General features: G+C 44.0%; 2 protein-coding genes across 29 annotated transcripts; one reads left to right on the top strand and one right to left on the bottom strand.

Moving 5' to 3' along the window:
- Positions 1 to 9662: 9662 nt before the first annotated feature.
- Positions 9663 to 50495, bottom strand: LOC119177954 (uncharacterized). Of its 25 annotated transcripts, none has more exons than XR_012888524.1 (7): positions 50303 to 50495; positions 49333 to 49372; positions 44502 to 46357; positions 42813 to 42909; positions 37416 to 37550; positions 15300 to 15441; positions 9663 to 14227 (listed from the first exon to the last, which is right to left on the bottom strand). XR_012888524.1 is itself a non-coding variant. In XM_075882297.1 (5 exons), exons 3-5 carry the CDS (start codon positions 42856 to 42858, stop codon positions 15359 to 15361), a joined length of 264 nt encoding a protein of 87 aa, XP_075738412.1. In that variant the 5' UTR covers positions 42859 to 42909; positions 49333 to 49478; positions 50303 to 50495; the 3' UTR covers positions 15118 to 15358. The 25 variants fall into 25 exon arrangements, 1 of the variants encoding a protein (XP_075738412.1); XR_012888430.1 differs by lacking the exon at positions 44502 to 46357 and adding an exon at positions 17236 to 17326 and having other exon boundaries at positions 15300 to 15423; positions 49333 to 49478; XR_012888429.1 differs by lacking the exon at positions 44502 to 46357 and adding an exon at positions 17236 to 17326 and having other exon boundaries at positions 49333 to 49478.
- A 215-nt stretch (positions 50496 to 50710) lies between these two features.
- On the top strand, positions 50711 to 56902 carry LOC142782714 (uncharacterized). 4 transcript variants are annotated; one of them, XM_075882261.1, is made up of 7 exons: positions 50711 to 50803; positions 51726 to 52160; positions 52616 to 52675; positions 52747 to 52806; positions 52870 to 52974; positions 53030 to 53143; positions 53440 to 56902. In XM_075882261.1, exons 2-7 carry the CDS (start codon positions 51998 to 52000, stop codon positions 54459 to 54461), a joined length of 1524 nt encoding a protein of 507 aa, XP_075738376.1. In that variant the 5' UTR covers positions 50711 to 50803; positions 51726 to 51997; the 3' UTR covers positions 54462 to 56902. The 4 variants fall into 4 exon arrangements, 3 of the variants coding, with proteins under 3 accessions (XP_075738376.1, XP_075738387.1, XP_075738383.1); XM_075882268.1 differs by lacking the exon at positions 50711 to 50803 and having other exon boundaries at positions 51058 to 51855; positions 51985 to 52160; XM_075882272.1 differs by lacking the exon at positions 50711 to 50803 and having other exon boundaries at positions 50860 to 52160; positions 52870 to 53143.
- Positions 56903 to 72089: the final 15187 nt, after the last annotated feature.

Genomic DNA, 72089 nt, shown 5'->3' on the forward strand with positions numbered 1-72089 from the left:
CGAGGTTGGTGAAACCTGATTGAGCCAATTAATGGAGGGAAAGTTAAAATCCCCATAAAGCAGAATACGTGCGTTAGGGTGTTTATTAGTTAGCTGGGATAAGATTTCGTTAAGTTTGTGGGGGAAGTCTGGGTCAGTTCGAGGGGGCCTATAGCATACGCGAAGTATTATTGCTTCGGGAGGGGCACGGCATATTACCCATATGCCGTGCCCCTTCTTTTCTGCACCTACCTCTTTAAAAACACTTTTGTATAAATCATTGGTTCGTTCTAAACTCGAATATGCATCATCCATTTGGGACCCGAGCCATGACTATCTGGTGACATCACTTGAGCTCGTGCAGAACAACGCAGCACGTTTCATTCTCGGTAATTTCACCCGTGCGGCAAGTGTCACGTCCATGAAAAACTTGCTTCAATTACCCACTCTAACTTCGCACCGCAAACACTCTCGCCTCTGTCTCTTTCACAAAATTTACTACCATAATTCGCCCCTATTCAGTGAGTTAATTACTCCTCCTTCATATATTTCTTCTCGTATGGATCACCGACACAAGGTAGGAACAATATCATGCAACACCAATGCCTTCTTTCAGTCATTTATTCCTCGGACGTCGCAAGATTGGAACCGCCTTCCCGGACTGACCGCCGCAATCGAAGACAACCATCAGTTTCGTGCAGCACTAGCTAACATTGTATGATTAGGGCCCATGTATGTTTTTACTTATCTGCTTACTACTTTTGTTGCTGCTTTTTAGTTTTTTTGTATAACCTTGTAACCCACTCCCCTCTGAAATGCCTGTAGGCCTTGAGGGTACAAATAAATAAATAAATAAATAAATAAATAAATAAATAAATAAATAAATAAATAAATAAATAAATAATGATTCTAGTTGTGAAGATGTGTTGTTTAGAGAGCATGATAGTTCTTTTTTAGTGGCGATGAGTATGCCTCCGCCACGTGCATTTTTACGATCGTGACGAAAGAATATGGTATTTATCCCGCACTAACTTTATAGTTAGTGCGGGAGTTTCAGATTAATTCCACCCTATTTTTTAGCAATATATCTATAACATGTGGTACAAATAGTTTCTGTTAGTAATTTCACAAATGACAACACTATTGTCAGCAAGTCATGACGAAATTTAGATGATAGCAAGGAAGGGGCATTGGCAGTTAAAATGAGAAATAAACTGGGCTTAGCTGAGCACAAAGTGAGTTCAATTTCATGCGAAGCATTCAAAGTACTAAACTTTGTCGGTAGTGCCAAGGTCCAGATGACTCAATTTTAAAGTAAATGTTTATGACTGACCTTGTCAAATGTGTTAGAAAATTGTAAAATAATTCAGTCTATGAATCACTGCATCAAGAGAATGGCACAATTTATGAGTAAATAAGTGGAGTCTAACTTTGAAGCATAGTTTTAAATTTATACTGCATAGTGTTGTATGAAATGTAGGGTGATATAGAGGTACTTAGCTGCTGAATAAGCTTTGTTAGAATATAATAATAGTAGTGGTATTACAACATATGTGCAAGTTAAAATGAGGAAAAATAATAATAAATTTTTTAAATCCCAGAAGAAAAAATAAAAAAAAATTACAGCATATTCATGGAGTGATTTATGATGAGTGGGGTGAAGTGTCCGTCCATGCATGCGTCTATGCGTCCGATCGCGTTCGAGAACGCAGATGACGCATGGGTAACACCGATGAGACGCGTGCCAAACGATCCGAGCGCAAGTGTCTTTAACGTGCCCGCCACTCTGCTTCATTCATGCCCCACCAACGATCCACTACGTATGGTGACTATAAAGGAGATTAAGAGATCCGCTCGTTCTATGCATACCCAAGCACAGCCCCCCCATGCAGCCAATCTGAGAGTAGGGGTACAGCGCCATCTAGTTATCTTTACCCAACTGCAGTTTCTATGTGATTCTTAAGAAAGCGCTGTCTATTATACTGTTCGGCAAATACTGCCTTCTTTTCTTTGTTTTCTCTTCTCTCGGTTATGCGTGACACTTGTACCATATTTAAGAACACAGTGAAATATGAGGCATCAGTACCAAAAGGACTTATTTGGTTTGCATTCTTTTATGGTTTGGGGGTAGTATGAATATTTATAGCAACTTGATTTGAAAGTGTATTTATTAAGTGTTTGTGAGTGCCTGTAATGTGTTAACTTAAAACGACAGAAAAAAAATTACTCTTGACGTGTCGATGTTTATGTCACTATGAATTAATTGAAACAAAATCTTTCGTCTTGCTATTTTCGCCCTACCTTGTAGTGTTAATAGACCAGCTTTCGTTTGCAACTCAGTAGGAGAATTCGTTAGATTGCATTTGTTATAAATATACCTCATTGCCTTCATGTGCACTCCCTTTTAATCCTTGCAATTAGCTACTTCATATGCAGAAACCAAACAATACTATTATAATCATGTTAGCAATATATTAATTTATTATTATTATCATTGCATTGATAACATTGCACTTGATTTGCAGTTTACTCATTAAATCTGTATTTCACTCTTACACTGTTCAAGGCAGTATTTATAATGCCCTTACTGAGACCTACATATCTTAACTGCATTTAATGGACTCAGATATATCAGCCAGTCTTGTGGCACACCCTACAGGACAAGAACATTTTCGTCATTTCAGGACATCCCGGGGATGTTTTGGATTTTTGAAGGAGGTACGTATTAGGGATTGACTGATGGACGGCTACCTGTTTTTCAAGCAACCTTACCTTATCTCCAAAAGATCAGGTGATGGCAGTATGAGGCAAAGCAGTTAGACCTTTTCAGAGTAGCTTTATGCCTTTCTATAAATTGCAGTGCCATGTCCTCCTCTGGCAGAGAGGTGCTAGGCAATAGGAGGTAACGGAGTGCCAGCCCCTTTAAACTTCGATGCAGCACACAGCAATATTTGGTTGTGCATATGTCCTCTGCTTTACACAAACTGTTTTTTAGTTGTTTGCACTGCTTGAAATACCCTGTGCCTTTTTGAAATGAGACTTGTACTGGCATACAATGAACTGTATATGTTGTCAGCATTAGATGTACAAAAAAAAAAAACCCATCATGAAGGCATTGAGCCCTTATCACTTATTTGCCTTGCACTATAGCTATTCTGGGATGAAGAGAATGGCCATAAGGAAGAAGATGATGATGATGATAATAATAATAATAATAATAATAATAATAATAATAATAATAATAATAATAATAATAATTCACACCAACTGGTTTCATTATAACAAATGATTCCAGCTGGTTTCATTTTCAGTCTCGAGTGGTTCATGCTGGGACCAACTGGAACATGTTGCTAATCTGTTGGCTTGTACTTAGTCCCAGCTGTATACAGCCATGGTTTCAGTTAAAGTGAACTGAAACCGTGGAGTATTTTCACCTGGAAAGGAAAGAATGTAGAAAGTGATGCATGCAAAGGCATAAAAGAAAACAAAGAGGAAAGATAAAACAGGGAACAGAGCAAGAAAAAAAAGGCGAGCTCTCAAAGAGAAAGAGAGAAGAAAAGAGAGAAAGGAGGCACACGCACACTGAACTTCTCTCGTCCTCATTTTTGAGGGCTCCTAGTTTTTTCCCTATGCGTCACTTTTTTACCATTACCTGGCTAAATCTTCGCTCCTATACACAGATCGACTGAATCGATGGCGCACTCAGATTTAGCGTACATGCTCGTTGTCACATCCTGTCCCAAAATTCTCATGCCTGTCGTACGAGAAAACAGCTTTGTGATGCAAATCACTATCGAGCAGCTGAGGAGCTGTATCATGCACAGATCATAATGTCAGCCTGATCGCACAAAGTAACGGTAATAACTTAGTAGTACACCATGCATAACACAAGCGTTCAGTGGGCCCTTAAGTTATGTCGTCTTAACTGCAGAAGTGCAAGTTGTGCTTCGCCAGCATTTTCCTCAACTATGAGCCATACTCTACAGCTGTGTTTTGTATGAATATTAAAGAGAGTACTGCTTGAAATGTTAGTACACTGACTATACAATTAAAGATATGGTAATCGGCATTTCTAAGAGTTACATTTTCTTGTAAAAAACTGACACATACCTATGTCAAGATTCGTGCCGAAAGTACGTCTTGCCCAAGGATATTTCTGAAAAATTCAGCATATTCCACGTAGCTCCAGAATCGACATTATGTGAAGCATGCAGAGGCATGCTTAGCGTGACCATGTTGTGATGATTTTTTTATAGCGGCACGTCATGAAATTATGCCAAATATACGTCCAAATGTTCCACACACACAGACATACATTGAAGAATTCCAAGTGTTTATATAACCAGTTGTTTGCACTTGTGCAATGATGTAAACATGAACTTGGGCATTAGGAACACCAGAATCAATAAACTGGTATGAAGTGCTGGTGCTAGTGAGGATGGTAACCCTGGACGCTGCTGCATAAATCAACTTCAGTGCATGGCACCTAGAAACAATTGACGTTAACCCGACATCACAGCTGCATCATAGGAGTACATATGTAATGTTTATAAAGCTGGATTGCCACCACTGCAACCACTATTAACGTTTCATGACCATATTAAAGTATTAAGGTATTTGAAAAGTAGGTCCGAGATCTGGCGTGGCTTTGTTGTAGAATATGCTTGATTGCCACGCAGAATGCTTGGGTTCGATTCCTGATAAGACCGCGGCATTTATTCTTTGCATTCGTCGGGTCAGCGCAGTCGATGTAAGGCTTTTAAGATGCGAAGCATCTCTGACTCACGTGTTTAACGCGGTACGTACGTCCGCGCGAACGCACCGCGGCACGTTTCTCTCGCCGCAGGTATTGGAGCACTGTCAAGTAGGTCAAGTCGCAGCTGCGCGTTAACGTCTCACCCGCAGCAGCTGCCGGCTCCTCCACCCGCTCATAACACACATCTCTCCCACTTCACCCTCTCCATTATCCGCAACGCTCGACCGCACGTCGAGTGGAAACACTTTTTTGGCTCATTATCTGCGATGAAACTTACACGAAATCCAACCCGCCTCCCATGTCTTTGCATTTCAAACAAACGTTTACTCGAGTAAACATTACCCCGAGTTCGCTTCCAGCCGTTCTTCCAGCACCCGCATCGACGCCCGTTTTAACTGGGTCAACAACGTGCGCACCACTGCAGCTTCGCATCCCAGCAGGGTTCACTTCGGGGAAATGGTTCATAATTTCTCAATGCTCACGCATCAAAATTTTTCATGTGTATTCTCTTCATTCTTGGGTAGATGCAAAAAATTAAGTGTCAATTACTTTGGGCACATACCCGCCCGCTGGTATGTGTCACTGTTCAGCAGGAAGCGTTTGACGACGCGCGTAACAGGATTGTGACCTTATTCATGTCTTCACTGGCGCGTCGTATTCGTCAAAATATGGAACCCTCCCATACTAATTTTGGTTCACGCCAAGTTAAGGAGGTGATCACGAGAGCACCCAGACGTGAGCGGCTAGATAGATAGATAGATAGATAGATAGGTAGATAGGTAGGTAAGTAGGTAGGTAGGTAGGGTAGGGTAGGGTAGGGTAGGGTAGGGTAGGTAGGTAGGTAGGTAGGTAGGTAGGTTAGGTAGGTAGGTAGGTAGGTATGTATGTATGTATGTATGTATGTATTGCATGTGATCTTCTAGTTGTGCCTGTCAATTTTGTTGCACTTTTCGCATTGTAGTTTGTTCGCATTTATTTCTCTGTCTAAGTGTGCTTGAAGTGTTCGTGTGCGGCTGCTGAAAAGCCAACCCTAACATGACCCGTGCGCTCGTTGCCGGAGACTCAATGTTGAAGGGCCTCGCAGGGTCTTTCACATTGAGCTCCAGGACACATGTCGAGGTTCGCTCATTCAGCGGTGTGTGGATCGAGAAATTGTTCTCTTTAATTGCTCATTCTCTGGCAGATGAGCACGTGGTCGTTCTTCACGTTGGCACTAACAATGTCGGTGAAGAACCCCTCGTGCTGATTGCCAGGTTCCGATCACTGATCTCCAGAATTCTTGATGTCAATCCGTGTTGTAGTGTCTGCAATTCTGCTGAGACAAGCGAGTTTGCGCAAGTGCCAGTGGGCGCTGTCTTTCGAAGAATTGGAGGCGTTCAACACGGATGCCGGGGAGACGAATGTCGTTTTGCAGGCGCTGTGCCACAAGAACGGCTACGGTTTCGTGGACGGCACATGCGAGCTGATGGGGATGCTGAAGGCTGACGGCGTGCACCTGACGAAACGTGGTAGCCACGTAATCAATTAATGTGGATGTTATAAGGGGCTAGCTGCCTAGTCGGTAGCAGCTGCGGACGATCAAAGTTACGGGTTAGCGATGAGTCAACGACACATATTGCAATTGTTGCATTTAGAAGGGATCAATTCAATCCTCCAGGAAAACGCAGGCATGCTTGCAGCGCTACAGTGCACGTGCTTCATCGCAAGTGCCCGCGGAAGATAAAATTAGGTGAAATTAGGCGTGTGTAGCTGTGATAGCCGTCCTACGTATAATTTCCGCGCAGTGTGTTACCTCGCGGTGAAGGCCACGTAAACGTGGACGTTGGAGAATTTAGTTAGCGGCATTCCGCTACGGCTTTTTTCGTTTTTTACCGAGTTAATTCGTTATGTTGGCACTGCAGATCCACGGGCGACCTTTGAACATAAGTTGCATGCTTAGATCATCGGAATCGAGCGGCTGCCTGTTGGTCATGTTTTGCACATGTGGAGCCTTCCGAAATGATTTGATTAAAGTGAAATGACGCGTGGAGTGGGACTATTTGCGACTTCGGCTACCAATGATATAAGCGGGTTTTACTGTGTGTTCATTACCACAGTATACTTGAGAGGTGCCAACGGGTAAGCTCACTGGTGCACAGCCTGTATGCAACAGCAGCTCCTTTACTCTGAAGTGCAGAATAAGCAATCTGACAAGAACTACTAAGGAGGCCAGTGAGGTTACCTCCCTTATGTGCATTATCTCTGCCATGAGTTGACAAGCATCTGGTGTAAATGTGAATTCCCTATTGTGCATCAAAGGAAAGATCAATACTACTGTTACTGTTATTATTATGAACACAGATCATATTTCATCAAACCCATGTTAGCCCACTTTATTTTCTTAGTTGAAATACTGAAAATGAGATGTCTGATATGCCTTACTTGTTTCCAAAACAGGGCAGCAATGTCTGATATATAAAGTAAAAATTCTGCAAGTCATGTGTGTAATTGGATCATTATACATCGAACGTCCCAGCCATTTTGGCAACCATCTTAAATGTATTCGAAAAAAAAAATCTTGCTGGAGCACTGTGTTTAAAATAGTGAACTGGTAGAATTTTTCTGAGAGAAAAAAAGTTTGGTCACGTGGCTGCCTTCTGAGTTACCTGAAAATGTCATGTGGGTGTTGTTTGTGGAAAATTTTTCTTAAAAGTACCGCTCCTTCTTTCTATACCAAATTTGGTCTACATGTTAAGCAAAGTTGCTTGTGCATGGTGTTTGAAGCTCAGTAGTATTAGTGCAATTTTACTAATACATGCGCCTCCAAGAATTGAGCCAAAATGTCTTATGTTTGCAGTTTTTTTATTGCAATACTGCAGTTTGTATGAATACCTGTGTAGTGAATACTTACTCCACAAAAGGTGTATTTTGAAGAAAAACTATTGTTCGATCTCTCATGCAGATAAAATTTAAACGAAAAAAAAAAAACATAAATTTCACAACAATGTCATTTTTGTCTATATTCAGATGCAATTTGCACCCTGCAGTGGTCAAATTGAAAGTCACCTTAATATTTAAATCAAAAGCAAATCAGCACTTCCTTTCAAATGGCAAAGCTCATCATTAAATTTTTTGTTTTAAGGAAGAAAATAATTTTTAAACTTTCCTATTGACGCCAATGTGGAATTTCAAAGCGGCAGCTGTCGTATGACCCGATTGGAAGATGGGCTCCAATTGGAAAGTTCAAAAATTACTTTTTTCCCTGAAACAAAAAATGTAATGATGAAATTTGTATATAAAAATAACTGCTTATTTGCTTTTGATTTAGGTATAAAGGTGACATAATTACAGCACCAGAAGGTGCAAATTGACTTTCAATATGGACAAAAAGGACGACTTGCAAAATTTGTGATTTTTTCTCGTAACGTTTAGTTGCTTGAGAGGTCTGAAAATATGTTTTCCTAAAAATATACCTTATGTCGAGAAAGTATTCACTACTCAGGTATTCATACAAACAGCAGTATTGCAATAAAAAAAACTGCAAACATAAGACATTCCGGCTAAATTCTTGTAGGCATATGCGCCACAGTAAAATTACTCTAATATTACTGAGCTTCAAGCGTTTTTGCTTAGCATGTAGACCAATGTTGGTATAGAAAGAAGGAGTGGTACTTTTAAAATAAACTTTTCCACAAACAACACCCAAACGACGTTTTCAGGAAACTCAGAAGGCAGCCACATGACCAAAATTTTTTTCTCTCAGAAAAATTTTAGCAGTTCACTGTTTTCAATGCAGTGAATCAGCACGATTGTTTATTTCGAATACATTTGAGATGGTCGCCAAAATGGCTGGGACGTTTGGCATAGAATGACCCACCCACCCACCCACCTACCCACCCACCCACCCACCCACCCACCCACCCAGACAGACAGACAGACAGACAGACAGACAGACAGACAGACAGACAGACAGACAGACAGACAGACAGACAGACAGACAGACAGACAGACAGACAGACAGACAGACAGACAGACAGACAGACAGACAGACAGACAGACAGACAGACAGACAGACAGACAGACAGACAGACAGACAGACAGACAGACAGACAGACAGACAGACAGACAGACAGACAGACAGACAGACAGACAGACAGACAGACAGACAGACAGACAGACAGACAGACAGACAGACAGACAGACAGACAGACAGACAGACAGACAGACAGACAGACAGACAGTGAACTTTATCTGAGCCTGACGAGCTTTCGCGGGAACCCCTATCGGGGACCCGCGGAAGCCGCTGGCTGTGTCCAAGTCGGGACTGGGACACCGTGAAGTTCTGCCCTTTCTTGGGCCCTCTGGATTGCCTGGAGCGATGGGCTCCGGAGTGCCCCTTCCCAGTCGACTTTGCTGGATAGAGGGCCGTTGGTAACGCGGAGCATTGCCAAAGCATGTGCGCTAAGAAACAATAAAGTTCATTACATTCCGGGCAACTTGAGTCAACGTCTGTGGAGATACGACTGAGAAGGCCCCGCGAGGGGAACGAGCCCGTCTGGAGCATTCTAAGTGTAATTGACTGAGACCTATCTTACTTCGGGTGAGGAAGAGAATAGGCCCTTCTACTTAGCCGACCGATAGTGAGATGTGATTTCATTAAACGTAAGGAGTGAATTGTTATGCTGGATTTCATCCTGACCCCACAAGGCCGCCATGCCGCCGCCGCACGTTAGATTTCGCGCACGGTCATGGGCAAGCTCGTTGAGGTTAGGTACGTGCTGATGAACGTCCGCACCCATATGGGCGGGAAACCAAGAGATTAAGCGAGTGCCAGGGTCTGTTCTCCAATTGCAATTCTTTAATTGTTTCGGCACTAGATGTATTATCTGGTAGAGGCAAAAGGTGTAATAGTGCCGATTTGCTGAAGAGAAAGTCAAGCTAGCCCAAGAACAGTGAAGGGACTGCTATTTATTTGGAGAAAGCAGGTAAGAATGGGTTACAACAAATTCCTGTTGTGGGATGCTGTGTGACACATTACAAGAAACTAAAACTGGGGAGTCCACATAGCCCCAAATTTAGATGATGAGAATCAGAGAGATGAATCAACTTTTGTTGAGCCCAACTATGTTGGTGGTGCACACCGGCACCAGACGAGGTGGTTCACTGGTTACAGGACCCATATGTTCTCAGTAGATCTTGGCCCTTGTTCGTCAGTGCAAGTTGAGCTTGTAGGAGGGGGCTTGATATCAAGGTCTCCCACGCCAAATAGGTTGGGTATTGAGGGTGTTAAGGGAAAGGGAACGAAGGGGGTCTTGAGTTCTGAGCAATCTGCCAAGATATGTGGCAGGAAGCCTTTTTCTCTTTTGTAAAACGAACTGAGCGTGGCATGTTTCGCAGGGCACATGCGGTTCATTTCATTGATTTAACCTCAGGGCGCATAAAGGCCTTACAGAGGGGCTAGTGTTATACAAAAAAAAAGGCAACAAATACATCATAGCAATACAACATATTAATGAAAATACATGCTCAAACTAAGTTACAATAGGCTGAAGACGTAATCCGTTAGTGCAGCCTTGAATGATGACGCATCCTCCATGCAAGCAATAGAATGCGGAAGGCGGTTCCACTCAGTGCTCGTTTTTGCTAAAAAGGAGTCTGAAAAAAATTAGTGCAGTAAAAAGGAATGAAAACCTTGAATGAAAAAGAAATGAAAATGCAATGATATGTATGAAGATGCCGAGATGATTTCCTGTTTAAGTGAACATTTATGGTAGGTGATCTTTTGAAAAAGAAATACATGGGACATTTTTCTTCGAAGTTTCAAATTTGTTAGTCCAAGGTCTGATTTCGTCAGTGAAATGCTAGCTGAGTGGGAATGATTTGAGTGTGTGAAACGTGCTGAATGTTTCTGAACTGATTCAATTATATTTGTTAATATCGTTTGACCAGATTTAAAAGATGAGCAGCATATTCTAGCTAGGGTCTATTTAATATTTTGTAGAGTTGTAATTTTAAATGACATGAAGCGTTTGAAAAACTTCTGCAAATGTACCAGAAAGACGTAGGCGTACCAGCGTACCAGCCGGTGGGGGAGTAAGGGGGCGCGAGCCCCCCCCCCCCCCCCCCCCTTCATTAAGAAAACTTGGGGGGCTGAGCCATCCCACTTTCGACAGTGGTCACTCTTGGCTGCACGCTGGGGAAACGAACAAGTAAGGTGTAATTATTTATCACAACAGCATTTACTCAATTGTGTTTCTATAGGAGAATGAAATTGTTATGAGGATATGTTACAACATAGTGTAATTTTGCCAACATTTCCGCTTTGATAATGTTCCTTGTAGGTTTATATATATATATATATATCCCTGGTGACGAGTGAGGTAGGCTTGCCCGCCCACTCACGAAAGAATTGGTACGCCACTGCAGAGAGATCTGTTAGCATTGTTAGTGATGTATTCAATCTGTGCATGCTAAGAAAGGTTATTGGCAATCTGAATTCCGACGTATTTATATCATGCTACCTACTCGAGTTTGATGTTATTGATGGCATAGCCGAAAGATTTTGTCGAGTCAGGGCGATGCAATAAATGCATGATTTAGCATTTATAGTGGGATTTAAGAACATAAGCCGGTGCGAGTAGTTGCTTTATATGTTATTCAAGTCAGATTGAAGAATAGAGTTATCATGCTGATTAGTGATTTCATGGCATAAAACACAATCAGCAAATAGTTTAGTGGGACTATTAATTACTGTAGGTAAGTCATTAATATAAATTAGAAATAACAATGAGCCAAGAACAGAGCCTTGAGGGACGCCCGACTTTACATCACAACAAGGGGATGCAGCATCAAGTTGCAAATTGAGTATGGTTATCCAGTTCAAGATGCTAGGGTCAATGTTAAGAATACTAAGTTGGAGAAGTAGTAAGCGATGAGACACCTTGTCGGAAGCTTTAGCAAAATTTTAAAATATACAGTGAATAATATGGCCTTTGTCAAAAGTAGAGGAAATGTTATGGTTAAACAATATTAGTGTTGTTTCGCATGAGTAGTTCTTGCAAAACCCATGCCGAAAAAAAGTAAAATAAGGAGTTTGATGTGAGGAAGGAAACGAAATTAGTAAATAGGACGCGATGCTTAACCGATCCTCCCTGCACTCAATGTGGGATCGTCTGCTGTTGCCTGGCCAGTTTGGGCTGCGGTTCTGGCAGTTTGCACCATTCCTCTTGGTGTAACCGAGTAATGTCCCGAATGCCGGTACCCGGGTGCAGTAGCTCTTGGGGTTCTTGCTCGGCCCAGGTTAACATTTCTCAGGCATGGTAGTCAGCGATGATGTTGCCTGCTACCTGTGAGTGAGCCGGAACCCACACAAGCTCTATAGAAACATGAATTTAGTAACATGATATGCGAGACACCACAAATGTCCGTGCACAGAAATTTCTTAGCTTTTTTTTTTTTTTCAGCTATTGCAACTGCTGTACAGTCGAGACCCTTAATCTCTGTTCGTTGTCACAATTTCTTTGCAGCGAGAACTGAAAAATATGCAAATCTTGCAATTACACAGCACAATTAAAGTTTATTTAAGGTTGTTGGTGACCTTGTTCTGTTTCATATAATGACATTGCTTTGAAGGAGTTTGATGGCTGACCACTTAGTACGCTTTGCATAGCTTCGTCACAGTAGTGGGTGCTTAAGAATGTGCGAGCATTGTTAAAAGCATCAACAACTTCACCCAAACTTGCTTTGCGGCTTTCCTCACTCTTGTTGTCATACTCATTTTTATTTGCGCCCAGTAGGAGAGGTGTGCAAACACCCCTGCAACTTCGTTAAGTCACAATATATGTGGTTAAAAGCACACTTCCCTCTTTCTCTCTCCTCGAACCTCTCCGAGGCTGGCGCCGAGTTGGTTTTGGCTAGATGCTGTCACGTGGGACTGCTCGCAGCCCTCGTTTGTTTAAGCCGCTCTCTATTACCAACTTTGCTTTAGAAGCACGGATTCAATGGTGAACAACGCATCCGTTTTTTGGATATGCACTTGTGCTTTAGTGCGCATTGAGCTGCGAAATACCTTTCACCCTAGAATGACCTTGCTGTTGGATGCCATCGGTGCCTGTTCATGTCGACCGAAAGCATTTCATGATGCCATTTGTTAAGTGTAACGAGTTGCGACAAAAGACACGGTTGCATAGAATCAGAATTAAGAATTTCAGGCAGCCCCGCCGCGGTGGTCTAGTGGCTAAGGTACTCGGCTGCTGACCCACAGGTCGTGGGATCGAATCCTGGCTGCAGCGGCTGCATTTCCAATGGAGGCGGAAATGTTGTAGGCCCGTGTGCTTGGATTTGGGTGCACGTTAAAGAACCCCAGGTGGTCTAAATTTTCAGAGCCCTCCACTACGGCGTCTTTCATAATTATGGGGTGGTTTTGGGACGTTAAACCTCACATATCAATCAATCAATTTAATCGAATCAGAATTTCAGACAGACATTTTCCACTCCACTTTGCGATTTAAGTTGCAAATCTATCACTATGAGTATGGGTTATGTCAAGGCTTGCTTAATTTAAAGCCTGCTTTAACACTGTAGACATGACGTACTGAGTCAATGAGTGTGTTCATCGTTTAGGAACCTCACGTAGAAGTGCAATTTCGTGTGGAGGTCTTCGTGCTAATAAATGTGAAGATTTATATCCACGACTGGAGCTCTTGTGAAGGAATCGCTTATGGTGGCATGCTAGTTCATTAATTTGCTAGCTAGTTATTTCAGCGGTATAGTTTGTATGTCAGATACCACAAGGCGTTCCTGCAAAATATGGCTGGTGCATCTAACCACTTAACGAAATAACTACTGCCGTTCGAATGTATCAGCTATAAATTATGTGCCCCAAAAAATGTATCAGCTATATGCCTCTCCCAAACACTAATATTTGCCGGCGGCAACATCGCCGTCGTACGTCGGCGGCATCAATGCGAGCTGTTGCTTCTACTGAAAGTCATTGTGCGTGCTCTCTGCACATGTTGTATACCTTATGCGGCACTTCACAGAGCTCTCATTGGCCAATGTGACACTTGTTTAGATAATTTTATGGTGAGTTTGACAGCTGGTGTGCAAGCTCTCATAGCACTGCCTGGCAAGCAAGCGCTCTCTCCACGAAAGGGCATCTGCTATGCAAGAACAAGGCAGGCGGCACCACATTCAAAAAGATAATGTAAAGAAGACTGTGTGGGAGCACTGTGAAAAGAGTGTGACACGCTCTCGCTGTAATTGTTGGGTTTCAATGATAAGTAGCATCAGTTGCTACCCAGTTATTTACCGCATGGTTTCATAAGAATCCGTCACCATCTGCAGTTCATAATTGGGAGAAAACGTTTTGTACTCTGCTGCAATACACCCTGGGGTATAAGGTGTGAGAAAAAAGTTTTCCTTGTTTTGTGCAACAAAAGATGGTGATCTTCCGGACAAGTGGAGGCGAGCAGTCCTCATGAGCGATCAGGTCCTTCATTCAACTTATTTTGCCTGCAAAAAACATTTCGAGCTCAAATGCTTCTGCAAAGAATGAACAACACACTACAATGAACACGTCCTCAGGAACATGCCGCAAAGGGGGACATTGTCAAGGGACACTGTGCCGGTAAAGTTCCCTACCTGGCATACCCGACCAATGTGAGAAAACATTGCATTAAATGCCAAGCTGCTAAGCGCAGTGAAGCAATTAATTCTGCTGAGGTTTTTAAAAGAGTGTCGCTACCGATTCTTTCTAGGTATTGCATGTATTTTACTGTCTTAGTTAACCATAGTTTTGTTTCACTGCAGTCTGTGCAGCTTATGTGATGTGACGTACTGTGCTGTGGTGCCTCATGCATGCTCACATAAGCAATGACACAATCGGCAAAGTTAGAAAATATATTTGTAACAGAAATTGCTTGAGTATGTGAGCAATGTGAGTCCAGCTAAACCACTGGTCCTGCAAGGATGTACAGGCACTATTTTACAACTCAAAATGACACAAACCACTGCATCACAGGCCCTTAAAGAAGTAAGTGCGGGTACCGCAGCCTGCAGTTGTCGACGTAAGTAAGTAACGCTTTCAGTGTTGACAGAGTACACGTCTAGATAATGGAAACTAAATTCCAATATTCAATTCAAAAACAAAAGCAAAATAAAATCTAGCTTTGACTCTCCCTATAGCTTCATTGTGCTACAGAACAAAACCATCCCTCTAGTGGGGCATACATGTTGCAGGTGCCTATTATACAAATGTGTATGTTGATTTTTCAGGCATTTTCATGTGACTGGTGTGCGCGCATAGGTGTCTGTGCGTGACAGCCGTGCCTGTAGCGACAGCCTACATTCGTTTCTACTTTCACAGCATGAGCAGATCATCGCAAGAACTTCGACAAAGGAAAAAAAATGTCAACAAACCCATTTTATTGCCCTCAATGGTTCAGCTGCGGTTTTCTTATATACACATATGGCAAGCCAGCGAGACCCTGGTGCACAGCTCACTACGTATTGTGCCATCTATTGCAGAAAGAGCACAGCCTTATTGATTTGCCTACCAAATCTGGGAACCAGTTCATACACTTACTTTTCCACTGTGGCATGTACTTCTGATGTTGGCAGCATTGCAGAACTCCTCGCATGCAATCAGGTTGGCATCAGCTCACACAAAGTCATGTAGACAAACAGCACCTGGTGTCGCTCCATTGAAGCTGAGATGCCAAACAACACTGCACGTAAGCAAATTCTGTGAGGTAGCCCAGCAAACCTCTTGTGATGGCAGTTCTAACATAAGCACCTAACTAAAAGGCCTTCAAGCCAAGCCGTATTTGTGGCCACGACAAATATGCACAAATTTACCAATGTGAGAAATGCTGTGCTTGGAAAGTCAGATATGCTATGTGAGATGTAGAAGTAACATACATCAAAATAGTGCATGTACCAACATGGAAGATAAGGAATGCTTTAGTCAATGGGAAGAATAAGCTGCCGAGCGGAAATTTCTGTAGCCTTCTTTACATTGTAGTCTGCCACGAGTGTGACAACACGTCAGTCTATGAGAGCTGTGATTTCAATGAAAGAGTTAAACAACACAACAGTTCAAAATGAAGTCACCAAATCATGGGTGACCTTGAATGCCCTCGCTGAACATGTGGAATATACAGGCTTTCAAATTGACTGGTCAAGCAACCGTGTTCTGGTCGAAGAAAACAAGCTTGCATCATGCCAGCACCTGGAATCCCTGCACATTCACACAGCTGCACGTATCCTCAATAAGATTTATGGAACGCTGACCATGTATTTTTGGTGCTTACACCACGCACCTAGTCATACTTAAATACGATGTACCTTTCTTATGGCTGCCATTCAGAACAATATTAGGTGCCCAAACATCAATAAACTTTCTGTTATTTTGGTCGGTGTATCCTTTTGTTTGTACACTAAGAAGAAATAGTTATGCATTGCCCTTTTTTTAGGCCTCTTCTAGCTGTTCACTGTAGTTGCAGTCGAAGGAGTGACTTTTTGAGTATTGATCAAGGGTAAGTGGTGGCACAGACTGCCGCCAGTTTCTATGAATTAGCCAGGTTTCACCAAAGTTCCCCCAGTTTTCCAGCAAGGCCCCAATTCCCCGACTTTCCCAGGTTGGTAGACACCCTGCACAAAGATAGATGGCAGTTAACTCGCGTCCTGTGTTTCCTGTCTTATGCAAGTGTGATTCTGCACTTTATTACCTTAGAAGTACTTGTTGCTGGGCAGGTTGGTATAACATTATTAGGGAAAATTCTAGACGACGCGAATGTCTGGTGCATTGTGAATATTTTCTGTAGTTCAGCTGCGACTGACGCTCTTTTTCTGTGCTTTTTCATTTTTTCAGTGGTGCTTAGGCATCTATAATTTTTCCCCTTAGCTTAATTACCTCCCTGAAGCTATGCATCATCTTGCCCATGAACAACCATTGTTAAACTATTGTATGTGGCATTGTTGGTGCAAAATGACCTTAGAGTATATGCTAAAGCTCCTGCAGGATCACCGGCTGAATGTGACAACCAGTTCACCATTTATAGAACCCGAAGTATTGACATTTTAAATGTATCTGTTCGCACAGTGCTTCATTGGAGTCATGCAAGCTTAAAATATGGTGCTCTCACAGAGAAATATTTCTTCCTGTGCTGTGACCAACGGGAAAACTATGTAGACAATAACAAAAAGAGATCACAACTAGGCTTAGCTGTGTGATGTCTGCCTCAATAAAAATGTAATTAATGCAAGTGTGCTTATATCACCATGGTGTTGCCAGTTTGATACATTTGATATGAACCTCTGCTCGCTCCACCATGGTGTTCCTAAGGGTGTACACAGTCTTACCTCTGAGACAGCATTGCCAGAACTAATTTCACTGTCACAATCTTGAACAGGTGTGCGACAAGCATGCCCCAGTGCAGAGAACACAAGAAAAGTGGTCACTGCTTACATGTTCAAGGTCGTATGCACGCACACCGGACTATGATTTTGCAGTCTCTTACATTTTGAGTGGAGTATACATCGTGATGGCTGGAGCAGTCTCTGTGGTCACCAGCTAGACGATCACAATGTGCATGTTGTTGCTTGAGACAACTGTTTAGGACAAAAAAGGGCACCGTAGAAAAAAATATTTTTAGGCTAATGTAAGGGCTTGTGGTGAGGAGACTTTCAAAAGGTATATGATGTGTCATCTTGCAATAGAAAAGCAACATTTATGCCTAGTTTATGTTAATAGGAGTCTGCTAAACATTGGTCATACAAGCTTGTGACTAGAGAAGGATGATGTCCAGAAGATACCCTCCTGAAATGTTAACCTGCACCGTCCTCCCTTGCCCTTCTTGGTGCACTGGAATTTTTGCCCTATAGGTACTAATTCCTTTAGTGGGTACTCTTGAAGGGCTTCTGAATAAGCTCACTCTTACCACCTGCTTTACCCAAGGATAAATCCTGCTGTTGGAACTTGTTTGCTTGGCAGAAATTTTTAACAGGAAAAAAAGCTTCACTTGTTACACAAATAAAGCTACAGCATTGCAAGATTACTATGATGTTATGTACACAGACCTCCCACATACAACTCACTAAAATGTCACCAATTACCTCTATGGTGAGCCTAATTATTTAAGACAGCATGTAAGTTTCTTGATCCTATACTTTTTAATCAGTACATGAACCTTGAAAAAACAAGATCGTCACGTGCAGTGCATAAAACCAGTGCTTATGAAGTGCAATGATGCCATCGGAAGCATCAGCAAAAGTAAGTTCACCCTGCTAGAAAGCAAATTCTGCGTGAAGCCTGTAAATGTACTGTTAACAAAGTCTTTTCGACACCTTCATTACTTCTACTTCTGCAATTGACATAATCCTGTCTCATGCATACCTTGCTGTCAACCAAAAAATTATTGACCTATGAGGTATTGATTTCAACGTATTGATTTCAAGCGTATGCCATATACTTGCTCCCTGAGAGAACACAACGAAGAGTGCATGCATGCTTGACACAAATAATGAAATTTTTGAAAATGATGTAGCAGGTTTCGTCTCTTGGTGCAGATTCCTGCAGGCACTTACTTAATTACCACCCCATTTCGCCAACAAGCAGCCCATGTAAGACGTTCGAACATGCGCCATTATGTCGGGTCATAACCAGTTTCCTCTAACCACCTTGCACTTAGGCATGGCACAAATTTTGAAGTACGACTGAAGCCTCTCATATGCATGTTTTGTTTATTTGAAGGTGCCATTTAACAATCTTGAATTAATCCTGCAATGAACTAAAATCTGAATGCCTTGCGAATTGCCTGCCACAAAATGTATTTTACTAAATAAATTGTTCTGGGCTTGTTACACAAGCTGAAGATGATGACGATACTGACTACCGCGTTGTCACTGATGAGGCAGAGGATAGCGCGTGTACAATTTAGGTGCACACACGAGGCCCAATGTCAGTGCTACATTTCCAATTTACACACGAGCGCATGCAATATGTATGCTTTACCGCAATACACAGCGTGCACTTCACCACAAGGCGCGACTGCCTTGCGGCATTGTTTAATTTTAAGAAGACGCTTAAGGTGGCAATTTTGACCGAATATTTATAGTGCTCCAAGCATATCTTCAACTTTATTTCTTTTTTTTTTCTTTGTATACACCCACAAGTACAGACATAGCTTAGAACACCGATTATCGTAATCGGCGACAGCATATTTAGGCCACTTGGAAAATAACATCGTGTGAACGCCTGGTAATATTCCATCGCTTCCAAGTTGTGCATTTCGTATCTGTCTCACGCAGTTACGCAAGAAGAAGCTTCAATGAAAGTTTTGGCACAAGCATACACTTCACCCAAGCGACACATCCACCCTTACGCTACACATGCACTTACCAGACATACACGTACGGCATACATCCACAAATAGCATAACACACGGTGTTCATGATCGGGCAAGTCGTTACCACATTGCTTATAGACGGTATCACAGAACGAGACCACGTATCCATGCGCAGAGGCGGTTCTCGCGAATGCATACAACTCCCGCTCAAGCAATGACCACGGATAAATAACCACCGCACGGTAAAGATCCTCACAAGTTGGTGAGGAACCTTAGACCTTTCGTTCCCACCACGTAAACGTCCCCAAAAAATTTCCAATACGGCGATTCTGTCGCCGTCTATTCATACATTTCCAGCCAGGTCAAGCCGGTTTTAAGCGGCTATTGGGTGAACCGAGCGTTTTGGCCCTCAAAAGGTTCGTGCCATCCGGTGGCAGCAGACGCGGCCAGTAACGGAGGCGTCTGGAGGCGATGTTTAAGGTCTCTTTCGTCGACTTCGACTTGCCAATAGCCAGTCTTGAGGTCCATTGACGAAAAGTACTTGGCGTTATGGAGCCGATCAAGTGCGTCGTCTATTCCTGGGAGAGGATACACGTCCTTTCTTGTGATTTTGTTCAGGCGGCGATAATCGACGCAGAAACGTAGGGTCCCATCCTTTTTCTTCACTAACACCACGGGGGATGCCCATGGACTCTTGGACGGCTGGATAATGTCATCCCGCAGCATTTCATCAACTTGTCTCTTCATGGCTTCACGTTCTCGCGTCAAAACCCTGTACGGACTCTGACGGAGTGGTCTGGCATTTTTTTCGGTTATGATGCGATGTTTCGTGATTGGGGTCTGCCGAATTTTCGATGACGACGAAAAGCAATCTTCGTATTGCAGGAGCAGGGCCTTGAGCTGTTCTTGCTTATCGTTCGGAAGTCTGGAATTGACATCGAAAGCTATGGGAGGGGCTTGGTTCCTCTGAGCAGGTTCCGCAGAATCGGCCCTCGCCGATTCTGCGGCCCTGGAAAGCACTGTAAAGCACTGGTGGCTTCGACAATTTCTTCGATGTATGCGACCGTTGTTCCTTTGTTCACATGTTTGTACTCATTGCTGAAATTTGTGAGCATAACCGTTGCTTTGCCTCCCCGCAGCTCTGATTCCTCTTGCGACGCAAATATTTCGGGTGACCAACAGATGCTGACTGCCTTCAACGACGCCTTCCAAGTCAGGTGATTTAGGAGCGCCGACTGAAATAATGACGCTTGAGCGAGGCGGAATGGTGACTTGTTCTTCCAGCACATTCAAGGCATGTTGTCCTGACGGCGTGCGCGGCGGTAGTGCTTCTTCTCTGGATAATGTTATCGACTTTGTTGTTAGGTTGATGACAGCACCATGGAGGCATAAGAAGTCCATGCCAAGGATGACATCTCTCGAGCAATGCTGTAGGACTATGAAGTCTGTAGGATAAATACGGCCGTTAATGGTGACTCTCGCTGTGCAGATTCCTGCAGGCGTTATGAGATGACCTCCGGCTGTGGGGATTTCAGGGCCTTTCCAAGCTGTCCTAACTTCTTTTAACTTCGCGGCGAATGACCCACTGATGACAGAATAGTCGGCTCCAGTATCGACAAGAGTGGTCACACTGTGGCCGTCGATAAGAACGTCGAGGTCGCTAGTTCGCCGTCTCGCATTACAGTTAGGGCGTGGCGTCGGGTCACGGCTGCGTCGGCTTGTTCCACTGCTTCCATGTTGCGTCGTCAGGCCACCTTCGGTAAGTGAGCTTTCGCCGTCAAGGCTTTGCCTGGTTGGCGTTGTGTTCGGAAAGCTCCGTCGCGGCGTCGGCGTCGTCGGAGGATCTTCGGTAGTTCGTCGCACAGCAACCGCACGTCCACCGGTTGCTGCCCTTAGTTTCCCGGATACGGGCTAGGAGACCGGCCCCGCGTTGGGCCGGAGTACTACCAGGGGTGCGGTGACATGCGGCGGCTGGGCGATGGCGAACGGGAAGGACTTCGTGGTGTCCATTGAGTTCCTGTCAGGTAGTCGGCGACGTCACGAGGCCGTTCCCCTGGCTGCGGACAAGGTGCATCGACGGCGAAGCCACGCAGTACCATCTGTCGGTACTGGCAACGGCGGTAAGTGTGCCCGGCCTCGCCGCAGTGGTAGCACAGTGGGCAGTGGTCAGGGGTGCGCCAAACGTCGGTTTTTCTCGGCGCACTGCGCTGGCCCGCTGGGGAACGGTAGGTCGTCGGTGAGGGTGGTGGCGGCGGTGGTGTCTGGCGACGGAAGTGCGATGGGGCGGCGTTTTGGCGTGCGCGTGCAGGAGGGGCGTGGCGGCGTGCTGCAGCAGCATAGCTCATGACTTGCAGCTGCGGCTCTTGAGGCTGAGGAACACCCAGCGACTGCTGGATCTCCTGGCGTACGACGTCTGCGATGGATTCCACGTGAGGCTGCGCTGAAGGAAGTAATTTTCGCAGCTCCTCTTGCACGATCGCTCGGATCGTCTCACGCAAGTCGGTGGTTTCGAACGCTTGAATGTCGGCGTAGCTTGTAGACGAGAAGCTACGGTTATATTGCCGTGTGCGCATCTCGAGCGTCTTCTCTATCGTAGATGCTTCTGAAATAAATTCGGCGACCGTCTTAGGCGGGTTTCTGGTCAGCCCGGTGAAGAGTTCCTGCTTTACTCCTCGCACCTTCTCCTCCTCGGACATGTCGGAGTCAGCGTGGCGGAAGAGTTTAATCATATCTTCCGTGAATATCACCACGTTTTTCATTTGGCATCTCCATGCCGGTTTCGAGGAGAGCTGCGGCCTTCTCCTTGCGCACCACACTGGCGAAAGTGGTGAGGAACCTGGCGCGAAAAGCGTCCCATGTTGTGAGGCTTCGCTCTTGATTCTCGAACCAGGTCCGAGCAGCATCTTCCAAGGCGAAATACACATGCCGTAGCTTGTCTTCGTCTGTCCAGTCGTTGAAGGTGGCGACGCGGTCGAACCTTTCGATCCAGCTTTCCGCGTCTTCCAGTGGCGAACCGCGGAAAGTTGGTGGCTCTTTGGGTTGCCGGAGCAGGAATGGTGCAGGTAGAACCGGCGTTAACATGGTCGCCGTGGTCGACGTCAACGTCTTTGTTTTCCGAGCCTTGTCCAGTAAAAGCCCGTACTCCGGTGGCAGACCTTGTTTCCTGCGGCTAACTCGCTGCTCGTTGCTGGCGTCGGTGTCTTCACAGGGTGGGCTGGGTTCACGGCTTGACGGAGGCGTCCGGTACATGGAAGAAACAGCACCTCCACCAGATGTCACGGGGTCGTGACGTGGCCGAAGACAGGAAACTTCATGTTGGGATTTAACTGTTTATTTGGGCGAACCTGTGCCCGGTAAACGAAAAGTCCAATTACAGCAGCAGTCTTGCACAGATAGCAGTCTCGGACTGATAGCGGGAAACTGACAAGCGGCGAAGCGCGTCGGCATTTATACTCTTGCCGTCGAATGTTCTAGCGTTATCGCTGGCGGTGGCGTAGGTTCCAGAACAATCTGTACCGTTCGCACAGTGGGCGTGATCTTATCGAAATGATCTATACAGTACGGAACCTTCTCGAAAACTGCAGGCGCGGTTTGCGCTGAGAATTGTGTGGTGTTTTGGGACGATAACAAAAACTTGGAAAATGGAACGTGGCAATATTGAGAATATAGTTGGAACTCATTAAAGTTTGCAACTTGAGTATTATATTGCTCCAAGAGTAAACAAACACTAGTGAATAGTGTACATTTATTTTGCATGCAATATTATCTGTTTGAGTGACAATATTGTTGCAGAAACTGCTTAAGCAACAGTAAAATTCCAAATTGGCTATATTCTAGACAGTGTCTGTTCGGCCTCAAAACAATACTTAAGAATGAGAAAAGTCTGTCTACTGCTGTGGACAAGCACAAGTTCATGCTATAACAAATAAATGACACCCTCCTGGGTGGAATGTTCTGCAACATGGTAGTATCTCTTCATTGATCATCTAGGTGCCAAAACACTTTTGCTTGCACATAAAAAATACTGTGTTGCTTGCACATGAAAAATACTGCATGTAGGGGGAACCATTTATTGCCATTTCTCAGTGGCCAACTAGCATTGTCTTTTTTTACCTTACTACAAAAACTTTTTTTTCTCCTTTGAAACACTAGAGATCATTTCCACCAACAATTGATGACACATATTTCTTCCACAGAATTGCAATATAATCGATACATAGTGAAAGTATTTCACTATATCCAATACAAGTACGTTGTTCAAATGTATCCTGATACAAGGATAACAGATACTCAAAAGTATCTTTAAGAAACTATAGCGATAACTTTTGCATTCTGAAAGTGTCCAGGTTCAATTTCAATACCAATTTTTCTTTAATTTCAAAATAACACACTGTTTAGTTGCACTGTTTTACACTCTGCAGTAATTTTCAGTTAGCGTAGGCTTTCCCCTAATGCAAACATGTTATGCCAATGCCTCCTTGAAAAACTTAGCCGGGAATGTCACTTTCTTTTGAATTGGAAGCTTTCTGCCAACATCCCATCTCAAAGCTCATGCCTACTGCTGCGTGTTGCGATAGGTCGCCGCGTGTGACTGCTCGCTCAGTCGTGTGACATTACCATACTCCTCTGTCACATGACATCACAGCTGCTTGAAGCCAAGTGCGAGAGCATTGCTGTGTTCGCAGGGGGCGCTCGCCTACGTACCAGAGGAGGAGGGTAAAATCTGAGGGTAGGGCAGCACATTCCAGGAGGCATTGGTTATGCGCTTCGGATAGGCTGAAAAACAGAGGTTTTAACATGCCCCCTGTAGCACACGTCTTCTGCAACAAAGATGTGTATCGCTCCTCAGGTGAATTTTTTTACACCGGGAGACACAATCGCAACCACAACAGTCGCTGCACAAACGGCATTTGAAAAGTGAGGGACTGTATCTGCACAATAGCACACACATGTTCCTCATTCATCTCTCTCCCACATGTTGTTAGAAAATATTCCAACAGCGTGCCCTCCCGCTTGCTCTCTTGATGCACACAGTAGATTTAGCTGCACTCTCACTGCGCTGATTGATTGATTTGTGGGTTTCCAAGACCACCATATGATTATGAGAGACACCATAGTGGAGGGCTCCGGACATTTTGACCATCTGGAGTTCTTTAACGTGCACCCAAATCTGAGCACACGGGCCTACGACATTTCTGCCTCCATCGGAAATGCAGTTGCCGCAGCCGGGATTTGAACCCGCGACCTGCAGGTCAGCAGCCGAGTACCGTAGCCACTAGACAACCTCGGCGAGGCCCTCTTGCTGCGCTGCATGCCTGAGTGTAAATACAGAAGTATCTATTGTGCGATAAATATCATTCTATTGAAATGGAATTCCATTCTTACTTGCAAACTGCGGATGCACTTGGCATTTTGTTGGACGACAGGCATCTGCAAAATCGGGAAGAAGGCCTGCAGTTGTGCACTCGCAAGCATTGAGGTCACAGTAGTGACTGGCAGGCCACACAAAGCTGGTGCTTCAGAGAAGCAGTGTGAATGCGTGAGTGACGAAGAGAATGGACATGGCAGAATCATCAGTGGTGAAATACATCTACTCCTCTATTGGTTGATGGGGGAAAATAGCAATAATTAAGAAGAGTGGCTGCTTGGTATTGTAATTTAAAGGAAATATACTTTCTTAGTGTGCAGAACGTTTTGGAAAAAAGTCACCTAAGATAGAGTGCCCAAGTGCGTGCCGTCTTATCTGACTTCTTTTCCAAGACGTTCTGCGCTCTAAGAAAGTATATTACTTCTTAAATAACAATAATGCTTCTATGATAGCCTTGTCTAAACTTGTGTAGCATAAAGATTCGCTGGTGATAATGTTGTTAGTGTGTGATACATTGGAAGATTTTTTGAAGCGATGGCATTTGATGAGCTCATTTTGCAGAAATTCTGGTGTCGACGCTGTTGGTTGTGAGTAAAAAATCACCATCCCGTCTGTGACCAAAACAGAGAAAAATATGCAAGAACAGTAGACAACAGAGAACAGTTCGGCAGCGGTGCAAGTACAGTACGCATCTAATCTGAGCTGTCTGCACTTGCAGGTATCTCAGATAGCAGCGACCAATGCATCCGGAGCGCAGCGGCGTCGTTTTTCGATGTGGCGGCCACTACGACCCAAGCAGTGAGGGCAATCACCATATCCACGACACGTGACCGACTGCAGACTGGAAACTACGCCCACCGAGACGCTGCTTCAAATATGACGGATTGACTGACCCGTTCCACAGTTCGGCAGCGGTGCGAATACAGCACGCATCTAATCTGAGCTGTCTGTACTTGCAGGTATCTCAGATAGCAGCGACCAATGCATCCGGAGCGTAGAGGCGTCGTTTTTCGATGTGGCGGCCACTACGACACGAGCAGTGAGAGCAATTATCATATCCACGACACGTGACCGACTGCGGACTGGAAACTACGCCCACCAAGACGCTGCTTCAAATATGGCGAACTGACTGACCCATTCAACAGTTTGGCAGTGGTGTGAATACAGCACGCATATAATCTGAGCTGTCTGCACTTGCAGGTGAGAATTACCTAAATAATTATTGTACTGCGTAGCTGTCTTTTCCAAAACGCACTGCTGCCGAACAAAGTGTCCTTTTTTTCTCTTTTGTTGTGCTGCCATTCTTGTTACTAGTCATGGCACCATTTGATATTAAGGACATAAAAGAAGTTGGGAAGCTCATTGAAAATCTGAAGCGTGACTTGAGAACAGAAATGAGGGAACTGAAGGACAGCATGAAGTATTGCTCGGACACATGCGATGATGTGAAGGGCCTGAGCAAAGAGATTGCAGCACTCAGAGAGGATGTGGGGGAAATGACAACCCTAAACAGAAAATTAAAATCAGAGAATGAAAGACTGTCACAACGAATTGACGAATTGGAACAGTATCAACGCATGAACAATCTGGAAATTAAGGGAATAACAGAACAGGCTGATCCCATAAAAGTTGTGGAACGGATAGGGCAGTGCATTGGTGCCACGATTCGTCCGACTGATATTGACACCTGCCACTGGGTGCAGACTCCAAAGGCAGGAACTAAGAATATAATAGTTCGTTTTGTTTAAAGAATTAAGCAAGATGAGGTTTTCACACTGGCAAGAAAAAAGAGGTTGAATGCAGCAACACTGGGATATCAGACTACAAATAATGTCTTCATCAATGAGCACCTGACACAGGCAAACAAGAAGTTGCTTGCAGCCGCAAAACAAAGAAAGAGAGAAGTAACGTGGAACTATGTTTGGACGTCAAGAGGCAAAGTATTCGCAAGAAGGGACGACAACACTCCTGTTGTGCGCATAACTAGTCTAGACGATCTGTCCAAAATGGCACCATTAGAATAGACGGGCAGTGTCTGAGAGGCATTTCCAAATGGCAATCAAAAACAAAGAAAATGGATACTACACCTTGGGTAGACTTGCCAAAGAGTTAAATGAAGAGAATGCTTTGAGAGCCGTACATATTAATGCGAGAAGCATGAGAAATAAGGTAGAAGATTTAAACATATATTTCGAATCGACAGCAGTAAAATTCGATATCAATTGTATAACCAAGACCTGGATGACGGTACATCATCAAACTCCATTTTTTCCTGGCTATCATTCTGAACACCTGGTGAGGAACAAAAAGAAAGGGGGCGGAGTGGCAATATATGTCAAAGACACCCTTTCTTAGTCTGTGGCTGAAGAACTCTCAGAAATTAGTGAGGATGTCTAGTGTTTAACGCTGTGAATAGGAAGAACAACAGTATCTCTAATTTACAAGCCCTTGATTGGGCAAAAAATTAATTTGAATAATTTTTAGAGCGGTTACTTCAACAACAATACCAAACAAGTGAACTCTCCATTATTATGGGTGATATTAACCTAAACATAATCTCAGAAGACACATGGTCACATGAGAAGTAATCTTGTTCATTGTCATGCTTTCAAAAACTTTATTGATTTGCCCACAAGAATAACGGCAACTTCTGGTACTTTAATAGATGTATGCCTATCAAACATATGCAGTAGTGACATCAAAGCAGGTGTTCTAGTTTCTGATGTAGGCGATCATCTTCCGATTTTTCGCATTATCAAAATCAGCTACAGTATCAGAAATGCACATCGCCCAGCTAATTTTCATCGCAAGATCAATGATCAAACATTGGAGAATTTCAGGCTGTTGCTGTCAAAAGAACGATGGCAAGATGTTTATCGTGAGTCCAAGGCTAGGAAGGCTTACAGTATCTTTTTGCAGCATATGCGTGAATACTATGACATTGCTTTTCCATTGCAACAAGCTTATCACAGAAACAAAAAAGCAAGAAAGCCATGGATAGATCAAAAAAATTGTATAAACGTATAAAACATAAGAATTCAATATTTCACAAATTTCTTAGAAATCGCGATCCAGAAGTGCTAAAGGAGTATAAGAAATATAGAAATAAATTGAACAGCGATATTAAAAGGGCGAAAGACGTGTACTTTGAGGAACTTTTCTATCGGCTGCGAAATCAACCAAAAAAATTGTGGGAAGCAGTTAACAATCTAGCAGGAAGAACAAAAAGTGACCGATCCCACACAGCCCTGACAGCAGAAAACACAAAACTAGTTGACGATATGAACAGACATTTTATAAAAGCGGGGACTTATCCACCTGGTGCAAAAAGCCGTAGAAACAATAATGAAGTTATAGCCGAGGTCAATGAAACTATTTTCTTGAGACCAACAGATCTCAACGAAGTAGTAGCAGTAATAAAAAAGCTAAAACGAAATGTAGCTGCGGGTATAGACGAAATTACTTCGAATGCAGTAATACATGTCGCGCATGAGATTAGCGAAGTGCTAGCATATTTACTAAATTTAACATTAACTGGTGGAATTTTTCGGAAGAATCGAAAATAGCCCGAGTTACGCCAATACACAAAGGGGGGGATAATGGACAATTTAGTAATTACAGACTAATATCTATCTTAACTGTGTTTTCAAAGATTTTCGAAGATATAATTTACGTCTGATTAGTTACATTTTTTAACACATCCAAGGTAATTACAAAGAGTCAGTACGGCTTTCAAAAGAATAAATCCACTGAACAAGCACTCTTGTATATCAAAGATAAAATAATAAATAATATTGAAGACAAAAACTATATGCTTGGTCTATTTTTAGATCTAAAGAAGGCATTTGATTCTATAGATAACAAAATTTTGTTACAGAAGTTAGAGAAGTACGGAATTAGGGGTGTTGCAAGTCGGTTGCTGATAAGCTATTCAAATAATCGTCAACAGTTCGTACGTATGCAGGATGTTTCGTCTAGTTATCTAACGCTTGAACGAGGCGTCCCTCAAGGCTCTAAGCTAGGTCCATTATTATTCATAATTTTCGTAAATAATATAGTTAATATACCTGATTCCCCAAAATTAATAATGTACGCCGACGACACCAATCTATTTTTTAAATCAAGGGACCTGAATGAATTAGAATACAGTGTGAATCACTACCTAGTATCACTAGCTTGCTGAATGAATCGAAACAAATTGCAATTAAAAGCTGAAAAAACAGAATACATTATATTCAGGTCGCGCAATACACCCATCGATAAGGAAATAACCATTACTTATGCCGGAATGAAACTGCAGCAAGTGACATACCAGAAGTTTCTTGGAGTGACGTTTAATGAAGAGTTAAGCTGGAACGCGCATATTAGCCAACTATGTGTAGACTTACCAAAAAGCATTGGTATTATGTACAGAATTTCTAAACTTGTTCCCCTATGGCTGAAACAACAGCTATACAATTGCCTTTTTTGTTCTAAGCTGTGCTATGGAGCTCTGGTGTGGGGAACAACTACCAAAACTAACTACAAGAAACTTGTACTTCTACAAAAAAGGGTTCTCGGCATATACTGCAAACACCAAAGAAATTACGCAAACTTGAGGATAGCACCTTTATTTCAAAGATATCATATGCTTCGTGCCGATCAAGTCTGCTATCTGAAAATATTGCTAATCATATACAGCAAAAAACTGTATGAGCCCAGCGAAGGAGCTAGACAACACACTTATCCTATCCGCCAAATCTTACGTCGTCCACAACGGACAAGAACAAATTATGGTAAACAAACTTTTACCCATCAAACAACTAGCATATTAAACAAATTAGAACATAAGCTTAATTTTGATTGTACAGAAAAAGCTTTTGAGGTACAAGTTAAAGAAGTGCTAATGCAGGAAAACATACTTTTTGATGGATCCTAAAAACTACTGATGTTAGCAATGGTAGTAGTCGGGCGATGGAAATCTTGTACTGCATGTATTTTATTAACTATAAAATATAATGGTATGTATCACATGTCTCTAATGTTCTAGTCTTATTCCTTCCTGAGTGATTGTTATTTAAGTATGTTACGTAGTAAGTATGTTACTAGATTTGTATAATCAGTCAGATTCAATGTAACATGATATTTTTTTTAGCAGAAACCCAGATTACACCCCACCAGTAATGATAGAAGAAGTCAGAAAAGCTTTGGAGAGCATGCAAAGAGGCAAAGCTGCTGGTGAGGATCAGGTAACATCAGATCTGCTGAAAGATGGAGGACAGATTGTGTTAGAAAAACTAGCCACCCTGTTTACGAGGTGTCTCCTGACGGGAAGAGTACCAGAATCTTGGAAGAACGCTAAAATCATCTTAATACATAAGAAAGAAGATGACAAGGACTTGAAGAATTATAGGCCGATCAGCTTGCTCTCTGTAGTATACAAGCTATTTACAAAGGTAATTGCTAACAGAGTAAAGAAAACATTAGAATTCAATCAACCAAAGGAAAAAGCAGGATTTCGAACAGGCTACTCAACAATTGACCACATTCATACTATCAATCAGGTAATAGAGAAATGCTCAGAGTATAACCAACCACTATACATAGCCTTCATAGATTACGAGAAGGCGTTTGATTCAGTAGAAATATCAGCCGTCAGTAGAAATATCAGCGCGTAGACAGGATAACCGCTGGTCATTAAGGGTAACTGACTGGATTCCCAGAGAAGGGAAGCGGGTTAGGGGAAGACAGAAGATTAGGTGGGCAGATGGGATTAAGTTTGCGGGTATAAATTGGCAGCAGCAAGCACAGGACCGGGTTAACTGGCGGAACATGGGAGAGGCCTTTGTCCTGCAGTGGACGTAGTCAGGCTGATGATGATGATGATTCTTTGCTCTGTTGCTTCTTTTGTTCATGAAGGTCTGGATGCCGCGAAAGCTATTTCTTTATTTTTATTTTTTGATGTACGAACTGTGTACAAGGGTGTTGGGTCCTCTGTCAGGCTATATGCCTTTAGCCCCAACATCCTTTTGTTTCTTGTGTCCTGTACAAGAAAACAATAAAACAAATTTTGAAAATTGAATTGAAATTAATACTGTTCCTTTCGAGTTAGAATGGAACCCAGGCCATCTATGAGGCAAGGAAGTGTTATATCGCAAAAGCACCCTGCTGCCTAAAACTACTTGGGAAAGAAACAGTATATTGACACGTGCGGTCCTTTTGGTTTACGAAGGAAGACGCTATCACTTTCTGTTAAGCGCAACGCAGGCCGCGTTTATCTTGTATGCCACTCTGGAACGCGTTACGACGCGTGTATAAAAAACTGACACGTGCGGTTCTTTTCGTTTGCGAAGGAAGACGCTATCACTTTCTGTTAAGCGCAACGCAGGCCGCGTTTATCTTGTATGCCACTTTGGAACGCGTTACGACGCGTGTATAAAAAGCCGGCGCAGTGCGCCACTGGGGGTCTTTTTTTTTTCCGTCGGCCGACGACTGTTCACGCCGCTGTTGCTGTGAGTTGTGTTTGGCCCTGTTTTGCTGGGCACAAGTTCGCCCAATAAACAGCTCGCCTGACACCGCCCTGACTCCTGCGTGCTTCCTCTCAAGTGCTGCGTGTATCACAACCTCGTGACATCTGGTGGAGGTGCTTCTCTGTCCATGTACCGTACGCCCCCGTCCAGCCGTGAGCCAAGCCCAAGCCGCCAAGAGGACGACGCCGACCCGGTCGTTCGAGTGAGCCGAAGACAACAAGGACTACCGCCCGAATACCTGCCGCTCCCCGACAAGGACAAGAAAACAAAGGCTGCTACGAAGCCGGCATCCACGATGACGGAAGCAAGGTCTTCGGCAACCGTGGTCGTCAACCAGCCCAAAGAACCGCACGTGTCAGTTTTTTATACACGCGTCGTAACGCCCCAGGTGAGCGACCTCGCGACATCGCCGACTACATCGCCGGATCGCAGTGGCAACAACGACGACCATCCCGTTCACCTTCGCCTGGCCGCTACGTCTCCCCGGATCGCCGCCAGTACACCGGCCCTAACCGGGGCCGATCCCCAAGCCCCTACCCGGGAAACTAAAGGCAGCAACCGATGGAGGTGCGGTTGCTGCACGACGCAATGCCGAAGATCCTCCTCCGCCGCCGCTGCCGATGACGACGACCACGACGCACGAACTTTCCCGACGCAGTCGCAGTACGCCGCCTGAGCAGAGTTTTTACGACAAAGCCTCGCCGCTGACGCGACATAGCAGCACCGGACCAAGCCGACGGAGCCGTGATCCGACGCCCCGACCTAACCGGAACGCCAGACGACGAACCACCGACCTCGACGTGATCATCGACGGCCACAGCGTCACCGCCCTAGTCGATACCGGCGCCGACTACTCTATCATCAGTGGTCTCTTCGCCGCTAAGCTCAAGAAGGTAAAGACTGCATGGGAAGGACCGGATATCCGAACAGCAGGGGGCCACCTTATAACACCGACTGGAACCTGCACGGCAAGAGTCACGATTCACAGCCAGACGTATTCTGTGAATTTTGTGGTCCTGCAGCAATGCTCGCGAGACGTCATTTTAGGCATGGATTTCCTGGACCAGCAAGGCGCAGTAATCGACCTAAGATCCAGGTCAATCACGCTGTCCACGAATAATGCAACGGCGTCAGACTGCAACGTCGCTCACAATGCCTTGAATGTGACAGAAGAGCAGGTAACCATCCCGCCACTGTCGAGCGTCATCATTTCCGTCGGCACCAAAGCGTCTACCAACTTACATGGTGTCATCGAAGGCGACCAGCACCTGCTCCTAAACCGTCAGATGTGCGTCGCAAGAGGCATAGCCAAGCTTCATAACGGCGAAGCCAAGGTAATGGTGACGAACTTCAGCAACGAATATAGGCACTTAAGTAGGGGCACAACGGTAGCACATCTAAGCGAATTTGTGGAAGCGAGCAATGCCTTCGCCCTCACTGATTCTCAGGGAGCCGCAACGTCGACAGCAGTGTCCGCGCCCGCCTTCGACGTCAATCAAAGCCTTTCCAGGCAGCAACAAAAGGAGCTCAAAGCCTTACTCCACCAATACAAGGACTGCTTCTCGTCGTCGTCGAAGCTTCGTCAGACCCCTCTCGCGAAACATCGCGTCATAACCGACGAATATGCCCGTCCGCTCCGTCAGAGCCCCTACCGAGTTTCTGCAAGGGAACGCGAGGCCATCAAGCAACAAGTCGACGAAATGCTGCGTGACGACATCATTCAGCCGTCTACGAGTCCGTGGGCATCACCCGTGGTGTTGGTGAAGAAGAAGGACGGAACCCTACGTTTTTGCGTCGATTATCGTCGCCTGAACAACATCACGAAGAAAGACGTGTATCCCCTCCCACGGATAGACGATGCTCTGGACAGACTCTACAACGCCAAGTATTTTTCGTCGATGGATCTCAAAACCGGCTACTGGCAAATCGAAGTAGACGAGAGAGACCGAGAGAAGACTGCCTTCATAACACCAGACGGCCTATTCGAGTTTAAGGTCATGCCCTTTGGTCTTTGCTCGGCGCCTGCGACGTTCCAACGGGTTATGGACACAGTACTCGCAGGCTTGAAGTGGCAGACTTGCCTCGTCTACTTGGACGACGTAGTCGTATTTTCTTCCAACTTCGACGAGCACCTCCGGCGCCTTGAAGCTGTTCTTCGGGTAATCAAAGCCTCGGGACTTACCCTGAAGCCAGAAAAGTGCCGCTTCGCCTACGAGGAACTATTGTTCCTTGGTCACGTTATCAGCAAGTCGGGAGTGCTCCTTGATCCACAGAAAACAGCTGCGATCGCCGACTTTCCTGCACCCACCGACAAGAAAGCAGTACGCCGATTTCTTGGCCTCTGCGCTTATTACAGGCGCTTCGTGAAGAACTTTTCGCGGATCGCCGAGCCACTGACGTACCTCACGAAGGCCGACGTCGACTTCAAATGGGAAACGCCGCAAGTCGAGGCATTTCAAGAATTAAAGCGACGCCTGCAAACGCCGCCAATACTGGCGCACTTCGACGAAGAAGCTGACACCGAAATTCACACGGACGCAAGCAGCACAGGGCTCGGCGCCGTGATCGTGCAGAGGACCGACGGACTTGAAAGGGTCATCAGTTACGCTAGCCGGTCACTTTCGAAGGCAGAAGCCAATTATTCCACGACAGAAAAGGAATGCCTTGCCATCATCTGGGCTACATCAAAGTTCCGCCCCTACCTGTACGGCAGGCCTTTCAAAGTCGTGAGTGACCACCACGCCTTGTGTTGGCTAGCTAACTTGAAGGATCCATCAGGGCGCCTCGCACGGTGGAGTCTCAGACTACAAGAATTTGACATCACCGTCGTCTACAAGAGCGGACGAAAGCACTCCGACGTCGACTGCTTGTCTCGCGCCCCTGTCGATCCGCCGCCCCAGGATGACCAGAACGACGACTCTTTCCTGGGACCCATAAGTACCGACGACTACGCGGAACGCCAACGAGCTGACCCGGAGCTCAAGATCCTCATGGACTACCTGCAAGGCAAGACCGCCGACGTGCCGAAAGTATTCCGCCGAGGACTGGCTTCGTTTTTCCTGCGAAACAACGTCCTCCTGAAGAAAAACTTCTCGCCGCTCCGTGCCGACCACCTCTTCGTGGTACCTTCAGCGTTACGTCCAGAGGTTCTGGAAGCATTACACGACGACCCGACAGCCGGACATCTTGGTGTTTCCCGCACACTGTCACGAATACAAGAGAAGTACTATTGGCCTTGCCTCGCTGCCGACGTCGCCCACTACGTAAAAACATGCAGAGACTGTCAGCGACGCAAGACGCCGACAACTAGGCCAGCCGGACTTCTGCAACCCGTCGAACCACCTCAACGGCCATTCCAACAAATCGGCATGGACTTACTGGGGCCGTTCCCAACGTCAACTTCTGGCAACAAATGGATTGTCGTAGCGACTGACTACCTCACCCGCTATGCCGAAACAAGGGCCTTGCCCAAGGGCACTGCCGCCGAGGTCGCCATGTTCTTCATTGAGAACATCGTCCTCCGCCACGGAGCCCCCGAGGTCCTCATCACCGACAGAGGTACGGCCTTTACAGCTGACCTAACGCAAGCGATCTTGAGGTACAGTCAGACAAGCCACCGCCGAACCACCGCGTACCACCCACAGACGAATGGCCTCACCGAGCGTCTAAATAAGACCATCGCCGACATGCTGGCCATGTACGTGGACGTCGAGCACAAGACGTGGGACGCCATACTCCCGTATGTAACCTTCGCGTACAACACGGCCGTGCAGGAAACGACGCAGTTTGCTCCATACAAGCTCGTCTACGGACGGAGCCCAACAACGACGCTTGACGCCATGCTACCGGTCGGCACCGACGAAGAAGACCTCGACGTCGCCAGCTACCTGGATCGCGCTGAAGAAGCTCGACAGCTAGCCCGCCTGCGTATCAAGAGCCAACAGACGGTCAACAGGCGCCACTACAACCTTCGACGACACCCCACCGAATACCAACCAGGTGACCTTGTCTGGGTCTGGACGCCGATACGACGACGGGGATTGTCTGAGAAGCTCCTGCGACGCTACTTTGGACCCTACAAGGTAGTCCGACGTCGTGGTGAACTGGACTATGAGGTCGTGCCCGATGGCTTAACGTCATCCCAACGACGCCGTGCACGACCCGAAGTCGTACACGTGGTGCGACTTAAACCTTATTACGCGCGCTGATTAGCTGTGACGCATTGTTAATGTAATTTATTGCATGTACTCTCTCTTATGTTCTGTCTTTAGCATCGGGACGATGCTTTTTCAGAGGGGGGTAGTGACACGTGCGGTCCTTTTGGTTTACGAAGGAAGACGCTATCACTTTCTGTTAAGCGCAACGCAGGCCGCGTTTATCTTGTATGCCACTCTGGAACGCGTTACGACGCGTGTATAAAAAACTGACACGTGCGGTTCTTTTCGTTTGCGAAGGAAGACGCTATCACTTTCTGTTAAGCGCAACGCAGGCCGCGTTTATCTTGTATGCCACTTTGGAACGCGTTACGACGCGTGTATAAAAAGCCGGCGCAGTGCGCCACTGGGGGTCTTTTTTTTTTTCCGTCGGCCGACGACTGTTCACGCCGCTGTTGCTGTGAGTTGTGTTTGGCCCTGTTTTGCTGGGCACAAGTTCGCCCAATAAACAGCTCGCCTGACACCGCCCTGACTCCTGCATGCTTCCTCTCAAGTGCTGCGTGTATCACAACCTCGTGACAATATGAATGTCGTGAAGTAAAATAAAAAGTAAAAAAAAAAAACTTCCTTAACCCAGGCTGTGTGCGTAGCAAACACGTTCTACCAGAAAGCCAGTGTATTGCTTGAAATCGCTTTGGAAAAAAACATTGTATGAATGTAATGCAGTGGAAGGAGTCTTCTTAATGTAAGATTATATGGCAGAAGTGTAGAATCCTGCCAGGCATCGAAACATGTAAACTGAAGTGAGCAGCCATCACAAAGTGTTCCGACACACTTGATCATAATCAGGTGCAAGTGTCAATAAAGGGAGCTGCTGCATAGGTTCACGTGTTTCCATACGAATGCGTAGTGAGCCTTTCGCTGATTCGCAAAACGAGGAATTATGGTGTAAAGGACACTAATAACAACTGTTCTTGCAGTTGGCATTCAGATAGCTTAAAAAGGTCAATGTGTTTTTATTCAAGTACACTAAGAGCATGGGTATGCATTACATAGGAGCGACAGAATACAACAAAGCTGTCAAAATTACAGCATAAAAATTAAACAACATATGAAACGATTGATACAAATAGACACAGATCTACACATACTGTTATACACGCACTCATACTTCTGTAGATATACCATTACTTAACAGGGCACTAATGCAATGCAGATAAAAGTACTATTAAAAAAATAGAAAAACAGCTTGAAAAAAGTTTAATATCTTGAAAGAACAAGAAAAGAATACAATAAGAAAAGATAATTCACGTTGGTTGAAATACAAGATACAAAGGACAATAATGAAAACAAAACAAGAACATTATTAGCATTCAAAAACTTTTAAATTTATAAGCCTTCATGATTTAGAGAAGAGACGGTGTCGGCAGCAGATAGCTCGTTCCAATGATTTAGTATTGCGAGAAAAAGTGTAACATGTAGAGTCATTTGCTCCCTTAGAATATGGTTAATGTATGCACCAGGAATTGATGTAAGGCTAGCAATAAGGAAGGCAGTGAGCATGGGGCTAAATTATGCATTCGATTCTTGATTGTGAAGCTTAAGCAACCTCATAAGTTTTTTTTTTTTTTTTGCACAATTCGCATGGGGACGCACTGTACATTAAATATGAGTAACATGCCGTGCGGATGCACTGCATGTTACTAGAATTGGCAGAATCGTAAAAGCTTGTGCTCGCTATCATTGAACTAAAAGTTTGAGCTTTTGTGCAATACAAAAGTTTCTCTATATGATTTCAGTGCCTCACCTTTCAGGGAAAAGTGCATGATTTTTAATTTAGTTTGGCTTTTACACTTTCTCTAATGGGACTTTATTTTTAATTCATTGCAAACTGCATGTGCTAGACTGTACTAGCAAAGTTATGGTCTTATTAGTTGGTTCACAGCTTCTATGTTCTTCTACATAACTCTGTGTTAGCACAGTGCTCTGGAACGATAATTGAAACATGCATTCACATACGCACAAGCTAGCTAGTACAGTGGAAACAGATTTTAAAAGGTCACTGGCATTTATGCATGAGACGCATGTGCTTTGCGAGCGTACTACTGCGTGCAAACGCCTGTTGACAAATAGTGCACTGATGAGGCCGTTCGCCCGTGTGGCTGAGAAGATGATTAATCAATGTGGATCTTCGTGCGAACCTTCGAGGGCAGAGATGGCATTTACAGGGCCGTTCGCCAGTGTGAGTGCGCAGGTGAACACGCAAAGCATAGTTTCGGTTGAATCTCTGCGGGCACAAATGGCACTCAAATGGTCGCTCGCCTGTATGAACTCTGATGTGTTGTTGCAGGCCAGATGGCGAAGCATCCTTGTAGTCACAGAAGTTACAGCAGTAGCGGCGAGTGTGCTCTGGCTTCGCAGCATCCGAAGTTGCTGGAGAGGTAAACGACTCCCAAGCTGCACACAGGAAACAAAATGAAGTGTTGCTTTTCCTCTGCAAAATAAATTTCGATTGATATGTGGGGTTTAACGTCCCAAAACCACTATATGATTATGAGAGACGCCGTAGTGGAGGACTCCGGAAATTTAGACCACCTGGGGTTCTTTAACGTGCACCCAAATCTGAGCACACGGGCCTACAACATTTCCGCCTCCATCGGAAATGCAGCCGCCGCAGCCGGGATTCGAACCCGCGCCCTGCGGGTCAGCAGCCGAGTACCTTAGCCACTAGACCACCGCGGCGGGGCAGCAAAATAAATTTCACTTCTACAGTTTGACGCTGCAACAGTGCTCTATGATTCGGAGTCATGCTGTAGTGAGGAAACCTGCAATGATTTCAACCATATCGGAATTTCAATTCAAGTACAAAAGTGTTTCTGTATCTCACTTCTATTGCAACGATACTATGATAACAGAATTGGCACAAAATATTCAACGAAGAAGGCTTGGTGAAACTTCAGGAACTATGTACAGCAGGTGATAAATTAACATTTTGTTTGGTATACGTAAGTGCTACTGCTAAAAAAGCAAGTTATTATTACACCATTTTATAGCAGGATGTAATCAAAATAATCTCTTGCACTAGACTGTCTCACTTCAGTAACATTTTATAGATATAAACATGTCATAAAAGCACAGTATACCAAAATGTACGCTACCGGAAGAACATAAAGCCAAACACAAATTGAGCAGTGCTTTTTCAGTATGCAGGTTGAAAAACAGCAATGCAGAGCTCATCCCAAACAGCAAAAAATGAGTGAAAAAAAAAATAAGAAGAGAGAATTTTATAAAAGTATGGTGTCGAATAAAGGACCAATTTTCATAGATAATTATTGTTTTCAGCATTTGTAACAACAAATATTGTTTGCAATACACAAGAATTGTACTGCAAAGAACAATGCTTTCTTGCTCCCTCTCAATGCTCTCTTGGAACACCTATACTACAGAGTAATCATAAAAAGGCTATCAAACGTAAAGAGGACACACACATCTACATCACTGAAAATGATGAAAGCACATCATCTACAATTTAAACCACTAAAAGCATCAGTAGCGACAATGCATAACGAGAAAAGGCAAAACTTTTTAAAACATAACATGCATACAATGGATAGTAGACAGGGGGGTATGATGATACTTAATTTAATTTCCTTTGTCTATTGTTACTGGGAAAGACCAAGAAATAGTGATGGTCAAGGTAAAGGCAGTAATGGGACAGCATGACGTGCCCTTAGCCACAGTGTTGCATTAAGGCAGAGGGTTGTGTAAAACATTACAAAACACATTTTCATAAGTAAAAAAAAACATGTATACAATACAGAGTTATCAATAATGAACAACACAATGTGACAGTGGAAGGTAGACAAAGATATAATACATGACACTAAATACACTTAAAGAACACCTGATTAAATTAAATTACTCACACTATACATATGACTGACTACAGGTGAAGAAGGAATCATTAAAAAGTCATTAAGGAAAAGTTTGACTAAGTGGACGTGGTGCAGATCTTGTTACATTTCTAATATTGATGCCGGCATCATGAAATGTAGCCTGGATAAATTATTTGTAATCATTTGAAGTCATAATTAGTTGTAGAAGGAGATATGGACCAAAGTTCTTTGCAATGATTCGTAGATACAGCGGTATTTTTTTACTGACAAGCGATTTCATTAAGTGTGCTGTTTGGAGATCTTAAGCTTGAGTGTCATAGGCAAAGCAGAAAAGAGGTGGAAATTTAAGGGATAATTTTTCTTTGTTAGGCACAGTATTAATGAGAACAGACAAGGAAAAATCTTTCCTTGGCATCACTGTCTGTCAGTTCTCATTAATATTATGCAAAGTAGGAAGTGGCTGTACAGGGAAAAATCCAACATCCTCTAACTGTGAAATCAGAGTGACTTGATACTAGGTGAAATGTACCTAAGGTGAGAAACAGCAGAACAAAATATTACCAATAGTCAACAAAAACAAAATTATATTCATCAGGCATATAAATATTCTTACTTTATGAAGTTTTTTTTTTAAATGACATGTTAATTCTGAGCAAGCTGTGCTATCATAACCAGGTTTTCTTTATGGTGTTTATATACCTTCTCACAGCATTTTCTCCGTAAAGAAATCTTACTGAAAGAAATATTTGTGAAAACCGTGCACTATTTAATAAAATGCTTTTATAATCACAATTAAATAATGCACTGCAGGTCTCTGTATAGAATCCAAACTGCATTAAGCAAGGCTGGACGGTTTGATGACGTCATGACATTGTGCATGTGCAGCGTTGATGAAATATAACATGGCACAGATAAATCGAGCATTAAACTGGCACATGGAGCTGCTTGAGATTAGAGATGCGGAAGTCCCGGAAATTTTGAGCAACTGAAAAAAAATTTTTTTTAGGTTTTTCTTTCTGAATTTTGAAAGAAAATGAAAAATAAATTGTATTTAGCATATTGCCATATGGTAATAGTTTATTGCCAAATGTCAAAATCAATAACTGTCATTATCAAATAACAGGATTGAAATGCTTTCTCTGTTTTCACGAACGAATATGGCATTTAACAGATCAAAGGCAGGCACTAGCGTCAATATGAATTCATTTAGCACTCTATGAATGATTGCAGATTCCTAGAATCGTTACGGCAGTTACAATAAGGAACTCGGAAATGTATATTTCGTCATGGCTTCAACTATGGAAACATTGATCAAGATGGTAAAAAGATGACTTTTAAGCTCTTATTCACAGTCGGTATCACTGGCTTCATCTGTAGCTTTCTTCATGATGTTAAAATGTCGCATTGAAAAAAGCGTAGCTGCTGTTGCAGTGATTACAGACAGCGAGTCTGTTTCCCGCCAATGGTCTCCTCAACCATGAAGCGAATCCACACGTTGGAAATTGGCCCAACCATTGCAGAATCCGCTTGCACACGGCTTTACGACGCTCGGTGCCTAATGTTTATTTCTGCACATTTTATGCAATTTAGCAATTTTAGCCAATTTAACTTCACCGAAAAACAATGGAAAAAAAGTTTTTTTGGGGAATTTCCTAGTTTCATACCATTCTAATTTCAATAAAATTATTAATTTCAACAAAATCAATTATTAATTACCCAATCACACTGGTAAGCATGCTAAAGCAATAAAGTAAGAGGTATCATTAAAATTGGTTGGCAGGCTCTAATAGGCTTGACTTAGCCAATCGCCCCAAACTGAACACGTTTGTTTTATAGCTCCTGAATCTAGAATTGATTGCTAGATAGAAATTTCTTACAGCAAAAGCAGCCATACAGGGTGTTCTAAGAAATGGGTCCAATATTGTTTAAAAAACAGCAAAGGACACTATTTGCTCGCTATCTTCACTGTTGCTTTTTATGTAGCATCAGGCATCTTAAAATGGTTGAAGACATCACTTGGAGCAGTAATTAGGAAATTTAAAATTAACCTTTTAATTAGTGAAGTTAGGTAGGTAAGTTAAAACGAGAATTGAAGTCCTTGATGAGAAGAACACATTGCCAACTTGAGATTTTCGAAAAGCGGCTTCTAGTAATAGCTACAAATTAATGAAATTCTCCTAAATTCTGTGGCAAAACTGAAATCAAAGGGCCGATGGGCATAACAAGCAGACAACTACAATTGCCTCATTGTTAAAACGGTGGTTACAGGTGTGCTGTTTGTTAACTTATGTGCATCATGCATGCTATAATTGTGAGCGCAGCTCTCACACAGAAGTCGGTTGATGGTTGATATAATAAAGGTCCCTCATTTAAATGCGCTCTTTCACGTTTTGGTTTTGCTGCAGAATTTAGGAGAAATTCATTAATTCGTAGTTTTTAGTTATTAATTTGTAGTTATTAGACTTCAACTCAGCTAAGTAAAAAGTTAATTGATCTTCATTCTTAATTAGCATTCCATATGCTATCTTCAGCCCTCTTCAATTTGCAGTTACAGAAAAAACAACTGTGAAGACAGCGAGCAAATAGTGTCTTTTGGTAAAAAAATAAACAATAGTGAACACATTTTTTAAAACAACCTGTATGATATTCAGCATAAAGAAACTACAAAATACTGTTTATAGATAATAGGTGCATATTAACAGATGAAACATTTAAATCCTTGTCTCTCTACCAGAGTAATCAGACATTGCAACTTCTCTGAATGACAGGGAGTGACAAGTGATGTTCAGCCAAGAGTCGCAAGGTTCTCAAAAGTGAGTGTTGACATTTCTGAGTGAAAATCAATCTTACAACAGTCAAGCAGGCAAAGTGCTTTGTTAAACATTTTACAAGAACGAAGCCTCATTTCAGCAACAATAATATGCAGAAATGCAATCAAATTTTCAATGCTAAATATGAAATAAGTTTTTTTTTTTCATTCTAAAGAGCCTTTCCAAGCATACATTCATTTAAACAATACATTCATGCAAACCACACAAAGTTAGAACTTCAGAGAAACAGTGTGAATACAATGAGCAACGAAAGCATCAGAAAACCCAGTGACAACAATGACATGCTAGGGACGCCCACAGGACAACCCTAACTGGATATCGGATATCCACTGCATTTCCAAAACAACAGCGGCTGACATCCCTTGCAGGTCGATTTGGCCGCACTTTCCTGAACCCAGGGTTATCCCTTGCAAGTCCCACAGGACACATTGTGTACATGACAGGGAGATTAAGGAATGTCTTTTATTCATGGTATCTTCTATAGCCTTTTTTTTACTCTCTGAAGTTGTAATGTCAGAAGCTCAAGGCATGAATAAGGTTCCCTGTGCTTTCAAAGGCTAACTTCATTAGTTTTTCTGGACATGCACTGAAACTGATGACACTAGACTAAAGCACACGTAAATTTTATACCAAAGTGATTTTTTTTAATAGACCTAAGCAAATTAGTACCTCAAAGCATAGAAAAACTTTTGAGTGATTTGAACTTTTGATATCCCAACACTTCCATTAAATAAAATTTGACAGATAGCAACAAATAATGCTAAACGTCTGCTTCTGCTAGAGAAAGACTGAGTCAAGTGTATTGCATAGACACGTTTTTCTTTAGGCACATAGCACAAAACACATACATTGCATACTGTGACTAGATGTTGCATACATACATGTTTAAGTTACATGTAAACAGGAATTGAATATTGAACGAATATGTATCGACAAGTACGCCAGATACTACAACCAAAAGATAAAGCAGCTGTGATATAAGAAAATAGTACATGACATGCTCCTAAGGAATGTCATATTCAGCAGGGTCGTGCCCATTCCATGTTTTCAACTGGCGCCCCAATGTCTTCATATTTCCTTGGAGGTGACCTGTTAAATTATGTTTCTTTTTAGCAAATGCAAAGAAAGCAAATGCCTCTATAAAATGCTATTTTCCCACTACATGCATGCCATGCACAGAAAACTGTCAAAGAAAGCAAAAATTATTGAAAGTAACAGAGAAAAACAAAAAACAAGCTTGCTGTCACTTCCACACATTCAAAAAGAACTTCATCTACACAACAATGTGGTGCACTGGTGGTCCACAATGTGGTCCACATGGTGCACTGGCTCCAACAGCTAAGGCGACCTGAGCCAGTGCATGAGATGGCGGGATTAAGTCAGAGCTGATGAAGCCACATTCTGACGGAGACATAACAACAAGTACAATAATATTAATCATACACCATGATATGATTATGAGGTTGCCATAGTGGAGGGCTCTGGCAATTTTTACCATTTGGTGGTGTTAACACTCAGAGATCACACATGGGCCTTTAGCATTTTACTTCCACCCGAATGAGAGTGCCACTGCGAGGATCGCACCCACGATCTTCAGGTTAGCAGCCAAGGACTGTAACCACTACACCATTGCAGCGAATAGGCATAGTGCCATAGCACCCACATGCTTTCATTGTAAAGAATATCGTAATACCCAGGGGGTAAAGGTTAATATAAAGCCCTCCACTATGGCGCATAATTCCTTGTAGTTTTTTAAAGGGAAACTCCTGAATATAATGTGCAAAATTGTGTTCTTTGACAAAAAGTGAAGAGCAATAAGTAATGTGGCTCTGGACAGTGGGGGCTGGCAGCAGCAACTTCTGCACTAAATTTAAGAAGCCTACTAAAAATGGCACAAAGGCAGAATATTTGCACCATTAACAGAAAAATACAAGAATGACCTCCCTCGTTAGAGGTAGTACACGTAGTTGGCCACACAAAGCTCGTTGTGCTCACTGAAAGGTGGTCACCCCAAAGAACACATTGCCAATATCATAAATCTGTGAAAAAACAGATCTGGTTTTGTGCAACTGAAAGAAGAAACCAATTGAAACACGCAAGATCATTTAACAATAGCATAAGCCATTGCAAAGGGCTAGAACATATCTCTGTTGTACACAGAGCAGAATTAAAAGCACAACACAACACTAGAATCCTGGCATGCTGCAAAGGTGAAGTACAGCGTTACAGCTATAATATACATATGATTATATGATCCAGTAGAAGAAATACTACACGGTAGAGAACTTTTTCAACCTTTTTAGCCAGAGACTGGCGTTCATCGGGCAAAAAAACATTTCCCTGAGAAAACAGCAGTCTTCTTAATGAAGGCCTGACCTCAGATAGAACAAAGAAATAAAGTTTTTGTTATATGCATCGTCTACCTTATAGTATGTATGTATCTATCTATATATATGAACAAACAAAATATTGGAGGCTTTTTTTCTTTTGTTAGTGAATAAATGACATACCATATATAATATATATGAGAGCCAATACATTCTCTGCAAATATTGTGCCTCATGCATCATATTTTGCTTGAAACATCTCGCTGTGCTTTCTCTCGATGATAAAAACAGTGCAAGAACAACACATGAACAATGAGCATTGGTCTGAACAACCAACTTGTCCGATTTACTTACGTTACGAGTAGAGACCAGATTATAGACAAATGCCTATCTTGTTCCTTGCGTTCCTATCGAGCCATTTTGATATAAGAGCATGAATTAGAGGTTAAAAAGGGCTTTTATAGTATTTTTATAGCACCTATAAAAGCCTATTTTAAGTGTTGGGGCCTAAATACCTATAAGTGCCTATAAATGCTTATTTTCAAAATTGGTGCCTATATGAGCACTATTGAAGCCCAAGTTTTATTCCGAAGCGTGGTTTTAAATCATTATTTATGCAAAAAAGACAACATAGATATTTCCAAACATTATGAGATTCAACGAAGTCCTCTAGTTCCAGCAACTTGCGTAAAACTGCCGCCAACCGCAGTGAAATGGCACTCTCTGGCCACCTTAAACCACAGAACTGACATGCTGCGAGCAATTGGAGGAGGATCATGAGGAGTGCAAAAGACGCTATTTTTGCATTCCTAAGTAGAAGCACGTCTCAGCATCTGCAGAGAATGAGGAGAAAGAAGAAAGATGGGATAACAAGAACAGTGGTGTCTGTGGCAGAGGACGCGGGGACTGTCTTTTACAGACAGGTGTTGATTGTCTAGAAGGAACTGAAGAATCACCAGGAAAACCTGGGTGTTGTGGTGGGAAAGGAACAGCAGGCTCTTCAGTTCAGCCGCGGGCAGGTGGAGAACGAATGAAAAACCATGGAGGGCCATCATGGAATGCTCATGCTGATTCAATGGTGGGGAAGGCCGCAAAATCGTTATATCTTATACAGCGAAGCCTGACACAGGCGCCGGCATGTTTACTATCAATGGTGTATTTAGCATACATTCAGCCTTAGCCTCAATACGCGTATGCCGTATGAGATACCTTGGCATATGTCTTTAAGTGGCAAACATTAAAAAATACAGAACATGGCTGTAAGGTTTGTCTCAAGCCCTTACTAACCCATCTGCTGCAGCTTCTTCAGGTAAAAATGTGGTGTGCACGCGGCTTTTGTTTTTTGTAATTTACTATTTTAAGCACCCCTCTCTAGGTGACATAAGAAGTTGTAGTTAGACCCTAGAAGTTTTTGCGTACCCAGTGAAAAGCGTTCCACCACGGTGATTTTTCAAATAGGCTTGCTACGAGCCACAAAACCATGATGCGAAGAAGCAAGCTTGAATCCCTTGCCTTTCGCCCCATGTAGCCATTGTGAGCCTAATTCTTTCCTTGCTCTCTTCGGTATCGGGAATGGAGGATCACATGATGCACATGCACAAAGATTATCATGTGCAAGCAAGGTCATGCGGTTCAGCCTACTCGTGCACGTACGCCATCGATGTTGTGTCGTTTCGGCATTCTCTGTTGTGTATTACCCATTTCTGTGGGATGGATCAGTATGTGGGCGTACATTTGGAGAGGCTAGAATGGATCATGTATCGTAACCGCGATATACGACACCACTCTGCTGAAACTGCGGTCAGAGACGACACACCAAAAACAAGCTAAGCGTTACCAGGGTTGGCAAAGACACATTGTAGGAACGACGAGAAGACAAACGCAAGTGCAGTGAGGTGGTGGTAGTAGTAGTAGTATATATTAGTAGTAGCAGTGGTAGTATATGTGCTGTTATGTCAAAAAATTAACATATAATTATGAGGGATGCCATAGTGGAGATATCCAGAAATTTTAACCATCTTGTGTTCTTTATAACGAGCACTGACATTGTGCAGTACGCGGGCATCTACCTTTTCACCTCAATCCCGATGCGACCGCCGTGGTCGTAATCGACCCCGCGACATTCGGATCAGCAACGGAGCACCCTAGTCACTGGTCCATCCCGGTGGACGCGAAACGCGGGCCGATTAGTGTATAGCATCTCGCGGCCACTGAAAACAAAAATAATAAGCTGACATTTCATTTCCATGTTTGATTATTTTCCCCAGCTTTCATTCATTACATTCATTTTGAAAGGGCAGTGCAAAGACACAGGAAAAAGAAAGACATAGAGACAAAGAGTGCTGTCTTTCTTTTCCCTTTGTGATACGAAGCAGCTAGCCCAAACCAAAGTACTCCTCATTCATGCAACACAACGGAACATACAAATTACACATGCCACCTAGAATGTCAGGTGCAATGCTCTTAATGAAGTACCGTTTGAAATGCAGACTATAAACAGGAGACTGGACATTTTTCATTTGTTTTTCTAGATATAGCTAGCATTTAACGAAGTTCTTATGAAGAGTGTACGGTGAGCGACGCCAGAGCACCAATGTCAACGTGAAAGTAGCGACGTGAAAGCAGGATGATATTCCTTGCTGTACGTCACTCCCTCCATCATGGGGCGTACGCCTGCGAGAAGCACAAGTGTCTTTCAGTAGAAATTGAGCATTTTTCCGCAACATTTGAGTTGTAAATCTTAACAGGCATGGTCCTGAGTGCCCGGTGCATCAACTACACTTGCCTGCTCGAAATTGCCAAAGCTAGCGAGGGGCCCTATAGAACGTTCACTGGCCAGAGAGAAATTGATCCTAAGCGATTATACCTGGCTTCCCTCGCGTCTGGGGCATCAGTGGTGTGGTTATTTGCTGCTGTGCTGCCCTTCCCAGCCATGACAAAATAAAATAAAACCAGGAAAGTGTTGATTGGACGGTGAACACTTCACTCGCATTGCTCGACAAAAGACTAGTAAAGTCTTTAATCTGCGAATCACACTGGGAGTGCATGCCTATGTTCAACCTTTGGTGCCTTTGTGCTACCTTCAGCAATATGATTTTTTTTTTGCTTCTTGTCATTGATACAAGTCACCGACATCTTTGTTTTAAATTATCTCAATTTTTTTAAACTTATTGTGCCTATATTTATTATTTTTACGGCCTAAAACAGCATTTTACCTGCCTGTCTTTGGTGCCTAGAACACACTTCCTTTGTGCCTAAAAATCCGGCCTCTAGTTATGAGCTTTCTCTGCCACTGAAATGCCAAAACTACTGCGTTGAAAAGCGCTTTTGTTTGTACGCTTAATTGCAGCTCACATAATTCAACATAATCAGATCTCAACATTCAGGTGTTGAGCAGCTAAATATGCTGTTTAACCCCCGAATGCAGAGATGTTACTTGGCTCGTACTTGACTCATTCTTGACTCAAGACAGTCTTGACGGTCGCCATAAATCGTTCTCAAACTTGCGGATGACTTGAAGGCGACTTGGCTCGGTCGAAGTCAGGACAAGTTTCAAGTCAGCTGCGGGGCTAGCTTGAAAGCGACTTCACGCGTTATTTCAACATGACCACCTCTCGAATGGATGTCGCGTGAAAGGTGGCCGCTTTTGAGTTTGCTTGCTTCGCCATAAGCGAAGCATTTTTTCAGGCGCACTGCCTGCCGAAGATTCTTGGAACCGCTTTACGTGACCAAGGAAATCCGATGGAGTTGTACGACGAGCAACAATTCCACGCTAGGTACAGATTCATGAAGAACGCCGTGGGGCAGCTGCTCGTTATGTTGCCGCTCCGTGAAAGTAGGGACAACCGAAGACAGCCCGTGCATCCAGTGTTACAGCTACTGATGGCTCTCAGTCAGGTTTTACAGCGCTGGCACATTCCAACCAGTCACCGGAAATTTCATCCGCATTCCGTAGTCGACAGTGTGCCGTGCAGTCGGAAAAGTTACGCTACTCATCGCAAAGCACCTGTACGCGATGCTGGTGCGCTTTCCGCAACCGGCAGACTGTTATGAAGTGGCTGAGTTCTCTTGCGTTACAGGTTGTGTCGACTACACACACGTGCGTATTAATAGCCCCGGTGTCGACAACGCCAAAGTGTTCCGTAACCGCAAAGGCTATTTCTGTTTTTCTATAACACGACATTTTCCGTCTCTTTCGGTAAAAAAAAAATGACTCGGTGCTGTGATCGTGTGCCTCGTCTATCCTTTCGTCCCGTCTAGGGCGCTGTTGCTCGCTCAGAAAGACATCGCTTGTAGCACAACGCTACGTAAAATTACACACACATAAAAAAGAGGTGCCCCTATCACGGGTTTTTTTATCCGCGTCACCAACATGCAGCGATACATTGCTGCACCCCACGAGACAGAATTCTGCTGAGGGCAAATCCTGACCCCCGCTTTTTCTCTTGTTTACCAAGCTCAACAAAAGGATACGAATCACATTTGTTCCCAGAACTTGTTTGTTTTTTTTTTCCATAATAACTGCGACCTAGCCCATTACAGGCATGCAATGCACACAGGCGAACAGAAAGGCAAATTCCGTGAAAATCGTGTCACCTCGTGAGCCAGGTCAGCACAAATACATGCCATGGCGTTCGACTGAAAAAAAAACGACGAAAGAACCCAACACGATGCTTGTTTCGCCTCCAAACAAGCAACCGTGGAGAAACGCACCGCATTTGGGTGGCCACCAAAACCAGCGGGCAACAAACGCTTTACAGAAGCAACACTGCGCATCGCTGTGGTGGCAGGCACCACGTGCCGCTCGTTAGCCGTAAAATGGCAAGAATATGCCTGTGGCCCTTCGTTTTTATAGTTATTTTAAAACGTATGGTGTTCTTTTGGTGTAATGCATGCCTTACGCGAAAAACTTCATTATTAGCCTTGTTACCAGGCGAGCAACGTGTTTCTGTATTGAAGCACGTTCTTGACTTGACCAAGCAAGACAGCCTGAGCATCTATGAAACGCGAAGGCCGACTTGAGCGTTTTCAAGTCCGCTGCTTGCTTCGCGCCGACTTGCTCAAGTCAAGTCGAAGACGCGGCCAAGTAACATCTCTGCATTCGGGGGTAAGTATGCCAGCAATAATGTAATGAGTGATAGAGACATTTGCTTGAAGAAATAAAGTAATGCAGAAAGAATCATACCAAGCAGGATTTGGCAGCATGCTGTCTTCTGAAGCGGCACCTGGACAAACGTAATTTGTAGCCACCTTATCCAAAAGCACGTCTTTTTTCATTTTCTTGACCGTGTCTGGCAAGCTAACCTCACCAAATTTTTTCCAATGTGTTTTCTATAAAAGCAACAGAACACAACACTTTCAGAGAGAGGCGACATGCTAGTACATAAATTGATCCAGTCAAAAAATTACACAAATGCATTTCAGAGCTAAAAATTTAGAATGATTTAGATTCGCACGTCTGTTTGTCATTTAGGATTGTGATCTGAAAGTCTGAGCAGTTTGAAACTTGTGCAACATTATCCACTATTTGACAGAAACAGCCCCTCACCACTTTCGCTAAACCGACAAAAAGTAATATTGTTTTGTTTTTTTCGTACTCTTCTGCGCAACTTTCTCAGCGCCAGTCACGAAATGCATCACAGTAAAAGCTTGTTAATTTGACTGTCACAGTACCAGCAAAATTATCCTAATTAAACAAATGCTGAAATAACGAAAGTATCAAGAGCACAACAAACAACTCTATTACAGATCTCATTTCCAAGATGAACACGTAAATCCAGTGCCCACCTTGATTAAGAGCAGTGTAAAAGCTGCCACTTTGATCATTCGCAACATTCATCACGCGAGTGGGGCTGAAGACAGCTGTCTTCATCGAAAACGTGGTCCAACCAACACCACAATCAAGCGCATGAAACATTTTGTCGCCACAATTGTGGCTGCACACTGATTATTCATCCAGATAAATTCCCCAGAACAGCACAAAACACCTACTAGACAACAGCCGAGGAGCCTGCGGAAAGCGAGGATATCGCGAGGCTAGCTGCGACACCTTCTCTAACATGGCATCGAAACGACGGGACCACGAAACACCGGCAGTTCTCTCGTTTTGGCACATCGTGAACACTGTACCGCTAGTTCGGAGACGACGAACTTACCTCTGTATCCGCCCTGAGACCTTTCAGAGCTCTTGACGTCCACAGTATCGCTGTACAGAAGTTAAACTACGGATATCATGCCACAGAATACCCAAGGTCAATCTAAATAGGTCGCGAAAGCACAGAACACCTGGCGAAAGCATAGAGAAAGAAGAAGACAAGAGCGGACACTCCGCAAAACCTGGCCTCAGGAAGTGCATCACGACTACGTAACGAACTAGTGCTCCCACCAAACGTCAGAGGACGCAAGCGCAAAAAAACACAGTTATAATCAATTCATCAGAATTGTTTTCACAAATTAATAATTATACACCAAAATTTGGTATGTTTTTATACATAAAAACGATTTATTCAACACACCTTACGCGTTTATTTTTCTTCAGCCGTACTGTCATAAACACCATCTACCCAGCGACAAGCCCATGCATGACTGACAGCGAGACGCTTTTGTCGCTTTCGTCAACGTCGGCTGCGTCGACGTTTTCAAGCGTGAGATAACAGGTGAGGCACGTTTTCAAGCAAAGCTTGTTGAATGACATGTTGTTGGTCTTGTTCGGTCATTTTTTTCAGAAAACGATTACACCTGTGCGAATAAGACACCATGCAACAAACATAGAAAGATGCACACACACACGTTGCGCTTCGTGTGTGCGAGTTTGTTTGTTACGTGGCGTCTCATTCACGCAGTTGTAACCTTTTTCTGAAGCATGTAAGGACTGGGAGGTTCGCTAAAAAGAAAGTTTGTGGCTCTATGCGGCGGCTAGACGGGAACATTGTACAACGTATGCAGTATCGCAAAGGCGGCACGGCGTCAAGCCGAGGCGACGCGTGCTACATCTGCCACGGACGCGAGCGTCTGTGCGCTGAGCATAGCTGGGCAGCTAGGTCATAGGCTCGGTGGCTCGGTGCAAAATATTGAGAATCGTTCGCTGGGCCTCGCATGCTTCACGACGCGTTTCCCGAAGGCTCGGAACACGAATAATTCTTGGTGTGCCGGAGGCAAATCTGGACTAGCCAAGTGGCCATCATCTTCGTTTCTTCGCTAGCCTTGTGCCACTAGTGCTAGCGGCCCACAAATTTTTTTAACGTTTCCAATATAATTTTACCGCACAAATTTCAACTACGATTTTTCTTCCCAATGTACTGTGCTGATACGGCGTACGCACGAAGGTGTTCTAAAGTTTCCAGGCCACGATACCATTGCATTACAAGGGATAGCGGCCTGGAAACTTCTGAAGATCTTTGTACGTGGTCTTGACGTATATCTTTGTAAGTCAGAGTTCTATGGGTCAGAGATGTATCACTGGTTTTGTATTGTGCATCGATTAGCTAATCATTCAAAGGGGTTTGCTGGTACACTTATGACGTGCACATATCTTTTTCGTAATTTGACAGCGAAGCATCCACTTACTAACATTTTCAGACCGCGCTGACGCCATGCCGTCCGGCGGTCCAAGCTACGGCAGCTACTGCTGTGTATCGTGGTGCTTCAACAATGGCAGAACCCACAAGAAGCCTGGGACGAGTTTCTTCCGCGTACCACGGGACGGCAGGTGTGTTAAAGCTTTTGTATGGTTTGCATGTCTGTAGGCTTACTGTTCGTACTTGCTAAGTGAGGGTAACAATAAAAAATCACTATTCAAGCACTTCTCCTTTCAGCTGATAGTTCATTGCCAATGCAGGATGAAAGCATGAATGCACTATGCTGGACGCGATGATCTCCTGAGTAAGCCGGCCAGCCTATCGTACGCAACGTACAGGGTTTGTAGCGACCCTTTTACTGCTCAAAGTTTCATGGACCCTGGGCACACAAGGCTTAAAAGAATGGCTGTTCCCAGTGTGCAACCAGCTGCACCATGTAAGTGATTGACTGAAACTCAAATATGTGCATAGCAGCCACTTGTATTGAATCAGTGGCGACAGTTAACTGTGAAGATCTTTGTAGCCGATGGAGAAACCTCACTACAGAAGTAACACTTGGAAAGTCTTAAATTCTGTGAATTGTGGGCTATTACCTTCCTAACAGAGCTTTACACTTTTGTCATTTTTTGATGCTCTGGACCTGCGCAACTTGTTTTGAAAGACTTTAAAGGGCTATTTTACGTTATCTTCAAGCCTGAGTGCACATGTACGTATACCTTTCATCAGTGAAAGCTGCCACTGTTGATAATTCCAAAAATCACAAATTACTTGTTTCCTAGTTGGTGCCTTCTCTTTTCTTCCACGTTCGACCAATTTATGCGTTTGAAAGAGCTGTTTAAGTTTCCCCATGCTACAAGCTTTGTAACTTGTACCAACTGCACATATACTCAGGTGCTCTGAGCGTCGCTTCAAGTAGTGACTGTGACATGGCTGCAGAAGCTGCACTGCAAGGTGCGGATGAGCTTCAGTTTGTGTTATTTTAAGCCTCTTACTGACACATTGTCGTAATTTCATTTCTTCAGGACCTGCGGTAGAGGCTTCAAAAAGCGGTTCCCACACATTGAGGTGCCCCGATGAACAGGGTGCGTTCAGTGTCGCGATTTCTTTTTTTTTACCCAAATTGACTGTTGACCAAACCTCTGCAGGTGGCAGCTCCGTTGTAGCTGCTGAAAGAATTTCTGCTGATTTCGTCTTGCCCGAGAAAACCTTAACCAGTCGTTCAGCTGTCACAAAAGGAACTTGTGTGACCGGTAAGTTGTATGTTCACTTCAACACCAGAGTGGATTGATATAGAGACTTCCGCAGGCCGCTTGCAAGATTGTTCCGACAGCACTGTCCGAGGCACTGAACAAGCTTCACAAGACCCTCCAGAAGACGTCTCCGCCAACAGCTCCACGCCTGAGTGCCCTAGAGAAAATGGTGACTATGCTTTTATTGCAGCAGTTTTTAATGTGCTATTTTATGTTTAGGACATTCTGAGGAAAATATACTCAAAAGGACACTACGTGTGCACTTACAAAATGTAAGGGTGGGCTCTCACTGATTTTCATTTTTTTTGTGCATTGTCAACATTGTGAATGGTTTGTTTTTAGGTAGTGGAATCGAAAACTTTGTACCACAGAAAGTTGTGCACCTTGGGTCTGAAAGAGCGAGGAAAGTGCTCGTATGGGGTTAGTTGTTCTTCGCTTTTACATCAATTTTTTTGTTTATTGCAGTGCGTTCCTGTGTGCCAGCGACAATGTCTCCATCAATGAAGTACAAGCGAACCATTAAACATCTGCAAGCCAAAGTACCAGCACAGCGGAAAACTATCAAAAGACTGCAGAGACAGCCTCACCAAGCACCGTCATCGACTTCGAAGGCCCTTGAAGTTATCCGACCGCACGTCACCGAAGAGGTTTTTAAACTGCTTTCTGCACATGTTCGCTTGAGGCCCAAACGCAAGGGCAAGTGGTTTCCCGTGTGGTTCAAGAAATTCGCTCTTCACTTAAACTTCCGAGGTCCGCGAGCATACCGATTTCTGGCTCCATATTTTTCTTTGCCCTCCCGGCGTTCATTAAGGAGGCGGCTAGCTAATGTAAAGATGACTCCAGGCATAATTCCAGGAATCCTTTCTTCCATTGCAACAAATACTCAAGCTTGGAATGAACGGGACCGAGTGTGCGCTTTAGTTTTCGACGAAATAGCACTCAAAAAGAATTTGTACTATGATGCTGCAAGAGACGTTGTCCAGGGTTTTACAGATGATGGCACTCATCGCACTTCAACCATCGCTGATCGAGCACTGGTTTTTCTTCTTGTTGGCGTTTCGAGAAAGTGGGTTCAACCGGTTGCTTTTACTATAGGGTACACATCAACACCATCATCTGTTATGCATAACTTGCTGGTGTCACTCATTTTGGAGCTTAGGAGCATTAATATTGCAGTGAAAGCAGTCATTTGTGACCAGGGCAGTTCAAATGTAAGTCTCGCTAACCAACTAAGAGTGACTGTAGCAAAGCCTTTTTTTGAAGTTAATGGTGAGCGGGTATATTACATTTTTGATGTTCCGCATTTAATTAAAACAACGCGCAATAATGTCCAAGCGCACAAGTTATACATTGGGGATGACATCGTTAACTGGTTGCACATTGTAAGCCTTTACCAATCCTCACATGAGTTGCGGTTGCGATTGGCTCCAAAGTTGACTGAACGGCACGTTCATCAGAAACCTTTTTCTAATATGAAGGTCAGCTGAGCAACTCAGGTGCTCAGTGCATCAGTTTCGATTGCTATCACGGCAATGGTGTATGCGAAGGTGCTGCCTGCCTCGGCCATCACTACAGCTCACTTTTGTGATCGTATGGACAGGATTTTCGATGCTTTGAACAGCTCGAGTAAAAAAAGAACTTCGCAAAAGCTGCGGCATGCAATCATGAAAAATGATTCAGAGCTGATTGACTTCCTCCGAGGCCAGCTTCCCTGAATTGCATCATGGCAGCTTGCTGGCAGACGTCAACCACAAACCATCGTAGGTTGGCAAATTACAATTCAGGCAATTTGTCAACTATGGGACGACCTCTCCAAAAATTACAATTTTGAATACCTGTTAACACGCAGGCTTCAACAGGATCCTCTGGAGAACATATTTGACCACATTAGGCAAAAACAGGGTTGCAACACCAACCCCAATGTAGCACAATTTATTTGTGGCCTGAAGCACGTCTGCATAAGAAAACTCTTCAAGCTGTCAGAATACGGAAATGTCGAGGATGATGAATGTGACCTCCTCCAGGAGCAGCTCTTGCCATTCTCCCTCACCAGTGCGTCTCTTGTGGATAATGAGGAGTGTGCACAGCCACAGCCTGACGACTTTCCCGCTCTAGACGATCTCTCTGAACTTGCGACAAACATTCATTCCCATATTTTCGATGACTTCGCTGCATATTATGTAGCTGGTTTTCTCATCAAACACTTCCTTCGGAATGCATGTGACGGTTGCAGTTGCCCACAGTTACTGAAAGACGACAGTGAGGCGCTTAAGGGTACCCACCAGTATTTCACAATGCTCAAAGCATACCACGTCCCCAGCAAACTTTTTGGGAATCTCACTGTGCCATGAGAAGCAGCTTTTGCATACGTACAACAACTTAAATCTCACTTTCTTGCCATAATTGAGGCCACTGCACATCACCTGAAAGTGTGCGATGTTTTGTATCACCATCTGTCAAGTGTTGGCGATTTTCATTTCTGCTCTGCTGGGTGTCGCGCGAAGTTTCTGAAAATGTTTTGCCGGGTTCGTTTATGTTGGCATGTGCGTTTTGTGAACCGAAACTTAGATAGGGTTAGGTTCCAGTCTTCAATCTCGGGCATACAGCTTGACAAGTTCAAAGGTTAGCAATTAGCGGCGGGTTTACACTAAAGTATTCGAGTTGAGCCGAATCCTGCAACAGCTTTGTTATGTTATTACTTCGTTATAGCAGACTTCATCATGGTCTTATATGCTTATATTCAGCTCAACTGGACTAGCCACTCCTTCGTTGCATACATTGTTTAGGTTACCCGCTATGAGGAGTAGGGACACTGTGTATTCGCTCGAAGTGATTTGCATAACCTTAAAAAGAATGTTGGGTATCCTGTCTGTATTCTTGTAGCAAATGCGGGCAAACTGAACACTTTACTGTGGCTCACTCTGTCACTGTGTATGCTTTATCTCTCCAGCTCAAGTAATATATCGATAACAAAACCGCTTGTTGAAATGTCTTCGAGCGGGTAAGGAACACAGTATGAAGTGGGCACGGTTCACGTTATCACGCTTTTCGTATTTTAGCTTCTCATCAACCTCCTCATCTCGCCCATCAAAATTTTCAAAAGAATACCCAAACTGGTAGTGTTTGATGGGGCTGCGGACGCTGCCATTTTATTTTTATATAGCTTGTGAGTGATAACGTACGATGTAGAGCATTTGTGAAAAATAATGAGCCAAAGTGGTTTCCTTCTGCTATTTATTAGCCCTGCAATACTTCTCTCGTAGCACCAATTAAAGTTCACAATTCTGGATAAAGTGATGACTACAATCTATTTTAGCTCGCAAGCGTCACAGCAACACCCAGACGCAAATCACTTGATATCTTAAGTTTTTGATGAAGGCGACGCATAACAAAAGCCACAAGACCTGCCAGTGTTGTAGCATAAAGTTTGTCTTTCACGTAGTGAGCAAGCTGCAAAGCCCTACCTTTGTGAGGACAAGAGGGCATCAAGTCTGCTTTTTTTCATTTTGGACTAGCTGTTCTTAAGCACAGCCAGCACACTACACCTTAGCCTTTCTGCTATATTGTGTCGTGTGGTTTCTGTGCGCTCTTTTTTTCTATGCGTTATTTTGGTCAAGCCCAGGCCTGATTCGCGACTTCATTGCTGTGTATATGTCACTTCTTCATCAGCATTGTGCGCTGTGTTTTTGCCATAGATCCTTACCCACTGGCCCGGTGTGTCATACTTCACCAGCTTCGCGGCTCCTGCCAACTCTAGCGATGTGTGCGTTGTCTGTGTTTTCTATGTATTTGTTACAATATTTGTTACAATTTATTTGTAAGGCGAGATGCCTTTGTTGTCTACCTTTGTCATATTGTGCTTTTTATATTCTCATACTCTACCTTGCCTTTGAATAAAACATTGCGGATGCTCTGTTTCTTTGACTGATATATACATTGATCACTTGTTCCAAAAGAAAAACACAAGCGCGATGAATAAAACCGTAGTGAATTATGATTACCTGCATCTGTTTTTATTATAACTTAATCGAAATAAAAATTACGTCACGACCGATTCGCACGAACCACTGAACAAAACAAAACAGGGAATCGCTAAATCAAAACGACCTACAAAAACTATCCATTTGGGCGATGAATAGTGGTCTGAAATCATGAACTTTCCTCATAGCCAAACGTCGGTTATGCAAAGTAATTCAAAATTTGCGCCAGTGAAACCGAAACCGGAAGCGCACGCCACTTGTTCTCACCAACCACTAGGTGTGCTAGGGTCGATTGGGCCGCTGGGGTCTACGGGAGTGTCCACTCTTAACCTTTATTTCTCTATGGCGAAAGTAGCAACGAAAAGTGGTCTCAAACCCATTGCGACAGACCTGGGCCTTCCCTACTTTTTCTGTGCCTGTTGCGCCACGCCCGTTCCCATTGCTCTACAAGTGGCACTCTATTTCTCCAAGTGACCACGTGGTGGCGCCAGGTTATCACCCTAGGTTTCGTGTACTTGTGGACGGGAGCGAAGGCCAGAGAGGAAAACCAGGCAATGGTAGAGTGTATATCAAAGGACATTCAGGAGTTAGGAAGAGAGTGCGAGATAATTATACTAGGAGACATGAATGCGCACATAGAAGATATAGATGGGTATACCGACCCGACAGGCAAAATGATCATGGATATGTGTGAAAGGCTTGATTTGATCATTTGCAACAGTACCGAGAAGTGTGAAGGGCAAATAACATGGGAGGTAGCAAGGCTTCAGTCGACAATAGATTATGCACTGATGTCACATAGGATGTATGATAAGCTCAGGGAAATGCACATAGATTAAGGTGGCTCCAGAAGTCTGGGTAGCGATCACAAACGTATCAAGCTAAGTTTTGGAAGAGCAGTGAAAGTGGGAAGGAGACAAGATGAGCAACTACAGGAAAATTTTTATCCAGAAAGGCAAATTGAAATAGCCACTGAACAAATTGAGAAAGTAATCACGGAGGATAATAAGACAGTGTTGACATACACGAATCTAATTAGACTCTTTGAGATACAGCTTGCTAAGACGCGTGACAAGTCACCCCGGAAAAGAAGACACAAACCCAAAAGTTGGTGGGATGAGGAAGTTAAGAGAGCCATAGCAAAACGTCAGGAAGCCTCTAGGGAACACAGACATGCTAAGCAGCGGGGTGAACCGACAGATGATGTGGAAAGAAAATGGGCAACCTTTCTAAGCTGTAGAAGGGATGCATCCCTTCTGATCAATGAAAAGATTAGAAGGAAGGGAGCTCAGTGGCTGGCAGAAGTACATAAAAAGATAGAAAGGCAGCTGCGAAATTTTGGAACCATCTAAACTCTCTAAGAAATGAGACGAGCCTAGAGCAGAACTTTATAACTACAGCCCAAGGTGCTAGGCTAGAAGGGAACGAAGCTATTGAATATATAAGAACAAGGGTGACAGAAAAATTTCAACAAAGAAGTACTTTATGCACCACAATAGACAAAGACGAATCAAGTTGTGCAATGGCTCCATTTTCACAACAAGAGTGGGAAAGGGCTGAGAAAAGGGTTCCTAGTAGTACATCAACAGGCCCAGATGGCATTCCAATTAGGCTGATAAAAACATTAGGTCCGAAGTCTAAGCAGGCTTTGAGAGAGGCAGTGAGTACAATAATAATCGATGGTGAAGTTCCCGATGGATGGAAACTTAGCAGGATGAGCATGATCTATAAAGGAAAGGGGGACAAAGCTGACATAAACAACTACCGTCCTATAACAGTGACAACAGTGGTCTACAGGCTGGCGATGCAGATTATAAAAGAAAGACTGCAGGCGTGGATAGAGGATGAGGGGGTGCTGGGGGAACTGCAGAATGGGTTTCGGAAACACAGGAGGTTGGAAGACAATCTGTTCTCACTGACGCAGTGCATTGAAATAGCAGAAAAAGAACACAGGCCCCTGTGGCTGGCATTTTTGGATATCAAGGGAGCGTACGATAGCGTGGTTCAAGAGGAATTGTGGGGAATAATGGACACACTAGGCGTGGAACATGTAGACACTAATCTTTTAAAGGGTGTTTATAAAGGTAACAAGGTAGTTATAAAGTGGGAAAAACAGGTATCCAAGCCTGCAGAGGTAAAACGGGGGCTTAGGCAGGGGTGCCCCCTGTCACCCTTATTATTCATGATGTACCTACGAGGATTAGAGGCAAAATTAGAGGGAAGTGGACTGGGCTTCAACCTCTCTTTAGTCAAACAAGAAAAACTTATTGATCAGGCACTACCAGCATTAATGTACGCAGATGATATAGTGCTAATGGCCAACAACAAGGAAGATTTGCAGAGATTGATGGACATCTGCGGTAATGAGGGAGATAGGTTAGATTTTAGATTCAGTAGGGAAAAATCAGCAGTCATGATTTTCAATGACAACGAAGGTAGTGAGCTTAGAATACAGGAGGTCACGCTAGAGATAACAGATAAATACAAATATCTGGGCGTATGGATAAGCAATGGGACCGAGTATCTGAGGGAACACGAAATATACGTGACGACTAAAGGTAACAGGAATGCAGCAGTCATGAAAAATAGGGCACTGTGGAATTACAATAGGTATGATGTTGTGAGAGGAATATGGAAAGGGGTCATGGTTCCTGGGCTGACGTTCAGCAATGCGGTCTTGTGCATGAGACCAGAAGTTCAAGCAAGATTAGAAATTAAGCAACGTGGAATAGGTAGGCTTGCTTTAGGAGCTCACGGGAATACACCAAATCAGGGAGTACAAGGTGATATGGGATGGACATCATTTGAGGGCACGGAAGCTAGCAGCAAGATAAAATTTGAGAAGCGATTGAGAGAAATGGGGGAAGAACGTTGGGCTAGGAAGGTTTTCAGCTACTTGTACATGAAGAATGTCGATACAAAATGGAGGAAGCGAACCAGGAAGTTGACTGGTAAATACTTAAAAAACAGCAGGTGGCCAAACCAAAAAGAACTATCGGTTAAGAAAAAAGTGAAGGAAACGGAGACTGACATGTGGAGAATGGGCATGATTAGAAAGTCCGCGCTAGAGATCTATCGAACTTTTAAGCAGGAAATTGCCAAGGAAAGGATCTATGATAATACTCGGGGTAGTTCTCTACTGTTTGAGGCCAGGACGGGAGTACTGCGAACCAAGACATATCGGGCCAAATACGAAGGGGTCGACACAGTATGCAGTGCGTGTGGAGAGGAAGAAGAAACTGCCGAACACTTGATAATGTTCTGTAAAGGGCTTCACCCTATAGTTCAGGATGATGGCGCAGAGTTTTTCAAAGCACTGGGATTTAGGGACAGCGAGGGCAAAATAGACTTTAAGCGGGTAGACTTAACTAGAAGGAGGTTATCTGATTGGTGGCTAAAGTCAAGGCACGAGTGAAAATTAAACCCTTCACTGCGAAGTACGAATCCTCAACTTCATTATTTAAAGGAAAAAAAAAGATAAACGTAATGGTTAGTTCACTAAGTATTACGGCTAGGTGGCGTTAGCCGCCGCCCGATCTAAAGGGTACAGCCACATCCATCCATCCATCCATCCATCCATCCATCCATCCATCCATCCAGGAAGGTTTTCATTTACTTGTACATGAAGAATGTCGCTACAAAATGGAGGAAGCGAACCAAGAAGTTGACTGGTAAATACTTAGAAAAAAGCAGGTGGCCAAACCAAAAAGAACTATCGGTTAAAAAGAAAGTGAAGGAAACGGAGACTGACATGTGGAGAATGGGCATGATTAGAAAGTCCGCGCTAGAGATCTATCGAACTTTTAAGCAGGAAATTGCCAAGGAAAGGATCTATGATAATACTCGGGGTAGTTCTCTACTGTTTGAGGCCAGGACGGGAGTACTGCGAACCAAGACATATCGGGCCAAATACGAAGGGGTAGACACAGTATGCAGTGCGTGTGGAGAGGAAGAGGAAACTGCCGAACACTTGACAATGTTCTGTAAAGGGCTTCACCCTATAGTTCAGGATGATGGCGCAGAGTTTTTCAAAGCACTGGGGTTTAGGGACCGGGAGGGCAAAATAGACTTTAAGCGGGTAGACTTAATTAGAAGGAGGTTATCTGATTGGTGGCTAAAGTCGAGGAACGAGTGAAAATTAAACTCTTCACTGCAAAGCACGAATCCTCAAACTTACATTTTAAGGAAGAGAAAAATAAATCTAGTTTTTGGTTCATTATGTATTACGGCTTAGTGGCGCTAGCCACCGCCCAATCTAAAAGGTACAGCCATAATCGTCCATTCATCCATTCATCCACCCATTCATCCATCCATCTATCCATCCATTCATTATCACGGCAACGGGCGGTACCAGCCAAGAAGGATACATAAAACTTATGTATCCTCCTTGGTACCAGCTAAGCGTTTTTCATCTGCGGCCCATAGGGGCGCGTCATTCGAGAATTGTTCGAGACCTGCAACTGTGCACCACTGTTTCTGAGGCTATGCAAAGTGTTGCGTTGTTTCACCATCCGCCACAAGTGACGCTAGCGACCGAGAACATTCTAAAATAAAAGAGGAAAAGGGTGTGGCAGCCATTTTCCTTCTCATGCGGCAGGCACGGAGGAAGGAAAAAGGTAAGGAGAGGGCATGCGCAGCCGGCGCAGGGCGTAAAAAGTGTGGCGGAAATGACATCATGGCAGCCATATTCAGTAGGCACAATGGCGGCGTTGTTATGGTTACGTGTTGCGCAGTGAAGCTGGTCTAGCAGTGAGCAGCCGCGGCTGGCGGCGGAATGTGTGCCTCCCCAGGTCTCGTGCTGAGCCGTGGCGGACAATATCTGTGCTCTGCGCCGCGTTATTGGTTACGCAGTGTTCTCCTGGCTGTTACATTACTCTTAGCAACGTTTACAAATCTCTTTGTAGCAACGTTTACAAATCTCTTTGTCCATCACGGGGTTTCAACAGTGCGTAGAACAAGTGCATATCCATGTGTCGTGCGGCGGATGACGCGGATGAAGCAGTTAGTGTTCAGCGAAATGGCGTTGGGCACCATGATGAAGCTGAATGACGACGAACGCCTTGCAGGTCAGTGACGGTTGAGCAGTGCTCCTGCTTGTGACAACGGACGACGCTGTTGAGCCCAGCAAGACGCCGTGAGGACCATGTGCACATACGTAGTTTCGTGTTGTGTGTGTACAGTAACAACTTGCATGTGCGTATTAAAACACCTTTTCTGTTCCGCTTGATACACTCTCCACCAGCATTGCATGTAATCTCAACGTAACAGCAACCACGTTCAACTGTCACTAGCACCGTGCTCAAAGTCACCACGGTCGCAGAATTCTGACGCAGGTGAGTTTCACGCGGAACACGGACACAGTGGCAGTACGCTGCGTCAGTCGCGTGGCGGAATGCAACCGTAGAAGGCGCACGACCGATCGTGTTGTCTGTACAGTTGCTGAATTAATGACGTGAAAGCACTCGCCGTTGTCAGTGCATCTAGCGCGCGTTCTCTCGTAGTTGCTTCGTTGTCAGCGAGCTATTACTCTTTGTTATTACTAGGACGAAGCGATTTCGCTGAAGGTGTCCCGCTGGCTCCGAGTGATGAGCCCAGTTCCATTAGTTTCGGATCGTCACGACACACGCGCTGCGCAGCCCACGTGCTTTCCGAGCCGGAGAGGGAGTCGCGCCTTCTGCTTCGCATTCATATGTAAACAAGAGAGGAGCATTTGCCTACTCAATATGGCCGACTTCCGGCTTCATCGCGGCTTCACAACAAGTGACGTCAGGGCCTCTCCTTACCTTTTCCTTCCTCCGTGGCGGCAGGCATCTTCTAGAGGAGGCGTTGCTTGACCAACGCCTCCTAGATTTTCTGTGCCTGCCGGATGAACGCAAAACGCCGGGCATTTATGGTGGCGCTGCCTACGTAAGAATACGGAAGAATTTTTTCCGGTTCGGACTGTCACGGTGGATGGAGGTGTTTTTGAGTGCTCCCGATCGACTGTGCAGTTAAGTGTTTTTGCATGTTTTGAGCTTGTCTTAATAATTATCGGGCAACAGGTGAAAGCTTCGTAGCACTTATTTTATGGTACGGCTTTTTCCGGGGCATGTCCCCAGGTATTTATTAGTTAGTGCGCGTGTGTGTGTGTGTGTTTGAATTTTTTGTTGTTTTTTCTCTTGCCACCCCATGGGGTAGGTGCGCGTACATTGAACACGCAATTTTTTGTAGTAGAGATTAGACTTTCCTTATTTTCGTAGGGCAGGGCTCGAGTTTAGTAATTATCGAGTAAAGGGACAATTGGTGTCAGAAAGACATGGTTAAATATACTGTAAAGTGTTCAGGATGTGGAGTGGGTTTGAAAGTGGACCCAAGTGTAGAAGCGGATGGAGAAGAGGCTGACGCGAAGTGTAGGCAATGTGAGGTCGAGGAAAACATAGAGAAAATGATCGTTACCGAAAGTGAACTACTGATGAGAATCGCCGAGCTCGAGACTGCGTTGACGACAGAGCAAAAGAAAACGAGGGCAATGGGAGAAAGGCTGAAGTCCACCGAGGAAGCACTAGCCAAGGCGAACAGAGGAGCGCCTTATGGAGAGAACAGTAGGGAACCGGACACCAGGACGGCAGAGAACAAAGAGCAAGCAAGTTTGGAAAAAACAGGTTCAGCCGGTTCAACTCTCGCAAGGCCCAGCTTCAGCGAAGTAGTGGTGGGGCTGGGAGGGGACAAAGCAGCCGGCGTCACAGGGGCAAGTCGCCCCCAGGTGAAGGACGCTCCAGCTGAAAAGTCACAGGATGTGATAATCTCCGGGGACTCGAATTTAAATCGATGCACAGAAGCCATCAAAGAGAGGGTAAGAGGTGACAAGAGGGTTGCAGTAGGGGCGTTTCCAGGACGCAAGCTGCAAGCAGTCATGAGGCAGGCGAGCGCAAAACTCAAAACTACAACTGATAGCGCAAAATTAAAACTACAGCTGACACAGGTAGTGATATGCACGATACTGGAGGTACCGGTGCGTGATGTCAACCTGCAAAGAGCGGTTGTCAGCACAAATCAAAAGATATGGTGGATGAGTCGATAGAAAGGCCTTGAGGTGGTGGAAATAAACAGAGAGGTGCATAGGTGGGATGGTTTTCATCGAGACAGAATTCACTGCGATGGGCGGCTAGGTCACGAGGTGGGTTGGTGACTTGTAGGACGCGCAGTAGCTTTTTTGGGGGGCAAGCGGGCCCTTCGGGGTGCAGGATATCAAGTTACGAGGAAAACAACCAGGGAGACTCTTTGACAGGTGGTATGGACAGATACGATTCCAAAGTGGCACCAATATCTAAGATAGGTAGAGTCAGGGGCAGAAATAGACGTAGCCACGAGCACCGAGCCAATTCAGACATTGGGTATATTAACATGCAGGGTGGTAGGAACAGGCTGAAGTGGGAAGGGATACAAGAACAGCTAAGGGAAGAGAGGTCGATGGTATACGGTTTTTGTAGAAACACATCTCAGGGACATGGAACAACCTCCGAACAATCCGGACTACGCGTGGGAATATTGTAATAGAACAGAAGGCAGCAGAAAGGGGGGTGGTATTGGGGTATTCATTCATAAAAGTACAGACTGGCAAAGGGTCAAGCAGGAATGCAAGGACCATTTATGGCTGAAAGGGAAAGTGGCAGATCAAATGACACTCCTTGGTTTCGTGTACTTGTGGACGGGAGCAAAGGCCAGAGAGGAAAACCAGGCAATGGCAGAGTGTATATCAAAGGACATTCCGGAGTTAGGAAAAGAGTGCGAGATAATTATACTAGGAGATATGAATGCGCATATAGAAGATATAGATGGGTATACCGACCGCACAGGCGAAATGATCATGGATATGTGTGAAAGGCTTGATTTGATCATTTGCAACAGTACCGAGAAGTATGAAGGGCAAATAACATGAGAGGTAGGAAGGCTTCAGTCGACGATAGATTATGCACTGATGTCACATAGGATGTATGATAAGCTCAAGGGAATGCACATAGATGAAGGTGGCTCCAGAAGTATGGGTAGTGATCACAAACGTACCATGCTAAGTTTTGGAAGAGCAGTAAAAGTGGGAAGGAGACAAGATGAGCAACTACAGGAAAATTTTTATCCAGAAAGGCAAATTGAAATAGCCACTAAACAAATTGAAAAAGTAATCACGGAGGATAATAGAAGAGTTCGGACATACACAAATCTAATTAGACTGTTTGAGCTATAGCTTGCTAAGATGCGTGACAAGTCACCCCGGAAAAGAAGACACAAACCCAAAAGTTGGTGGGATGCGGAAGTTAAGAGAGCCATAGAAAAACGTCAGGAAGCCTCTAGGGAACACAGACATGCTAAGCAGCGGGGTGAACCAACAGATGATGTTGAAAGAAAATGGGAAACCTTTCTAAGCTGTAGAAGGGATGCATCCCTTCTGATCAATGAAAAGATTAGAAGAAAGGGAGCTCAGTGGCTGGCAGAAGTACATAAGAAAGATAAAAAGGCAGCTGCGAAATTTTGAACAATCTAAACTCCCTAAGAAATGAGAAGAGCCTAAAGCAGATGTTTATAACTACAGCCCAAGGTGTTAGGCTAGAAGGGGACGAATCTATTGAATATATAAGAACAAGGGTGACAGAAAAATTTCAACAAAGAAGTGCTTTATGCACCACAATAGACAAGGATGAATCAAGTGGCGCAAAACGAGAGAGGGAAAGGGCTCAGAAAAGGGTTCCTAGTAGTACATCAACAGGCCCAGATGGCATTCACGGTATGCTGATAAAGACATTAGGTCCGAAGTCTAAGCAGGCTTTGAGAGAGGCAGTGAGCAAAGTAGTATTCGATGGTGAAGTTCCCGATGGATGGAAACTTAGCAGGATGAGCATGATCTATAAAGGAAAGGGGGACAAAGCTGACATAAGCAACTACTGTCTTATAATAGTGACATCAGTGGTATACAGGCTGGCGATGCAGATTATAAAGAAAAGACTGCAAGCATAGATAGAGGATGAGGGGGTGCTGGGGGAACTGCAGAATGGGTTTCGAAAACACAGGATGTTGGAAGACAAAATCTGTTCTCACTGAGGCAGTGCATCGAAATATCAGAAAAGGAACACAGACCCCTGTGGCTAGCATTTTTATATATCAAGGGGGCGTACGACAGCGTGGTTCAAGAGGAATTGTGGAGAATACTGGACACACAAGGCGTGGAACATGTAGTCACTAATATTTAAAGGATGTCGATAAAGGTAACAAGGTAGTTATAAAGTGGGGAAAACAGGTATCCAAGCCTGCAGAGGTAAAACGGGGGCTCAGACAGGGGTGCCCCCTGTCACCCTTATTATTCATGATGTACCTACAAAGATTAGAGGGCAAATTAGGGGGAAGTGGACTGGGATTCCACCTTTCTTTCGTAAAACAAGAAAAACTCATTGAACAGGCACTACCAGCATTGATGTACGCAGATGATATAGTGCTAATGGCCGACAACAAGTAAGATTTGCAGAGATTGGTGGACATCTGCTTCAATGAGGGAGATAGGTTAGATTTCAGATTCAGTAAAGAAAAATCAGCAGTCATGATTTCTAATGACAATGAAGGTAGTGAGCTTAGAATACAGGAGGTCACGCTAGAGATAACAGATAAATATCTGGGCGTGTGGATAAGCAATGGAGCCGAGTACCTAAGGGAACACGAAATATACGTGACGACTAAAGGTAACAGGAATGCAGCGGTCATGAAAAACAGGGCACTGTGGAATTACAATAGGTATGGTGTTGTCAGAGGAATATGGAAAGGGGTCATGGTTCTTGGTCTGACGTTCGGCAATGCGGTCTTGTGCATGAGATCAGAAGTTCAAGCAAGATTAGAAATTAAGCAACGTGGAATAGGTAGGCTTGCCATAGGAGCTCACGGGAATACACCAAATCAGGGAGTAAAAGGTGATATGGGATGGACATCATTTGAGGGCAGGGAAGCTAGCAGCAAGATAAAATTTGAGAAGTGATTGAGAGAAATGGGGGAGGAGCGTTGGGCTAGGAAGGTATTTAGATACTTGTACATGAAGAATGTCGATACAAAATGGAGGACGCGAACCAGAAAATTAACTGGTAAATACTTAGAAAACAGCAGGGGTCCAAACCAAAAAGAATGAGTGGTTAAGAAGAAGGTGAAGGAAGCTGAGACCAATATGTGGAAAATTGGCATGGTTGAGAAGTCTACACTACAGATCTATTGAACTTTTAAGCAGGAAATTGCCAAGGAAAGGATCTATGATGATACCCGGGGCAGTTCTCTACTGTTTGAGGCCAGTACGGGCGTATTGCGAACAAGGGCATCTCGGGCCAAATACGAAGGGGTAGACACGGTATGCAGTGCATGCGGAGAGGAGGAGGAAACTGCCGAACACTTGATAATGTTCTGTAGAGGGCTTACCCTTGAGTTCAGGATGACGGCGCAGAGTTTTTCAAAGCACTGGGGTTTAGAGACAGGGATGGCAAAATAGACTTTAAATGGGTAGAATTATTTGGAAGGAGGTTATCTGATTGATGGTCAAAGTCAAGGCACGAGAGAAAATTAAACCATTCACTGCAAAGTACCAGTACTATACTTTAGAATTTAAAGAAAGAAATGGTTCCAAATCTGCATGTTACACCGCAAATGTAGTCGAAATACGATAGTGTTGTGTGTGGAGAGAGTGAACAAAACGTTTATTTTAATGTTACGCGCGAGAAAATTGGTGAAGGGTATTCTGGAGGCGCTGCGTTAGAGTGCCTCCAGCGAGTAGCGGAGACGAACGAGCGCATCGAGGATGAATGGATGGATTGATATGGCTGAGCCCTTTAGATCGGGCGGTGGTTAACACCACCAAGCCGTAGTACTTAGTGAACCAAGAACTAGATTTATTTTTTTTCTTCAAATAGTGAGACCGAGGACTCGCACCCCGCAGTGAAGAGTCGAATCCTATCTCGCGCCATGACTTTAGCCAACAATCAGATAACCTTCTTCTAGTTAATTATACCCGCTAAGAGTCTATTTTGCCCTCCCTGTCCCTAAACCACAGTGGTTTAAAAACTCTGCGCCATCATCCTGAAATATAGGGTGAAGCCCTTTACAGAACATTGCCAAGTGTTCGGCAGTTACTTCTTCCTCTCCACACGCACTGCATACCGTGTCTACCCCTTCGTATTTGGCCCGAGATGCCCTGGTTCGCAATACGCCCGTGCTGGCCTCAAACAGTAGAGAACTAGCCCGAGTATCATCATAGATCCTTTCCTTGGCAATTTCCTGCCTAAAAGTTCAATAGATCGCTAGTGTAGACTTCTCAATCATGCCAATTTTCCACAAATCGGTCTCAGCCTTTTGCACTTTCTTCTTAATCGATAATTCTTTTTGGTTTGGCCCCCTGCTGTTCTCTAAGTGTTTACCAGTCGATTTTCTGGTTCACTTCCTCCATTTTGTGTCGACATTCTACATGTACAAGTAGCTGAGTACCTTCCTAGCCCAATGCTCCTCCCCGATTTCTCTCAATCGCTTCTCAAAATTTATTTTCCTGCTAGCTTCTCTGCCCTCAAATGATGTCCATCCCATATGACTTTGTACTCCTTGATTTGGTGTATTCCCGTGAGCTCCTAAGGCAAGCCTACCTATTTCATGTTGCTTAATTTCTAATCTTGCTTGAACTTCTGATGTTATGCGGAAAACCACCTTGCCGAACGTCAGACCAGGAACCATGATTTCGTTTCATATTCCTCTCACAGCATAATATTTATTGTAATAGCACAGTGCCCTGTTTTTCATCACCGCTGCATTCCTGTTATGTTTAGTCATCACGTATATTTCGTGTTCCCTTAGGTACTCGGCCCCATTGCTTGTCCATACACCCAGATATTTGTATTTATCTATTATCTCTAGCGCGACCTTTTGTATTCTAAGCTCACTACCTTCCCTATCATTAAAAATCATGACTGCTGTTTTTTCCTGACTGAATCTGAAATCTAGCCCATCTCCCTCATTACCGCAGATGTCCACCAATCTCTGCAAATCTTCCTTGTTGTCAGCCATTAGCACTATACTATCTGGGTACACCAATGCTGGTAGTGCCTGTTCAATGAGGTTTCGTTATTTGACAAAAGAGAGGTTGAAGCCCAGTCCATTTCCCTCTACTTTGGCCTCTAATCCATGTAGGTACATCATGAATAACAAGGGTGATAGAGGACACCCCTGCGTAAGGCCCCGTTTTACCTCTGCAGGTTCGGATACCTGTTTTTCCCCACTTTATAACTACCTTGTTACTTTTATAGATATCCTTCAAGAGATTAGTGACTTCATCTCCCACATCTAGTGTGTCCAGCATTTTTCACAAGTCCTCTTGAACTACGCTATCGTATGCTCCCTTGATATCCAAAAATGCAAGGCACAGGGGCCTATGTTCCTTTTCTGCTATTTCGATGCACTGCATCAGTGAGAGCAGATTGTATTCCAACCTCCTCTGTTTCCGAAACCAATTCTGCAGTTCCCTCAGCCCCCCTCATCCTTTATCCATGCCTGCAGTCTTTCCTTTATAATGTGCATCGCCAGCCTGTAGACCACTGATGTCACTTTTATAGGGCGGTAGTTTATATCAGCTTTCTCCCCCTTTCCTTTATAGATCATGCTCATCCTGCTGAGTTTCCATCCATCGGGGACTTCACCATCGATTATTATTTTGCTTAATGCCTCTCTGAATGCCTGCTGAGACTTCGGACCTAATGTCTTTATCAGCATAATTGGAATGTCACCTGGCCCTGTTGATGTACTTCTAGGAACCCTCTTCTCAGCCCTTTCCTACTCTTGTAGTGAAAATGGAGCCATTGCGCCACTTGATTAATCCTTGCCTATTGTGGCGCATAAAGCACTTCTTTGTTGAAAAATTTCTGTCACCCATGTTCTTATACATTCAATAGCTTCGTCCCCTTCAAGCCTAGCACCTTGAGCTGTAGTTATTTTTTTTATTTTTTTTACAGAATACTGTCAACCCCCATGGGGATTATTACAGGGGTGAGCATGACTGTCACAACTTTCGACGTTTGAAACAAGGAAAATCAGAATAATAAAGAACACATAATCACTGAACACAGCAGTTCGGCATAGAACAAGCATACATAGTTATTTGAACGATAACCAAGTACAAAGTACAGCAATGGTACACCGACAAAAAACAGGAGTCGAGAAGGCACTAAGCGCAGAAAGAAAAAAACACAGATTGGGTATTGTTATCAAGGAACCGCAATAAACAATAAATATATGCAGACAAGTGCTTTAGTATGACAATTGGAAACAGGAAGAACTGCGTGAAGAAAAACAGGTGATCAATGTGCATGCTAATTAGGTTAGAACAGATCAGTACCTTCAATTAGTTTCATAAAGTTCTCTAATGTTGGCTGATGTGTAATGACTGGATTCAGTGTGTTCCATTCTCGAATTACGCGCGCGAAGAACGAATGGAAAAAAAGTATTATTACTAAAGAGTATTCTTCGAGTTCCCATGCATGTGTTCGCCTCGTCGGTCTGGTATCTCGAAAGTTTAAGTAAAGATCTGGGTTCGTGCGGAATGATCTGTGTAAAAGAGATAAAGAAATTTAAGCCTCTGCTCTAGGCTCGTCTCATTCTTAGGTAGTTTAGATGGTTCCAAAGTTTCGCAGCTGCATTTCTATCTTTTTTTATGAACTTCTGCCAGCCACTGAGCTCCCTTTCTTTAAATCTTTTCATTGATCAGAAGGGATGCATCCCTTCTACAGCTTAGAAAGATGTCCCATTTTCTTTCAACATCATTTGTCGGTTCACGCCGCTGTTTAGCATACCTGTGTTCCCAAGAGGCTTCCTGACGTTTTGCTATGGCTCTCTTAAATTCCTCATCACACCAACTCTTGGGTTTGTGTCTTCCTTTCCGGGGTGACTTGTCACGTGCCTGAGCAAGCTCTAGCTCGAACAGTCTAATTAGATTCGCGTATGTCCACAGTGTTTTGTTATCCTCAGTGATTACTTTCTCAATTTGTTTAGTAGCTATTTCTATTTGTTTTTCTGAATAAAATTTTTTCTGTAGTTGCTCATTTCGTCTCCTTCCCACTTTCACTGCTCTTCCAAAACTTAGCTTGATACGTTCGTGATCACTACCCAGACTTCTGGAGCCACATTCATCTATGTGCTTTCCCTGGAGCCTATCATACATCCTATGTGACATCAGGGTATAATCTATCGTCGACTGCAGCCTTCCTACTTCCCATGTTATTTGTCTTCACACGTTAAACACAGGTTAGACACAAGCGAGGCACGTTTGATACAAGCGCCATCTGGCAGTTATTTTCGAAAACGAAGGCGTGCAGCCCGCGGAGAAAGATGCGCGCCAGTCTCGGAGTTGATAAGGGGTAGAACGCAAAGCGACGGGCAGGTGCCACCACTGTGAGGTCGTAGCAAAGCGTTGGAAACACCTTTTTTGACATCGCGTTGCACTGTCAGAGCAGTGCGATAAACGCTACATTCTTTAGAGTTACTTTTGTGGGCCTCTTCTAGTATAAAGGTAGACATACAAAACTTCGCAGTGTTGTTATGACGCCTCAGATATGCGCCATTATTGCTTTTCTAATTGACAATTGTGCCACTATGAACGCAAAACCATGAGCAATATTGGTGGGCGCTGCGAATTGGGTTGGCCGTTTGGTGCAGTTTGAGGTATCGTTAGGGCGGACAAACAGACAAATGTACAACCAGCCAGACACACAGACAGACAGACAGGCAGACAGACAGACAGACAGACAAACAGACAAAGAGATAGACCAAAATTTTTTCGTAAAAAAAGTAAATCTGGTTGGTGGTTCACTAAGTATTACGGCTAGGTGGCGTTAGCCACCGCCCGATGTAAAGGGTACAGCCACATCAATCCATCCATCTATCTAATTGCGCAGTGTACTGTCTAGCTGGTCTAGCAGTGAGCGGCTGGGACTGGCGGATGCATGTGTGCTTCCGCAGATCTCGTGCTGAGGCGTGAAAGTATAGTGTACTAGAATATGGGGTAGTGTGTTCAGGCACCCTTTCTCGCCATGCATCGCGTGAAGCGGCGCACGTTGGTGGCGCTATCTCGCGGCTGTCCATACCAACTGTGGCAGCCAC

This window comes from Rhipicephalus microplus, chromosome 1 (assembly GCF_043290135.1).
Source record: "Rhipicephalus microplus isolate Deutch F79 chromosome 1, USDA_Rmic, whole genome shotgun sequence".
Lineage (NCBI taxonomy): Eukaryota > Metazoa > Arthropoda > Arachnida > Ixodida > Ixodidae > Rhipicephalus > Rhipicephalus microplus.

Coding starts and splice junctions, on each gene's coding strand:
- LOC142782714 (XM_075882261.1), top strand. CDS start 51,998: ATGCACTATGCTGGACGCGATGATCTCCTGAGTAAGCCGGCCAGCCTA. Junction 52,676..52,746: donor TGCAGAAGCTGCACTGCAAG/GTGCGGATGAGC, acceptor TCATTTCTTCAG/GACCTGCGGTAGAGGCTTCA. Junction 53,144..53,439: donor TGAGTGCCCTAGAGAAAATG/GTGACTATGCTT, acceptor TGTTTATTGCAG/TGCGTTCCTGTGTGCCAGCG.
- LOC119177954 (XM_075882297.1), bottom strand. CDS start 42,858: ATGGGCACGACCCTGCTGAATATGACATTCCTTAGGAGCATGTCAT. Junction 37,551..42,812: donor ATTCCTTAGGAGCATGTCAT/GTACTATTTTCT, acceptor TCCTGTGTGCAG/CTTGGGAGTCGTTTACCTCT. Junction 15,442..37,415: donor ACACATCAGAGTTCATACAG/GCGAGCGACCAT, acceptor GCTTACGTGCAG/TGTTGTTTGGCATCTCAGCT.